At 44.0% G+C, this 72,089-nt stretch overlaps 1 protein-coding gene across 5 annotated transcripts; it reads left to right on the plus strand.

Annotated features, from left to right (window-relative positions):
• The first annotated feature begins 17,610 nt into the window (after positions 1-17,610).
• Positions 17,611-59,126, plus strand: LOC142496672 (uncharacterized protein CXorf65-like). 5 transcript variants are annotated; one of them, XM_075603391.1, is made up of 7 exons: positions 17,611-17,823; positions 18,404-18,441; positions 33,842-33,955; positions 35,905-36,021; positions 53,360-53,434; positions 57,708-57,809; positions 57,908-59,126. In XM_075603391.1, the coding sequence occupies exons 2-7, from the start codon at positions 18,417-18,419 to the stop codon at positions 58,033-58,035; spliced, it is 561 nt and encodes a 186-aa protein (XP_075459506.1). In that variant the 5' UTR covers positions 17,611-17,823; positions 18,404-18,416; the 3' UTR covers positions 58,036-59,126. The 5 variants fall into 5 exon arrangements, with proteins under 5 accessions (XP_075459506.1, XP_075459507.1, XP_075459510.1 ...); XM_075603392.1 differs by having other exon boundaries at positions 33,869-33,955; XM_075603395.1 differs by having other exon boundaries at positions 57,888-58,048.
• Positions 59,127-72,089: the final 12,963 nt, after the last annotated feature.

Consider the following 72,089-nt stretch of genomic DNA (forward strand, 5'->3'; position numbering starts at 1 on the left):
TCCTTTCTGCGCCCACTTGTTTAGTCTTTAGAAGTTTTCTAGTATTGCCTGTATTTACTCTGGGTGTCTCATTGCTTGTCAAACTCGCACTTGCCCCCATTCTACCTCCATACCACCTTGTATCCTCCTCTATTCCATTTAGTTCATTATCTGTTTCATTCCACTTCCCCCTCCATCCTAGTTTAAAATCTCCTCCAACCTTTTTAGCATTCTCCCCCCTAGCACAGAAGATCCCTCTTAATTGAAATGCAATCCGTCCCTAGAATATAGATGGCACCTCTCAGAAAAGGAGTCCCAGTGCTCAAAAAACCCAAACCCCTCCTTCCTGCACCACTTTCTTAGCCATGCATTAACCTCCCTGATTGTCTCCCTATAGTAGCGCATGACATTGGTAGTAGAACATATATTATCTTTAACTGTTCATGCAATGTCCTTAAGTATAATGTACTGTACAGTTAACCCTGTTCATTTAATGTAACTATGTATAGTCATCATAACATCATAGCTCTGTGCCCAGGACATTCTTAAAAACGGGTGGTAAAATATTGGTAGTGTAGGACCTACTGAATGTCTACCGTGATGTAGTTGTAGGCTTAAACTATGTTGGCCAAAATAATGAACTCAATGACTCGTGTTCATGAAGAAAGAATATATAATATAACATTAATGTACTAAATGATTTGTCAAGTTGGGTGTCCCATTGAGGCAATTTTTGTGCCTTCTGCAATTGAATAACAATTTTAACACTTTCTATCTATTAGAGTACAAAAAATGTTGTAGAAGGGAAGTCTTTAAAAAGAACACATTTTTTTGCGGTGAAAACCCTCGGGATTTGTTACGGTTAATAGGATTATCCATATTTTCCCTTATTAGAGTTTGTTTTCTTTTTACTTCAAAGTCAACATTACATGTTCAAAACATAAAGCAAATGTAACTCTGCCCTACATCCTGCAACATGTTATTGTTTTGCAGTAAGTTAGCACACAATCTTTAAACTTTCACTGATTTATCAGGCCAATAAACAGGGAGAGAAAGAAAAGAGTTTCCCTATGGCTGCACTCCCGATGTAACCCCAAACAGGTTAAAAAATAACTTTTAACAGATAAAAAAAAAAAAAAATACGATCCTAAATAAAGGCTCAAGAAACTAAAAAATATCAAGCTATTCTAGCACAGTAGCTCCGAGATTCACATCGCGGCAACAACTCGCACATTCTCATCTCGCCACCTCAACAGTATTGGCATTTTCCTACCTCGCGGTTCTTTACTTGCGATAACGCTTTCTGAATAACGTGATAACACAAATGTCAAACAGTGAGGTAGGCTCATGCAAAACAGTTAGATATGGCGGTGATAACATCAAAGCTACTAGAATAGGCCCCTAAGTCACAAAACATAAAGACAATTAAAATTAATTCATTTTTAATTGTTTATTAGTTTTGTGACTTAGTTAATGTGGCCTTTATTTAGGATGGTATTCCTTTTAGCTTTTGATCTATTAAAAGTTATTTTCTAACCTGTTTGGGGTTACTTTTGGAGTTCAGCCATAGGGAAACGTTTTTCTTTATATCTCTGTTTATGTGCCATAATACCAGTTTGCTGCTTGTACACACCCCTACTGACCTATTCTACTTTGCACTAGTTAAATGAGCAGGATCTTTAACCCCTCGTAAGGTTTCTTGAACATATACCAATAAAAAACTGCTAGATTGATGGAGTAAGGATTTCTCAGAGGTCGCAGATTGCAATGTTATGTTTAAGAGCTACAACACTGTGAAGAAATGCACTCTTTCAACCCATTTGAGAGAATTACATTTCAAGTTTCTTCATAGGGCCTTCATCGCTGCATTGATTTATAGCAAAATTCAGTCAAACTCAAATGGCAATGGTCTAAAATGCAAACAACCAAGTACAAATTTCGGGCACTGCATATGGCACTGCAGGAAAATAAAAAAAAGTTCTGGGAAAAGGTAGTGGAATGCATTGACAGACTTTTAGACACCAGTCTTGGTCCACGGGGGGGGGGGGGGGGGAAGGGAGCAGTATCGTCAGGAACACACCGGAAAATAAAAAATAAACACAGTAATAGTGCAGTATATTGAAACAATAGGGGAATTAGCTGAATCTTGGCTCTGATGCAATTCTCACTTACAACAGGTTGAATAAATATAGGCAATGGTCTGACTCTGTCAGGAAGATGTAGATTCAATTTTCAGCAGAGAAGGGGATACTGGATGGGAGGTAGCTTCATACAGGATTCTTTCAGGGGATGTCAACTCAGATTCACGCAGAGTATAAATACCATAAGAAAGAGAAACGGACCATAGTACATATCACAAAGTACAATTTATCCAATCAAGCAAGGTGAAAAAAACGTACTTACAATAAGTACATAAAAGGTGTACACGTAGCAATATCGTGAGACAGTAGAGGGCTCTTAATGGTGAGAAGCTGGCTGGATATCCTCCCTCAACTCCCACCTCTCCGTCGCGGTGTAGCGTCTGACGTCACTTCCGGCAAAACGGGTGATGACATCCGGTAGAGAGCGGGGAAGATGGGTCTCAGCAGATCGCTTGTGTAGACAGCAGACACCGCACACGTCTTCACTCTAAGAACAACTGCAGAAAACTGACGGACAGAGGGGGGTCCGGTCGCATAGCAAGGTGATGCATTGTGTATCTTGCACGCACTGACCGACGTGGTTACGTCACGCGCTGTCTCTACACTAGTACCCAGAGATGTTGTGGTAGTCATGCGCGTTCCCTTGTGCTTGCGCGTACTACACCCCTCGGGTCCTACAGGCGCAGTGACGCTTACGTTGGGATCAGTTATGCTATCGCGTTGCACTATCCGGTGTGCTTACGTCACAGGTCAGGGGCTACGGCCCGCAACACGTGACAAACCCGGAAGTAATTGCGGTTGGTCCCCGCTATGCCACGATAAGTATAAATTGTATTTGTTATGTGATGTGTGCATTCACCTTGAGAAAGGACTATCACGGGTCCGAAACGCGGTGGTGTGTGTTGTATTAATTCTGGATCCATTAAAATAGCTTTAATATTATGGGAACGCTTTCCTGGTGGTCTTTTCTGCTGATGGAAACAGTGCTCCGTTTTTTTCTTTCTCCACCTACTTTGATGCTCATCTACTAACGGAAGCACACTCAACCCTGGGACTCTGGATTCAACGGACTCACCACTCATCATGGACAAAGAATCCCAAGTGAGTCTGTTCCAGTTTGACCGTTGATTCATACTGTTACAAAATTAGGATGTTATAATCTACTGGACACCGGCAGGTGTAAATGACAGACTTTTAGACACGTCATCTGTCACATAGCACTAATATTATTTGGAGTCAGGTCTGTAGGGCCAAACACACCACAATCTAAGAATAGTCTACACGAACTGATACTTTTAATGGCAAAAACGGCCCTGAGGATAAATTGGGTAATCGTGACCCCGCCCAATATCGAGCAAGTGGAGGACCTTCTGTTCCTAGAATTGTCCACTGAAAGGACAGATGCCTCTATGGATAAGGATGGACGGAGCAGGAAATTTCTTAGAAAATGGAAACCATTCCTTGTGAAATTACTTTAAAAAACAAGAGAGTTTATCATTAAGCCATTCGAGCACACACAGAAATTTGCAGAGGCCAGATTAAGACATGAGTGGTGGAACTATTCTTTTCTTGCCATTTTCCTTTTACTCAGACTCACATGTACTATGTTTAATCCTCTTTTTGTCTTCACCTATCATGGTCTTTCTTTCTCTGTGGATGCTGTTAGTACTGTTGGTTTTGATTATGTATGCCCTGTGTTTTTACACATAAGGGGTGTGATATTTAGTTTTTAGTTACCAATTTATTAGTAGTTAGCATGTTTAGTTACACCTTGCCTGCCTTTATGTTTCTCCTATACAAAAAAAGACAGAAAAGCCTAATGCTACATCCAATGTGACAAAATATATAGTAAATAGTATATAGTTAAATACTTCAATAATAATATTCTCATGTGTAAGTTTTATTTAGTTAAACCCTTTGGCCAAAGCTTTATAAGCCTGCAAGCCACGTCAAGGCCTAACCAAATTTGCAGGTCCTAACACTAAACTGTGAAACTTCTCTTTTACCTCTGTTGGAGGGAGAATGGCCGCAGTAGGTCTGTCCATACAGGATAATGAAAAACCTCCCTACTTGCTGGGATTGTGCATTTTCTAATCTATATTTCTCCTGCTGGACATCTGTACATCCCAGGCTGGTAGATATAACATAGGAGGAATTGCTAATTTCTCTTTTTTCTTTTCTTTTATTTTGTTCTATTTTTTTTTAGAAAATAAGTGCAAGATGTAGAAAAAGCTTGAGCATTAACACTAAATCTTCAATGCAAGAATCAGTAAAAGAATGCACCTCACAAAGGTCACTAGAACTTGCGCTTGAAAAGGTCTGTTGCCGAAATCATAGGTAGAGATAGAAGCCACTGTTGCTGTGCTGGTACCAGGTCCTCGTGGGGCAATCAGTGACGTAATTCCGCTTCCGTTTATGCTATTATGTATGTGTGTTGTTCCCTTTCTTTCTTTGTTGCACTAATAATAGAAGGGGAGAAATATGTTTCCCTCCAGAGATAGAGTGAAACAGGAATACTCAATTGTGTGCACTCACCAGATGCCTATGACAATTACATGGATTTGATGGGTTTTAGCACAAGTGTAGAATATACACCATATACTCCAAATATAACTGTGATTAGATCCCCTGGAGAGCTAAAACAGTCGCAAACTATGTTTCTCCAAGTATGTTTTCCTCAGTCACTGCTACACAAAATACATTGCCTAAAGGAAGCTTTAAGTGTTCAAAATGCAAAGCTTGTAAGTACATGGAATGTAAGTCTGAGTTTTCTTCTAAGAACACAGGCAAAAGATATCACACAAATTCATTTATTAATTGTGATACCACTTATGTGGTGTATTTGTTAAAGTGCGGGTGCGGAAAACAATATACTGTATAGGGCGTACGATTAGATGTTTAAAGGTACGGATAATCGAACACATCCGCCTTATTATTAAAAAAGATATTAATCATCCTGTATCCCTTCATTTTAATAACTGCAACATGGGTGACGTAAAAAATATGACATTTCAGGGTATTGAACATATACCTCGTCCAGTCAGAGGAGGCAATAGATTAAATATCCTTAATAGAAGAGAACTTTTTTGGATTTTTACTTTACAAACCCGTATTCCCAATGGTCTCAATTCTGACTGGGATATAGGGCCCCTCCTTTTTGATACTGTACTTGAATGTCTCTTTAACATGTTTAGGCAAACGCACAGATTGTCTCAATAATATTCAATACTTGACAACTTTATAAAACAATTTTGCAATTTATATATATAATAGAATGCAAATTATATTGCTTTATTTGTGTAAGGAGCTTTAACATAAATAGAGTTATTGAGACTGTCTCATTTTCTATTCTCTCCAAAAGGATTTTATGAACAATGCTATGTATATTATATATTTTTTGTGATATCTATATAACAAGGATGTTCGTAAACCATCACATGTATTGCACAAGTCGCGCTACGATTTAAGGATACCTTACAAGTGAGGTGTTTTGCTTATCTAATTGTTTTTAATACTTAATTTTGCTCTAATTGTTTTTAATCCTTTTGTATTCCTAGTTCATTACTGGGAACATTAGTGTGCTATATGTATGTTTAATAAAGTTTTATTGTTTTGATTTTCCTGACAGAGGGGGGTCCGGTCGCATAGCAACGTGATGCATTGTGTATCTGGAACGCACTGACCGACGTGGTTACATCACGCGCTGTCTCCACACTAGTACCCAGAGATGTTGTGGTAGTCATGCGCGTTCCCTTGTGCTTGCGCGTACTACACCCCTCGGGTCCTACAGGCGCAGTGATGCTTACGTCGGGATCAGTTATGCTATCGCGTTGCACTATCCGGCGTGCTTACGTCACAGGTCAGGGGCTACGGCCCGCGACACGTGACAAACCCAGAAGTGATTGCGGTTGGTCCCCGCTATGCCACGATAAGTATAAATTGTATTTGTTATGTGATGTGTGCATTCACCTTAAGAAAGGACTATCACAGGTCCGAAACGCGTTGGTGTGTGTTGTATTAATTCTGGATCCATTAAAATAGCTTTAATATTATGGGAACGCTTTCCTGGTGGTCTTTTTTGCTGATGGAAACAGTGCTCCGTTTTTCTCTCTCTCCACCTACTTTGATGTTCATCTACTAACGGAAGCACACTCAACCCTGGGACTCTGGATTCAACAGACTCACCACTCATCATGGACAAAGAATTCCAAGTGAGTCTGTTCCAGTTTGACCGTTGATTCATACTGTTACAAAATTAGGATGTTATAATCTACTGGACACCGGCAGGTGTAAATGACTTTGTCCTTACTGCCTTGCATTGTGGGATCATTTTTACCAGGTTACATCCTATTGTACATTCAATATATAAACGGTTGTTTTTTCCCAGCATTATCATTTGCTACCACAGTTTATCTTTTACAGCACCATACAACACGCTTTTCTATATTGTACAGAGTAGGTAAACTGATTTAAAGTTTAAAAAATATGCTTTATTGAAAATATATATAAAATAGTAGGGGTTGTGACGGGGGAGGGGTGCCAAGTGAGTAATAAAGGGGTCATCCCCATTAGGCTCCCCCTTCCACCGTCTGGGAAGTGAGAGGTTAACCAGAAATGTACCCATAATATATATGTTCCCCAGCTTCACAACCAAAAGGTATGTCCCTTGGTTATCCTATTCCCACATTTAGAGGGATTTCATGTATTTGATTCCCCTGCCTCATGGTTAAATGTGTTCTATTGGCTAGATGTATATGTTGGTACAATTATTGGCGTTTGTGCCTTTAGAGTGTATGCACCAGCCACATACACTGGGATCAGGTCGGGAGGGAGAGGGTTAATTGCATTTACATGTTTATTGCCCTTTGTCCCATTTCCCGCCTTTGCAGTCTCCATACTGTAGGTCGCCATTGGAGCCCCATGTAATCCTATGGAGATTCCGGCGATTTGGGCCCGATATCACAGAAGACCTGCAGGTGGCGCCCGAGAGGAGGAGCGGCGGTTCCCCATTGAAAGTGAATGGAGTAATGCATTTCAATGGGGATTCCTCGAGGCTGACCTCCAGAGACGAGCTGCCAGCCAGCCAAACCGCAAACCTCAAAAGCGGAAACAATGTCTTGGAAAGAGCTTTGATCAGGCCTCGGTCAGGTTCACGTCCAATTGCCATGGGAATCTTTGGTTCTAGGGCAATCCGGAATAAAATTATTTTTGCCCCTAGACCCTAGGAACCCCCTCACCCGACCCCAACCGGGTCCGACAACGACCACGCAATGGCGGAGAAAGCCGCGTGGCTTTCAAACACTAAGTCCAAAACAGTGTAAACTGAAAACCCATAACTCCGGTTCCAAGGGGACCAGAGGGCTGGGAATTGGCCAGGATATAGTCACTGCTCCGGCATGACTGCATTGCAATTTCCAGCCCTCTCCCCTCAATCAAACGGAGTAGGGTTAACTGCGAAAAAGTGTGAGTTGCCCATTGACTCCAATGGTACCGGAGGTCCCATTGAATCCTATGGCGGCGCCGGCCCATGCATTTCCTATGGCAGCTCCAGCCCTATTGATTCCAAGGGAGGTAAAAGCCGCAAGGTAAACGGCTAAGTGTAAAACTGTAAAAACCTGAAGTCCATAACTCCGGTTTTGTATGGACCAGAGGGCTGGGATTTGGCCCCCATGTAGTCATCGTTCCGGCATGACTGCATGGCAAATACCGACCCTCTCTGAGCAACAGAACAGAGTCAGGTTAATTGTTTAGTTTGGGTTTCTGCCATTGACTTCAATGGCAGAGAAATGCCATTTCTGTAAATGTGCATTTAAAGTGTATTTCTGTAACTCCGGTTCGGTGGGTCCCAGCGAGCTGAAAATTGGCCACCGTGTACAATCCTCTCCGGCATGAGGATCTGGCAATTTGTAGCCAGCTCGGCCCAGCCGAACAGATTATTTTAATATATATATATACAGTGTTCGACAATCCTATACATTTACTAGCCCGGGGCGAGGGGATTTAACCCCCGGGCGAGTAAATATTGGCCCAAGCAGTACACGTGTTTGTTTTTTTTAAATTTCCCTTCTCGCGCTGAAAAAAAACAAAAAACTCCCCCTACCTGACTGCTGAGGCTTTCTGGGCGCGCGCCCAAGCTCTATATGAGCCCGCCCCTAACGAGCGGCCTCCCTTGTGATTGGTTGAGGCTCCTGCTTGCCACTGATTAACTGAGTGCTCTCCGCTATGCTGTCCACTCTCCGGTGTCTTCCCTTTTTCTCCCGCCTTGTTCACCCGTCCGCCCTTGCGCTCCCAGCCAATCGCCGCCTCGCATTGCATCCCCATGCCGTGCCCTACACTGTGATTGGTGGGTTCCCTCTCCCTGGTCCCGCCCCTGCTCAGATTTTCCACTGTCTCCCATTCGAGCTATCATTGGTGTGCTCCCTGCTCTGCGCGGATTGGTCACTCTCTCTCCGTTCCGGCGCGCGTCCCCGCTGCCTTAGACGGTTCAGAGAGCGAGCGGGAGCACACGAGACACTGGGACATGGAGCTGCCCCCGGGGACCAGGCCGGTACCCGCCTCCCCGCCGCGGATCCATGGACCGCAACCCCATCAGCCCCCCGAGGAGAGGCCCGGACACCAGGGAGCAGAGAGACCTCTTGGAGGTAGGTAACGAGTTATGTCAGAGGCCCAGGGCAGAGAGGAATGTGGGAGCGGAGGAGTGACGAGGTGGTGAGAGACCCAGGAGAGGCAGAGTGTGTATGTGTGTGTATGTGTGTGTGTGTGTGTGTGTTAGACATTGTGTGTGTGTCAGACATTGTGTGTGTGTGTGTGTGTGTGTGTGTGTGTGTGTGTGTGTGTGTGTGTGTGTGTGTGTGTGTGTGTGTGTGTGTGTGTGTGTGTGTGTGTGTGTGTCAGACTGTGTGTGTGCACCAGAGGTGCCCCCCAATCATTCACCCCCTTACCACACAGTAACAGTCAGTCACCCCCCCAGTCAGTCAGCCCCCCCCAGTCAGTCACCCACCAGTCAGTCACCCCCCCTAGTCAGTCACCCCCCAGTCAGTCACCCCCCCCAGTAAGTCAACCCCCCAGTCAGTCACCCCCCCAGTCAGTCACCCCCCCCCCCAATCAGTCACCCCCCCCAGTCAGTCACCCCCCCATCAGTCACCCCCCCATCAGTCACCCCCCCTGTTAGTCACCCCCCCTCAGTCAGTCAGTCAGTCACCCCCCCTCAGTAAGTCAGCCACCCCCCTCAGTCAGTTCAGTCACCCCCCCTCAGTCAGTCAGTCACCCCCCCAGTCAGTCACCCCCCCAGTCAGTTACCCCCCCCAGTCAGTCAGTCACCCCCCCAGTCAGTAATTCACACCCCCGGTCAGTCAGTCACCCCCCCCAGTCAGTCACCCCCCCCAGTCAGTCAGTCACCCCCCCCAGTCAGTCAGTCAGTCACCCCCCCCAGTCATTCAGTCACCCCCGCAGGCAGTCACTCACCCACCCAGTCAGTCAGTCACTCACCCACCCACCCAGTCAGTCACTGGCCCACCCACCCAGTCAGTCACTCGCCCACCCAGTCACCCACCCAGTCAGTCAGTCAGTCACTCACCCACCCAGTCAGTCACCCACCCAGTCTGTCAGTCACCCACCCAGTCACCCACCCAGTCACCCACCCAGTCACCCACCCAGTCACCCACCCACCCACCCAGTCACCCACCCACCCAGTCACCCACCCACCCAGTCAGTCACCCACCCAGTCAGTCACCCACCCAGTCAGTCACCCACCCAGTCAGTCACCCACCCAGTCAGTCACCCACCCAGTCACCCACCCAGTCACCCACCCAGTCACCCACCCACCCACCCAGTCACCCACCCAGTCACCCACCCAGTCAGTCACCCACCCAGTCAGTCACCCACCCAGTCAGTCACCCACCCAGTCAGTCACCCACCCAGTCACCCACCCAGTCACCCACCCAGTCACCCACCCACCCACCCAGTCACCCACCCAGTCACCCACCCAGTCAGTCACCCACCCAGTCAGTCACCCACCCAGTCAGTCACCCACCCAGTCAGTCACCCACCCAGTCAGTCACCCACCCAGTCACCCACCCAGTCAGTCAGTCACCCACCCTGTCAGTCAGTCACCCACCCAGTCAGTCAGTCACCCACCCAGTCAGTCACCCACCCACCCAGTCAGTCACCCACCCAGTCTGTCAGTCACCCACCCAGTCACCCACCCAGTCACCCACCCAGTCACCCACCCAGTCACCCACCCACCCACCCAGTCACCCACCCAGTCACCCACCCACCCAGTCAGTCACCCACCCAGTCAGTCACCCACCCAGTCAGTCACCCACCCAGTCAGTCACCCACCCAGTCAGTCACCCACCCAGTCACCCACCCAGTCAGTCAGTCACCCACCCTGTCAGTCAGTCACCCACCCAGTCAGTCAGTCACCCACCCAGTCAGTCAGTCACCCACCCAGTCAGTCAGTCAGTCACCCACCCAGTCAGTCACCCACCCAGTCAGTCACCCACCCAGTCAGTCACCCACCCAGTCAGTCACCCACCCAGTCACCCACTCAGTCAGTCACCCACCCACCCAGTCACCCACCCACCCAGTCAGTCACCCACCCACCCAGTCAATCACCCACCCAGTCAGTCACCCACCCAGTCAGTCACCCACCCAGTCAGTCAGTCACCCACCCAGTCAGTCACCCACCCAGTCAGTCATCCACCCAGTCAGTCAGTCACCCACCCAGTCAGTCACCCACCCACCCAGTCAGTCACCCACTCAGTCACCCAGTCAGTTAGTCAGTCACCCAGTTAGTCAGTCAGTCACTCACCCACCCAGTCAGTCAGTCACTCACCCACCCAGTCAGTCACTCACCCACCCAGTCAGTCAGTCAGTCACTCACCCACCCAGTCAGTCACCCACCCAGTCAGTCACTCACCCACCCAGTCAGTCACTCACCCACCCAGTCAGTCACTGGCCCACCCACCCAGTCAGTCACTCGCCCACCCAGTCAGTCACCCAGTCAGTCACACAGTCAGTCACACAGTCAGTCACCCACCCACCCAGTCAGTCAGTCAGTCAGTCAGTCACCCAGTCAGTCACCCACCCAGTCAGTCACCCACCCACCCAGTCAGTCACCCACCCAGTCAGTCAGTCACCCACCCAGTCAGTCAGTCAGTCACTCACCCACCCAGTCAGTCACCCACCCAGTCTGTCAGTCACCCACCCAGTCACCCACCCAGTCACCCACCCAGTCACCCACCCACCCACCCAGTCAAGTCACCCACCCAGTCACCCACCCACCCAGTCAGTCACCCACCCAGTCAGTCACCCACCCAGTCAGTCACCCACCCAGTCAGTCACCCACCCAGTCAGTCACCCACCCAGTCACCCACCCAGTCAGTCAGTCACCCACCCTGTCAGTCAGTCACCCACCCAGTCAGTCAGTCACCCACCCAGTCAGTCAGTCACCCACCCAGTCAGTCAGTCAGTCAGTCACCCACCCAGTCAGTCACCCACCCAGTCAGTCACCCACCCAGTCAGTCACCCACCCAGTCACCCACTCAGTCAGTCACCCACCCACCCAGTCAATCACCCACCCAGTCAGTCACCCACCCAGTCAGTCACCCACCCAGTCAGTCACCCACCCAGTCAGTCACCCACCCAGTCAGTCACCCACCCAGTCAGTCAGTCACCCACCCAGTCAGTCACCCACCCACCCAGTCAGTCACCCACCCAGTCACCCAGTCAGTTAGTCAGTCACCCAGTTAGTCAGTCAGTCACTCACCCACCCAGTCAGTCAGTCACTCACCCACCCAGTCAGTCACTCACCCACCCAGTCAGTCAGTCAGTCACTCACCCACCCAGTCAGTCACCCACCCAGTCAGTCACTCACCCACCCAGTCAGTCACTCACCCACCCAGTCAGTCACCCACCCACCCAGTCAGTCAAGTCACCCACCCAGTCAGTCAGTCACCCAGTCAGTCACCCACCCAGTCACTCAGTCAGTCACCCAGTCAGTCAATCAGTCACCCAGTCAGTCAGTCACCCAGTCACCCAGTCAGTCACCCAGTCAGTCACCCAGTCAGTCACCCAGTCAGTCAATCACCCAAGTGTCAGTGAGTCATCCACCACCTCACCCACATACTCTCGCTCTCCCTGTCACCCTCTCTCTCGCTCTCCCTGTCACTCTCCCTGTCACCCTCTCTCTCTCACTCTCCCTGTCACCCTCTCTCTCTCGCTCTCCCTGTCACCCTCTCTCTCTCTCGCTCTCCCTGTCACCCTCTCTCTCTCTCGCTCTCCCTGTCACCCTCTTTCTCTCTCCCTGTCACCCTCTCTCTCTCTCTCGCTCTCCCTGTCACCGTCTCTCTCTCTCGCTCTCTCTCTGTGTCTCTCTGTCACCCTCTCTCGCTGTGTCTCTCTGTCACCCTCTCTCGCTGTGTCTCTCTGTCACCCTCTCTCGCTGTGTCTCTCACCCACACTCTGGATCTGTATCTCTTATTTACCCTATATATCTTATCTGCCCTATACTTACACCGAAATAACCGATACTGCTTTCTTCCAGATCTGAATCAAGCTTCACACAGAAGACATCGGAACCCCCCTAACCCAGAAGACAGGTAGGGAACACCTCCCCTCCAATGTATAACATTGCGGGAATGAGGTTACCTGGGCATTGAGGGACTGCGGATCAGGTAAGATCCCAGGCGGGATTGCTACTTTAGATATTGTGAAGCGGAGACGTCCAGACACTGGTTAAGGGGTTCAGGAAACTAGTCATTCACATCTGGCTTTTATTTCTAGATCCGACATGTACACACACACACACACACACGTAACAAGGACTAATTGTAGTATAATATAATACAATAAATACATTTATGTCAAAAACGAATGTTGTTCTGCCTAGGAATTTATTAAATGTATTTTATTTATATATTTTATTTTAAAGCGGGGTTGGGGGCAGGACTAGGGTTGGGGGCGGGACTAGGGGCGGGGTTGGGGGCGGGACTAGGTGGCGAGTAGATTTTTTGGTTGGGCGAGTAGATTTTTTGGTGATTTGTCAAACACTGTATATATATATATAAAATTGTAGAAATGTACTGTATTTGGTGTCTGGCATAAAAGCCCGGGAAAGATACTGGCTCTGCAGTATGTTAATTTTCAGGGGGCACCTATATGTCTACAACAGGCCCCCTGATCAAAGGCTCCCCCACCCTGATTATATATGCTAGGGCGGAGAAGAGCAGGACTTGAGTAGTTCTGTAGGTGTTAGAAATCACACCTCCAGACAAAGGTTTTCCTGTCCAGGGACCCAAAAGGCAGACTAGGAGACATCAGTCTTTTGGGAGTGGGGCTAGGGAAATGAGCCCCTGATTAGAATAATGCCCACCCCTGTGGGCAGGTATTACCTTGCTTCCCATGTGAGGTGGCAAGGGGTAATTGGGTGGAGGTAATTGGTAACCAATACCTGACACCCAATGTTAAGGGATAGGGCTTAAATCCTATATAACTGATTGTAAGCTCTATGCCCAGTGTCTTCGTTACAACGTCTTTGTTTGTATCCTGTATTGCTGAATGAATTTTCAATCCAGATCCTGATTGCTTTATTGCCCAAACCCTAAGTAAGTGTCCATATTCTGTGTGTTACTTATATATTCTGTGTGTTCACCTTCTTCAAGGAATAAACTATATTTATCATATCTTAGTCATATTCGATTCAACCCAGAGAGATTTTGTGTTATATTATAACCCTGCACAAGCTCCCGTGACAGGGATGAATATATAAAAAATAACTAATAAACACTATTAAAAGTCACTCCGAATTAGGCAGATGTGGCTATATTGAATACAATTTTGGGGTGTTCCACAATCAAACTAGCCTGCCTATTGTGAGAGGCAATAAAGAAAATGGAGATAAATCTCCTAGTCCAATGCTCTAAGAGACCTCAAAGGCATGCATCACAATAGAAATCTTCTTAATCATAAAATGCATTTGACAAGTCCAGGTATAATGTATATAAATTCAAAGGTGGGTCATTGCTGCTCACAAGATAGGGTATAATATAGGTGAATTAGACGTCTTAGGATTTAAGGGTATCCAGAGAGTGGACCCCAAACCATTAAATCTAAAAGTCCTTAACCCTTAGAGCTAGACCTTAAACCTCTTCCATGGGTGTACTCACGACCTCCATGCTGTACATGAAATCCTGGATCCTGCGTGCTCTCAGCCCGAAACAGACACAATGTGAACTTCCTCCTGGCGTGGGAGGGATGATGGCGGTGCACTGCCATCATCCTCCCACGCCAGGAGGAAGTTCATATTGTGAGAGGCAGTCAGGTAATAGATATTTAGAAAATAAGTACAAGATGTATAAAAATCTTGAGCGTTAAAACTAAATCTTAAATGCAAGAAACCTTCAAAACGTTCCTCAGACTTATGAAGCTACATCTTACAGTAACAGTTGAAGGAGCTAGTTTTGGCTTCTGTTAACCTAAGCTGATTTTATGGAATACATAAAATTTGTACGCTGGTTTTATGCTATTATGTATGCATGTTGTTCCCTTTCTATCTTTGTTGCAGTAATAGCAAAACATGTTAAAAACGGAAACTGATTATTGTGTTGAATCACGTTACAGTAGCACACAATTTTTAAACTTTCAGTCATATATCAGGCCAATAAAACTTTCCCACTCCCTATTCTAAACCTAAGCCGTGCTGCCATGTTCTTTTTAGAGAGAAGAGGCTTTCTCCTGGCAACTCTTCCAAAACAAACCATACTTGTTCAGTCTTTTTCTAATTGTACTGTCATGAACTTTAACATTTAACATGCTAACTGAGGCCTGTAGAGTCTGAGATGTAACTCTTGGTTTTTTTGCAATTTCTCTGAGCATTGCACGGTCTGACCTTGGGGTGAACATTGCTGATGTCTTTCCTCCTTGGCATTGTGTTAACACACACCTGATTGCTCTAGACCTGCAAACTGCTAAAACTTCGGCTTTTATATAGGTGGTCACAATTGCTGATGATCAATTAATCAAGGGCATTTGATTAGCAGCACCTGTCTGCTATTTAGCATCTTAATTCCTATGGAAGCAGTAAGGGTGTACTTAGTTTTTCACACATAGCTTCTCCATTTTGGCTTTATTTTTGTTAAATAAATCATGACACAGTGTAATATGTCATGTGTTGTTATTTATCTGAGGTTGTATTTACCTAATTTTAAGACCTGCTAAAGAACAGATGATTGTTATTATGTCCTGATATGTAAAACCATGGAATTCAAAGAGGGTGTACTTTCTTTTTCACATGACTGTGTGTATAATAATATTGTCACATTTTGAAATTTTTTTGAACTTAGACATTTTTTATATGTTTTTTTAGTTGCTCATTATTACTATTTTTTTTTTTTTTTTTCATTATTGTTTTTAGCAGCTGCATACATTTCACTGTGTTATATTCACTCACTCTTTATATATCCACCTTTGTAGTCTATACCACTTTTTCACATTGCATGGTATGGTAATTTATACAGGCATCTGTGCTAGATAGATATACATCTTGGTCATCTGGTCACAGTGATACTGCAATTCGGGTGGTCACTGTTACAGGCACTGTCTAATTTTTTTCATCTATATATATATATATATATATATATATATATATAATCACACATCACACATCACACATCACACATCACACATCACACATCACACGGTAGGTACATTTATTACATTGAACCTATTTTCTTCCCACTATGCAGTGACAAGACAGATTTAATTGAGCTCGGCTCTGCTCTTTCCATTGGAGCATCTTGGAGCCATTTATAGCTGCTGACGCCCTGATGCCAGCATCTGATGCTCTTTAGTCCTACTGCAAAAATCAATAAACACATATTGATACACATACAGACACACTGATGCACATGCTAATGAATACTCACAAAGACACTGATTCATATAGTCAAAATACATACACGCTGGTACACACAATACTATTCACAGTCTTGAACATGCACATTTACCCAAGTATAAAGATACACACAGATTCACATACAGGTATGCTGATTGTGTTGTTTGTGCTTTTTGCTTTTATGGGTGCTACACAGGTATATGTAGTTTAAACTTGAGTCATTTTTTTCATGGCACCTCAATGGTGGCAAGATTGGTATTGCAAGTTTCATCCAGAGCCTGAAATACGGGTTTGGCTGAGGGAGCAAAAACCATGTCAGATTGGGGATGGAGTTAGCACCACCTCAGGTCATTTTGCTTCCAAAGCAAGGACAATCCGGGCGGGATTTTGGATGTTAAACCATGAGGATTGTCACTTTTTTTCCAAAGTGGTTTAAACCATGTGATTTGCAATAGAGAATAGTTTTTTTTTTCTTCTCACATTTCATTAGGTAATTCTGTACAGGCCAAACCGCACGGGTTAGCAATAACAACTTTGGAGCTACTAGAATAAGTCTCTAAGGCTAAGGCCCCGCTCCCTCCGTCAGCGCACCAGCACTGCAGACAGGTGTGCCGCTGACAGACACAGACCGCGATATGCGGTTTGTAGGGAGTGGGAGCCGGAGCGGGAGGTGGGCGGGAGTGGGAGGCTTGACAGGGAGGGGGGGTGTGGCTTGAGCGGAGGGACCCGCTACTCCCCCCCCCTCCCTCCACGGGCTCGGGCTGGAGCTGCTGATGGAAGGTAATGAAAAGCAACACACACAGGCACACACACACACACACACACACACACACACACACACACACACACACACACAGGCAGGCACTCACGCACTCAGGCACACACATACACAAACACAGATAGGCACTCAGACACACACACAGACAGGCACTCACACTGCTTTCCCTCCACACTCCTCCCCGCTCCCCGAAGCCTCTCCTCCTCCCGAAGCCTCCCCTCCATATTGGCTCACAGCCACACCATGTGACGCGTCGACGCTAGGGATGACAATTCTCTTGCATCCCCTAGCGGCTGATGCGTCACAGCGTGTAGTGAGCTGTGCCGTGAGGGGGGACTGGGACCGGCTCGGGAGGATTCCCCTGCTGGTGGGGAACTCTCGTGTGGCCGCCCGCGCTGCCGGGCGCAGCGGGTCCCAGCCCTAAGCCTGGTTTAAGGAAGCACAGAATCAAAAGACCCGCTTCAGTCAACTATTTCATACTTTGGGAGCTTGGTTACTGATTCTGAATTGTAATGGTGGTAGTGTTAACAAAGTAGACACAATACCGTAGTGGGGTTTAAAAAAACATGTGACAGAAAATCTCCACTGTGCGAGCTACAGCAAAGAAAAGAAACTCCTGAATACAGCCGTAATGCTTTCTTGGCATAAATCTATAGCAACACCTTAGTGACAAAGCTAGCTACCGCCAAACTCAGTCAGCTACGGCCTTTCAATTAACAATGAGCATTATTTACTAAGCAATTACTCATGAGACGGTTGGTAAACAACATTACATAGCAAAGATTTGAAAGGGATGGCTATTTCAAGTGTTCTCTCTCACAAAGGCGAACTCCCCAAGGTGACTGGTTAGGAATTGTTATTGTTGCCAGAAGATTTGCTGCATGAATCAGGGAAACACTAGATTTTTTTTCTACTCGAGTAAATGTTAAGCGTTCTTCAAAATTTAGCTGAAGAAACGCTGCTTTTCCAATAACCGGTCACCGTAAATGGTATCCTGGGAGCACCTGGCCAAAGAAAGTAACTGCTGATAAGTAAGTCTTTTTTGTTTCCTTTAAGAGGTAATCCCAGCAATATCCTACTATACATGTGTGTGTGTTTCTATTTATTTATTATTAAATAAAATCAGTTCTGCATTATGACATAATACTGGATTTTTTTTATTATTCAACTTAATGCTATTTTTAAGGATTTTTAATATACTGAGAATCTTTTGATTTCAATAGCAGGCTTTAGTCCACCTCCCCAGCAGTGCAAGATTTTTGTAACACTTTCCTGTTTGTGATAATTGGTTGCCAATATTGCCAGCCATTTCAGTTGCAAACTGTAACAATAGATAATGCTACTTTAGTAGTACAAGAATTCATTGAAGCTGCTGAATTACACCGACTGGAGGATTAATTGAAACTGAAAGGCAGCCATTTAGTGAACCCTGGGAAGCGGGATCTCGTAATTCGTTTTCAATAAAGGTAATCAAAGACTACATATATTAAAGCAGACATATATAGTTATTTTTTTAAGTGGCGCTTAGATTACCTCTTTACGATCTGTGAATTAGTGTGGCCAAATATGCAAGTCATTTAGTTATATACTGTACTTCCTTCTTTTTTTTAGAATTAAATCAAAGATGTTTATAACAGTTCTTTATGGAGGTAAGTGAAAGACTATCAACATTTTCAAGTGTTGCGTGTGTACGTGAATGAGACAATAAAAGTGATTCGGGGACCTACAGTACTCTATGCATCAACACACACAAAGGTTTGATTTGACATACTGTGCTTGAACCATTTTCTGCTGCAAGCTGCGTCATATGTAACACGGTTTTTGTTCACATGTGTTATGTCTGCGGCAGATTGGTAATAAACATGATGTGCCATTTTAATAAGAACTGGCATATTTTGTGATGCAGAAAAAAAGGGAAAAGATGGGATATAACTGCTCCCTAATTCCTCATAATCATGCTCCCCAAATCTCAAACGAATGCATTTGGGAAAAAACTTGGAGCAAAGACACTAATGCGCAGAGGAACGACATGAAAATGACAAATATATGGGGTGGATGGGGATTTCTGACATTGACTAATAACCAGGCTGAATAACGTATGGGATTCAGCGGCACCAGGACAGACATAAAACCTGGAGGGGAATTGCTACTCCCAACGACAAATACAGTTTGTAATCTTCCAAAACTGTATATCATTGTTAGCAACAAAACATTTCCACATGAAATCTCAGAAAGAGAGAGAAAAGCAGAAAGCCTTACCTATCTGAGAAAAAGGTCCTTAGTAGAAATTCCTCTCTCCCAGCCATTTCAATTATCTCCTATTTTTCAAATGCCTTTCCAACTCCCTTCCTTAGGAATGATGTGCACAAGGCAATAGTGTATGCGTAGCACTTTACTGTTCTGTCAACGTAAATATTGCATATATCTTTCTGAAATAACTTCCAGAGACATCTGTGTCGTTCTTTTATATTTAATGCAAAGAATTCGGGGATGGCGGTGCATCTGCCTGGAAAAAATACCGTGGGACCAAACTTGCAGGAACTGGGTACAAAAGAAATTTATTGGCACATAAAAACAGCAACAGCAAAACTCTGACGCGTTTCAGCCGCAACGGGCCTTTGTATATTTGACAACATCAGATATTGGGGCTCATTCTATTAGGTTCGATAGCTAATTCATCGAGCATTTTGAGCACTTCTCTAACGATTTGGCATATGAAGCTATTCGGAAAGCTTCGATAGCAGCCAAACTCACTCGTGAAATGCTTCTCCCTGAGCGGTAGTGCTCCCGCTCAGACAAACCGAGCAGGAGGTCAAAAAACTGCTCAAACTCGCATTTCTTGTGAAATCACCCTATTCTAGTAACTACGAGAATCTCATTGAGGCTGCCACTAGCAAGCGACTCTCAGGTTCTCATCTCGCCATCACAAAGGAACCGGGATGGGATTTGTGGTATGACTTAGAAGAAAAAAATATTTTTACTGCATCGGAGTGAAGCGGAAGTCTCCGGAGCTACCCCGCATTAATACCAGCTCCGGAGACCCCCTACTTCCATCCTAAGTGCTAAAAATACATTTACAGGCAGCTTCATTACCTTAGCGGCTAACATCTAATTTAATAAAGGGGTTAAATATGAGTTCCCGGTTTATTGAGGGTATAGGGTTTGGTTGAAGGTGGTATTTGGCCTGCGGTGGGTGTTTATGCCTACCGCGAGGGTTGCTGTAGTTACTACCGCTAAGATAATGAAGGGGTTAACTACTCCCACAACCTTCCCGGTAGGCCTAACTACCCACCCTGGGCCAAGTACCCCCATTCACCCACCCCTCTACCTCCAATAAACCAGGTACTTTGGCGTAACCCCTTCATTGCCTTAGTGGTTAACCGCTGAAGTAATGAAGCTGTTTTAATGTAAATTTTAATAACAGAGTATTCAAGAAGGGGGTCTACTGAGCTGAACTGCATTTATTTCAGCCTCGGGGACCCCCTGCTTCTCGAGTTACAGGCCCCAGTATGGGGTGCCAGTATCATCCTGCATTGTTTAAGTCTCCCACGTCACCTGCCGGGAGATTTAAATGCACAGGAGATCCGGCAACCCATACCGGGGCCTGTTATTCAGGAAGCAGACGTGTCCCCAGACCTGAAATTAATGTGGTTCAGATCCAGTGACCCCCTGCTACAATATTCTCTTATTAAAATTGAAATAAAAACAGTGTGATCGCTTGTAAGAGCTCTGCAGGAAGATGCAGCTGTCTCTGTGCTGCACTTACAGACTGCCGACATCCTGCTATCCCAAGCAGTATTGATGTTTTCCTACCTCACGGTTTCTGACTTGCTATAATTCTTTCTGAGTAATGTGATAACACAAATAACAGACCGTGAGGGAGGGTCATGCCAAACCGTTCAATTTGGCAGTGATTTTATCGAAGTTACTAGAATGGTTTTGTTTTTTACTTTAGGTTTGTTCATGTTACCCGCTTCCTACTGCCCCCGAATCCTCCCACTCCCTCTGTTAAAACTTGTAATGCTATTAGCTGGTGTTTAACAGGAGGGGGAGTGGTTTTCTACATAGTGATCTTTGGTTGGGCACTTTGCTGGGGTTGCTGGGTATTTTATTGTGTAGTGTTGTGTACCGTTTATGCTCTTTGATAAAGTGCGATCCCTCGCACGAAACATGTCAGAGTGAATGTTTTTTGCTGTTTAATGTGCCAATAAATTTGCTGATCCAGAGGATTCCCAGTCTGTTTCACTGACGTAGGCAGCTGCACCACCTTATCCTCTCTCCATTTGTTCTTCTCCTTTGTACTGCCTACTCTGTTGGGCGAAGAAGAGTTTGGGGAGTGGAAAGACAATACACAGCAAGTGCTGGATGAATGGTCCTTCTCTGAGGCTGTAAAGAGGCAGATGATTGTTGAATGCCTGTGGCCCCCTGCCATCAATATGGTCAAGCTGTATCATGAGTGTCATGCAATGGCTGACACCCAAGCTCTGATCATGGCCTTAACTAAGGCTTATGGCACTAAGGATGATGCCATTGAACTGTTAGCCCAATCCCATGCTCTTAAACAGGAGGAGGGGAAGACCTGTCTGCATTCATCCGACGGCTAGAGCTGGCCCTGTGGACGCTGACCTCAAAGCAAGTCATTGTGTTATCAGCGATAGATGCCCACCGAACTAAACAGTTGCTACGGGGTATATTGCCTACACACGCAATAGCCCTTAGGATTAGCTGCTCTATTTCTACGGAGAACACTCCTAGTTTTGGATAGTTCATGGATCGAGTGCAAGATAAGGAAGTCATATTACGGTTCCACACTCCCAAAAAGAACCGGGATCTCAAGCGCCGGGAGAGGACACAGCTATCCCATCCAAGGAAGCCGCTGCAAGGAGAGATCCCAGTGAAGCTACGGCGCAGGAGACCCTCGGCAAGTGCCTCGGACTCCTTGGGTGTCCTGGGGACTGGCCCCTCTTTTCAATTCGGGACCTGAATGCACTTTTCACTGCTATGAGTGTGGGGAAGAGGGTCACATGTGAAGGGATTACCCTCAGAAGGTAACTACTAAACCTGTGCGACATCTTCTAGCCCCAAAAAGGAGCCCTGAACCGAGCTCTCAAGTAGAATAGGTTCCACATCACTGGTCCGGGTGCTGATTGCAGAGATTTATGCTTCTCCTTACTGGACATCGGTTCTTTGGTAACAATCATTTACCAATCCTTCTACAATCTCCACCTGCAACATTTGCCTTTGGAATCGGCTGAGACCATGACCCTATGGGGCATCAGCAGCCAGGATTACCCTATAGATGGAGTGATAAAGATGCGAATGGACATACCCCAACTGAATGCTAACATGACACACTATGATCCTATGGAGGTGGAAGCGCTGGTGTGTCCCGAACCCAGGGAACACCAAAATTCACCCATCATATTGGGAACCAATTCCGACGTAGTGTGATCACTAGTCCGGGCATTTCTTAATGAAGTGGGAGAAATGTCCTTGTCCTCTATGAAGATTCATCCTGTCTTCATGGAGGAGTGCCACCAGATTTCTGCCCAAGAACGATGCGGACAGTTCTTCAATCTGGAGAAGGGAGTGACCAAGATTCCGCCAGGGGGAGTACGGCATATGATATCAGAGGTCAGCTACCCTAGTGATGACGGGAATGACTGGTACTTCTCACTGGAGCCAAAGAGGAGGAGGAAAGAGGCTGGAAGGTGGTGCCGAAGGTAAAGGAATGGAAGTCTACATTTCCTCTCCTGTTTTCCGTGTTGATCCAGAACATCTCTCTGCACCCTGTCCAGCTGGACATCAATCAAGAACTGGGTAAAATATACCCAGTGATGGACGTGAAACCCTTGGCCCATGTGAACGCTGCGTCAGTGCAGGAGACTGATCCTGTGTTACAGTTCGATTTCAGAGACTCATCTATACCGGCAGAATGGAATAACACCTCCACGCTAGACTGCTTGAGTGGAATGAAGTGTTCTCCACCAGTGAAATGGATATGGGTTGCACTAAAAGTGCCCAACACACTATTCAGTTGAGACACTCACCCTTCCGGGAACGATATAGGCGAATAGCTCACAGGGATATCGAAGATGTCTGGGATATCCTAAAAGGGCGGCGGCATTATAGCGGAATCCTGCAGCCCCTATGCATAACACATCATGGTGTGGTGAAAGAAAAATGGTTCTGTGCAGTTGTGTGTGGACTACCGAACCCTAAATCGCCGGACTGTCCCAGATCAATATACTCTACCTATAATTGAAGAGATCCTGTGTGCCTTGTCCGGTAGTCAGTGGTTCAGCATGCTGGACCTGTGGACTGGGTACTACCAGGTTCCCATGAACCCTGAGGACCAAGAGAAAACAGGGTTCATCTGCCCATGAGGATGAAGTTCACACGGATGTCTAATGGCATCTGTGGAACTCCCGCCACTTTTCAATGACTGATGGAGAAAATCATCGGTGACATGAATCCAAAAGAATTTTTAGTCTACTTGGATGACATTATCGTCTTTGGTCGGACACTGGACGAGCGTCTCCTGAAGGTCCTGGACTGATAACAGCAGGAGGGCTTGGAGTTGTCCCTTGATAAGTGCAAATTCTACTGGTCCTCAGTGTGATGGTAACGGGGTGCCAAGCGAATAATAAAGGGGTTAACCCCATTAGGCACCCCCTGTAACCGTCTGGGAAGTGAGGGGTTAATCAAAAATGTACCTACACTGGCGACACGTTTATTTCGAGTAGGGCTAGTACCGCAAGCCGGGACATGTCCCGGCTTGCTAGCCCCACTCCCTCGGCGTGCCGCGCGTCACCGATGCGCGGTCACGCGTCATCGGGAGCCTGCGCCCCCTGCACGCACGTCCAGGGCTCCCCGAGGGAGCCCTGGTGTCCCGCGATGTGGGGGACGGCGGTAGGGGGTTCCGGGGGACCCGGCGGACCCGGCGAGCGGAGGAAGAAAGCCCCGATCGGAGGGCGCTCCTCCACGGCTTTGGCGCGCGCCGGGCACCATCCAGCGCACGCCAGGTTACTGCTGCGGCCGAGACCGGGCAAATGCTCGAATAAACTCGGCCGCAGCAGTATAATACATATGTTCCCCTGCTTCACAATTAAAATGTATGTCCCTTTGGTTATCATGTTCCCACAGTTGGAGGGATTACATGTATTTTTATTCCCCTGCCTCAGGGCGAAATGTGTTCTCTTTGCTGGATGTATACATGGTTCCAATTATCGGTAGTTGTACCCTTACAGTGCATGCACCAACCACATACACTGGGATCAGGCCGGGAGGGAAAGGGTTCATTGTATTTCCAGGTTTATGACCCTTTATTCCCCTTCCTGCCTTTTCAGTCTCCATTTGCAGCCTGTGCCATAGGTCGCCATTGAAGCTCCATACAACCCTATGGAGATTTCACAGATTTGGACCCGATACCTAAGAAGACTTGCAGGTGGCGCCCGAGAGGAGGAGCAGAGCTTCCCCATTGAAAGTGAATGGAGTAATGAATTTCAATGGGGATTCCTCGAGTCCGACTCCAGGAACGAGCTGGCAGCCAGCCAGACTGCAAAACCACAAAAGTGATACAATTTCAATGAGGAGCTTTGATCACTCAATTGGCGTGGGAACTAGGCTGCGGTCAAGTTCACCACCAATTAACGTGTGAAACTTTTGTTCTAGGGCGGCCAGCAATAAAATTCTTTTTGCCCCTAGCCCATAGGAACCCCCTCACTCGACCCCAACTGGGCCTGACAGTCAATGGCGACGAGAAAGGGTCGCCCCAGCCACGAGGGTCCCACCATTGACCGCAATGTCGGAGAAAAGCTGCATGCCTTTTAAACACTAAGTGTAAAACAGTGTAAACTGAAAACCAATAACTCCGGTTCCGTAGGGACCAGAGGGCTGGGATTTGGCCACCGTGTAGTCACTGTTCCGGCATGACTGCATGGCAATTTCCAGACCTCTTCCCTCAACCGAACGGAGTAGGGTTAACTGTGAAAAGTGTGGTTTGCCCATTGACTCCAATAGTAGCGGAGGTCCCATTGAACCCTATGGCAGCGCCGGCCCATGCATTTCCTATGGCGGCGCCGGCCCTCTTGATTCCAATGGAGGAGTGAGCCGCTGAGAATTCTCATAGCCTTTAGCGGGGGAGTCTCCATTGATTCTAATGGCGGAGTTGCTCCATTAAAAACCTATTGCGGCGGAGCCCATTGAATCCAATGGAAAGAGTGAAAGGCAGTGATTTCTTTTAGCTTGTAGCGGAGAATCCTGCATTAAAGTTAATAGGAGATTTTAACTTGGTTTTGTTATCTCCGGTTCTGGGGGTCGTGGAAGTCTGCGGCATGAGGACCTAGCAAATTTCAGTCCGCTCAGACCCACAGAACGGATTATTTTAATATATGTATAATATTAAAATGTTACTCTGCATCACTGATATTTCTAAGCACGCGAAAGCCACTGGCCCAGAAGGAATGTTAAAAGCCACATGCCGTCAAGATGTCTTAGGGAAACCCATGTTTGAAAGGCTCACTGCCCTTGATTAAGTTTTCTAGGACGGGGAAAAGCAGGACATGGGTACTTGTGTAAAGTGTTATGTTTCACACCTCTGGTCGGAGTTTCCCGGGCTAGAATCCCAAATGGCAGACTAGGAGACGCTTACTTTTCAGTGTGGGGTGCAGGAAATGGGACTCTGACCAGAGGATTGTGCGCCAGGTACCAAAGTGCTTCCAACATTAGCTGGCACTAGGTAATTGGGTACAGATTATTGTGAACCAATGTCTGAGACCCAATGTTAGGGATAGAGCAAAATCCTTTATAACTGATTGTCAGGTCTATGCCCAGTGTCTTCGTTACTACATCTGAATGATACCTGATGCCTGATGAATTGCTAATCCTGTCCTGATTACTTCATTGACCACTTCCCACGTAAGTGTATATATCCTGTGTGTTATGTGTACATTCCTGTGTGTTCACCTAACCTCTAAGGCAGTGGTTCCCAAACTTTTTTCGGTTCAAGGCTCCCTAAGGCGATCAGGATTTTTTCCACGGCGCCCAAAGTGAAAACAAAGTTGTATATACATACCTAACAGTTGCAGTGCGCAGTTGGTGTCTCTCTCAGACACACACTCTCACTCTCTCAGACACACACACACACACTCACTCTCTCAGACACCCCCTCTCTCACACTCTCAGACACACCCTCTCTCACACTCTCAGACACCCCCTCTCTCACAGTCTCAGACACCCCCTCTCTCACACTCTCAGACACCCCCTCTCTCACACTCTCAGACGCCCACTCTCTAACTCTCTCAGACACACACTCTCACTCTCTCAGACACACACTCTCTCACTCTCTCAGACACACACACTCACTCTCTCAGACACACACTCTCACTCTCTCAGACACACACTCTCACTCAGACACACACTCTCTCACTCTCTCAGACACACACACTCTCTCAGACACACACTCTCTCACTCTCTCAGACACACTCTCACACACACACTCTCTGACACACACTCTCACTCTCTCAGACACACACTCTCTCAGACACCCCCACTCTCTCAGACACCCCTACTCTCTCAGACACCCCCACTCTCTCAGACACACACTCTCACAGACACACAGACACACAGCAAGGGGGTGAATCGGAGCCAGGGTGGAAATCGGAACGAAGGGGGGGGAATCGAAATGGGCAGAGGGGGGGGAATCAGAGCAGGAGGACAAGGGAGAAGCAAGAAAGGCATGGAGCAGTACTCACCACGTGCTCCATGTAGGGAGGGACGGGTCTTGCTTTGCAAGCTCGTATAGAGCTTGCTGCGGGCCAAAAAAAAATCCTGGCAGTGAGCAAACATGCGCCAGCCAATCAGGAGAGGGAGGAGGTTTTTTTTTCTTTTGCAGAGACGCACCGGCTGCCTGGCGCATCGCAAGCGCGCTTAATCCTGTCACCCCGTGTTGACCGGGTGACGGGATTTATCGAGGGGCATGGCTGGACCCCCTAACTCACATAGCCCGGGACGCCCGTACCATCTGTCCCCCGCTTTTGGGGGCAGATCCGCCGCCCCCCCCCCCCCATTTCACACCTCACGAGCCCCCATCTCTTTCCTCCCCCCCTTCCCATGTATTTCTCTCCTTTCCGTCTCACCCTCCCGCCTTGCATGTATTTCTCTCCCCTGCTTCTCACTAGCCCCCTCTCTCTTCTCCCTCAGTCAATTACCCCACGCTCACTCATTCCATCCTCCCCTGACACAATTCCGTCCTCCCTTCACACAATTCCGTCCTCCCCTGACACAATTCCGTCCTCCCCTCACACAATTCCGTCCTCCTCTGACACAATTCTGTCCTCCCCTGACACAATTCTGTCCTCCCCTGACACAATTCCATCCTCCCCTCACACAATTCCGTCCTCCCCTCACACAATTCCGTCCTCTCCTCACACAATTCCGTCCTCCCCTCACACAATTCCGTCCTCCCCTCACACAATTCCATCCTCCCCTTACACAATTCCGTCTTCCCCTCACAAAAGATATATACCAAAAAGCTTCCCACCCCCGAATACATACAAAAAAATCCCCACCCCCCAAATATATACAACCTCCCCCTCCAAATGCATACAAAAAAACACACATACCCAATATATATATACACACACACACACACACACACACACACACACACACACACACACACACACACACACACACACACACACACACACACACACGCACTTAAAAATTACCCCAACACCCCCAAAACATTTAAAAATTACCCCAACACCCCCAATACGGCCCAGTGCTGCATGGGATGGCGGCTGCGTGGGGTGGCTGAACGTCCCGGTCCCTGAACAGGGGGGGGGTCAGTGCTGCGGGGGCCTGTGCCACATTGGGGGAGGACCGGTATGCTGCGTGCGGGGGGGAGGGCTGGTGTGCTGCATGGGGGGGAGGGCCGGTGTGCTGCATTCCGGTGTGCTGCGTGTGGGGGGGAGGACCGGTTGCTGCATGGGGGGAGGGCTGGTTTGCTGCGTGGGGGGGCGGTGTGCAGCGGGGGAGGGGGGTGATGGTGCACCGATGCTGCCGGGGGGTGGCAGTTTTGGCTTGGGGGGGAGGGGTGGGGTATGTTTTGGGGGGCCGGGGGGCGGAAGTGCTGCTGGGAGACATCTGTCTCCTGGTGCTGCTCCTCCAGCACGCACCAGGCCTCCCTCTCACGCTGGAAGATAACCCAACCTACTTCTGGCGCTGACAACAGAGAGACCCGGCGCCGGGTTCAGCGTTTTTTTTTTTTTTTAAATTTACTGGCCCTTGTTCCATGCTGCTGGCGGCCCTGATCGCAGCGCCCCTCTAGCTAAGCCACGGCGCACCACGGTACTGCGGCGCACAGTTTGGGAACCACTGCTCTAAGGAATAAACTTTATTTATCATATCATAGTCGCATTCCATTCAACCCATTGCTTTTTGGTGTATATTATAACCCTGCACAAGCTATCGTGACACTCAGTCACTTACATAGGCCGTATTGTGTCCACAGAAGGGGTGGCAACTGACCCTACCAAGGTGGAAGCGGTGGTAAACTGGCCTTGCCCTGAGAACGTGGTGGAGCTCCGCTCCTTTTTAGGGCTCTGTGGCTATTACAGCAGATTTGTTGAAGGATATGCTTGTATCTTCAAAGCTCTGAATAGCTTGCTGAAGATCTATCCTGAGGATCACACAGAAAGCTATGAACACCAAAACACCATTTGGAGCAAAGAGGACTGCAAGGACTCCTTCTTGAAACTGAAGAAAAGTGTTACCAATGCCCACGTTCTGGCCTATGGCGACCAAGATCAACCATATGTGTTGCACGTAGATGCCAGTTTTGATGGACTGGGAGGGTGCTACACAAGAAATACCCTACTGGGCTCCGACCTGTTGCCTACGTGAGTCGCAGTTTAACGTTAAGTGAGAAGAACTACCCAGTACATTAACTGAAGTTCCTGGCACTGAAGTGGGCCGTCATTGATAAGCTGCACGACTACCTCTATGGGGTATCGTTTGAAGTAAGGACGGACAATCATTCCTTTACATATATCCTGACATCCACCAAATTAGATACCACCGGCCACAGATACACTGTCCAACTACAATTTCACGTTAAAATACAAGCCTGGTTCCAAGAATATTGGGGTCTACGCTCTGTGCAGAAGGCCTGGACTAAATCCAGCCCCTGAAGCTGAAGAATGGGAAGAAATCACTTATCCCGGGATTTATGTCATGTGTTCTACAGCGGCCATATTGGAAGGGAAAGTGGCCTTCTCCGAACTTCGAGTGTTGGATTCTCTGGGATGTCGATTCCGACGCTTCTGGCTGTGTATGGTTATCCTGAGGCCTTGTCAATGGCGGGAGGATCTGTAATGCGATGAAAGGATATCAGAGTCTTAAATGGCCAATCCAGTGTGCGGCCTTCTGCGCCGGGCAGAACAAAAACTGAATCCCACATTGATTTAGCGTGCCCCTGGGAATACAATTGCTCTCAATGATAGAGGGTTATCTGGCACACTAGTAATCATGAAAATAGATATCACCTGCCGGTGCCTATGGACTGAAGGGGACCGTCCTGTAAAGTCCCCAAGGAATCACATGAAAGAAGCAGAAGTCCAGGCACACGGTCTTCCAAAAGATAATTTAATACAGCAAAAAATCCAACGTTTCGATTGCAATAGCAGTCTTTATCAAGGTGAGAGCTGACAATAGTTGTCAAAAAAAAACCTATTATTGTCAGCTCACACCTTGATTAACACTGCTATTGCAGTCGAAACGTTGGATTTTTTGCTGTATTAAATTACCTTTTTGAAGACCGTGTGCTGGACTTCTGCTTCTTTCACTACAATTGCTCTCCTCATGAAGGACTGTGACAAATTTCAAATAGACAATGGTCTGCTATACAGTGTGGCCCCCTACCATAACCATCCAGATGGGGAGACAGCTTGTGCTCCCAAGAAAACTACAATATATGATGCTAAGGTCGTTGCATGATGACCATGGACATTTGTGAGTGGACAAAATGTTCAGACTCCTAAGAGACCGGTTCTACTGGCCGAAAATTAGAGAATCTGTGGAGCAACATTTCCGAAAAATGCTTGAGGTGCATTCAGAGAAAAACAGGGCCTTCACGGCAAGCCTCAATGGGTCATCTGAAAAGTTTTGGTCCCATAGACCTATTGTGTATGGATTTTCTGTGTATAGAGCCAGACTCCAAAGGCATTGGAAACGTGTTATTGGTAACCGATCATTATACCAGATACAGTATGCGTAGGCCTTCCCCACTAAAGACGAAAAAGCCATAACTGTGGCTAAAGTGTTCTGGGAAAGGTACTTTATTCATTACGGATTGCCTAACAGGATGCATTCTGACCAGGGCTGCAACTTTGAGAGCAGACTCATCAAAGAACTATTGATATTGCTACAGATCGAGAAATCTCGGATGACCCCTTACCACCCTGAAGGTGATACCTTACCCGAACGGTTCAATCGGACTCTGCTTGATATGCTGGGTACATTACGAGACACCGAAAAGGCCAGTTAGAGCAAGCATGTAGAACACCTATTGCATGCCTACAATTGCACCCGGCATGAGTCCACTGGTTTCTCCCCATATTTTATGATGTTTGGTAGAGAAGAAGGCTACTGGTGGACATACGACTGGGAATCTCAACTGATGGCGTGCCCAATGTGGCACACTGCAAATACATTAAGAGCCTAAAAGCCAATCTCCACAGAGCGAATCAGTTAGCTGAAAGGACCACTGCTAAATTGAATTAAAATAACAAAAGATGATATGACTGTAAGGTGCATGTCATGATAGCTTGCAGGGTTATAATATACGCCAAATAACTGGGTTGAATTGAATACGACTGCGATATAATAAAGAGATTGTATTCCTTAAAAATAAGTGGACACACAATAGTGGACAAATAACAAATGGAATATATACACTTACTTAGGGAAGAGACAATGAAATAACCAGGATTCCGGTTAGCAGTTCATCAGGCATCAGGTATCAATCAGGTAAAATCAATCCTGACTAATGGTGTGTATTATGGCACTTCATGTAAAAGGCCATGTCCTGCTTTCTCTCCACCCTGTCTACACAAACTGGGGGTATTAGCCTTTGATCAGTGGCCTTTGTGTAGACATACTGTCACCCCCTGACCAATAACATACTGTATGGGCCAGTAGTTTTCGCGGGCTTTACACTAGGCATAAAATACAGCTAACTGGGAGTCCTGTATACCGAATAAAGGATTCAGAAGGTAGGATAAAGGTTTTGCATAGGAACCATTTACTGCCTATTCCTCAAATTGCTGAGACTGATCATTCAGATCCCTCCACAGATATGCAAGCCGAGGATATGGAACATGCCAAAGAGGATCAAACTTCCAATGAAGAAGGGTCTGATCCTGGTTCTAGCAATCCCATACCTACACCATCTGGTGTGACCAACAGGCCTCTAAATCCTAGGAGTCCACTGTTCCCCCCAAAAAGTGACAATGAGACTCGCTCTATGAGAGGGCCAGGGCCTCAAGCCGCTGGAAACCTCTCAAACCAAGAAGGTGAAGAGTTCTCAGGATTAATAAATAGGCCGGTTCAAGAATTAAGGAAAAGCCAAAGAATCACTTGGCCCCCAATTAGAATGACTTATGACTCAATAGGGAAACCCAACTACGAGTTTCAGCAGTCGTCCGGGGACAGGTTTGCTTTCATAATGTCTGAACTGACAGAAGTATATAATGCCATTTAAGACTGTTGTGTTATAAAGTTGAGTATGTTGTTTATGCAATGTGTTATTTTTTCCATTATATAAATTTGTTTCGCTGTAGTTTCCCATGCAAGGACAATGAGGTCTTTCGCTGGGGAGAGGATGTAGGACGGTAGTCCTCCGCACCTCTATGGGGAGTTGATGCAGCTCCTCTGACTCTTAAATGGTGGTGCGGCATCGATGTTGGCACTCCCAAAGGACTAGAGAGAGAGAATATCCCCTGGAGAAACAAAATATCCTATTGAGACTGGAGACCACATGTCAGTACTGCTGGAGACCGCGGAGTGGATAGGTTGTGCCCAGGGAGCCAGTTAGGCTGCCCAGGCGTAGTACAGTGACACCCCACAGGCCTCAGTTAGTCCCCCATCCCCAGTACCAGAGTATAGCAGGGCTGGCCCATAGGCAGGGACTTGCCTCAGTAGATTGCACTGTGGAAGAACCACGGAGCGGAGCCAACTGCAAGAAAGGAATCCTTCAGGACGGCAAGATCTACACGTGGCAGCTGGAAATAAGGAGGGAAGAGAATTGTTTTTGGAGGCCCCTGCATTGCGTGACACAGATTCGGACTAGGGAGACATAGCTACATACCCTTATCCAAGGAAGATGTCAACTTGCACCACCAGTACAAGAGGAAGGGTAGCGTGCCCTCACATACATATTGGGTATAACTCTGGGTGGACATCTGGCTGTAATACTGTAGGTGCCTCAGGGATATAGTGCCAGAAGGATACAAAGGGTGTACATTATTGTTGGTATATGTTATATGTATTCTGTTGCCCCTGTTAGTATTACTGTACTGTGTTATGCATGTGTATTTGCTGGAACAGAGTTTTGCTTATCACTGTCATGTCTTGTGGTTATTTGAAGTATCTGTTCCCGTGAGGAGCCATCCCGCCTAAGCTAGGATCCCCTATGGGTGGTGGTGCTGCAACCTGCACCCCTAAGCTCCCTATGAGCATAGGCTCAGGCCTTCTGTGAGCCTGCAGGTTAGCACCATAACGTACGTAGCATGCAAATCTCCCTTAGGAGGGGGGGGGGAGGTGTTACATTACTTTTGCATATTATTAGCCTTGTGAATACCCGTTAATAAGGAGGAAAATAAGGTCTGTTACCTAATTAGGTAAGATAACATTATTTAACCTTATTTAGCGACCTTCTGAAAATCTACCCCTAAGTTCCATATTTACTGTGCTGTGAAGCGGTTTTCCCTAAAGAGTTTACTCCCATTCATCTGAATGTAGCTGAACGTTTCTCCAGAACTGGGAATCCGCTTCACAGCATGGTGAGGAGCTGTGGTAATCAGTAACCACAGTTGAATGACACAGATTTGAATTTATTGTACTCAAAATTGCAATGTACGCATCTAAACTGCAGAATTAACAGACAACCTTGAACTGCAGACAACACCTAATATTTCTGCAGAAGAACATGCTGTAGGCATTTATGACTGTTTACAATGAGGATTAATCAAGCGAGCATTTCTTTACACTATAGAGCACTTTCTTTCGCTTTTTTTTGTTTTATTGTATAAGCATTTTATCATAGTTACATAGACAAAAATCCACCGGGGCACAGAGAAGAAAGAAATCCCTTAGTTGGTGCACCACAGATATACAGTAAGAGTAATGAAGAGCTGTGTATTGGAGCAGCAGGGTACTGCTTAGCAGGGCCTATGTGATGGTCTAGCCCTCACTGTTTGGGTTCGTTAAGTTGGTTAGTTAAAATATACAACTTTTAATGCGTTTGTTAAAATAGGCATACAGGTGATATAAATAATAATACACATAATTCAGTGGTTAGATTCACTGTAAAAGGGTTAATGTACCTGTTTAACCACAGTATGACTGTTACAGTGTAACTAGTGTTAGATCTTCTTTGTAAATTGATATATGCACAAAAATTAAATAAAGAGTCTAGCTAAATGTCTATGTGTCATAGACTAGTTTTATCTTTTGAAGTCCTGGTGAACCCTAGTTACTTTTAGATACTATCTGCAGAGGTTGTGTGTGATCCCTATGGAATAAAACCCACACAATTGGCGGAGATATCTGCCAAAAGGAGACTGGTGCTTAATGTAGCAGAGGGTTCTCAGAAATCTCTGATCTATTGTATGAGCCTAGAGTAAAAGGCATGGATACTATCATGTTAGAAGTTCCGAGCACAAGTGGTAGTGTGCACAGGTGGTATAGTTGGACTCACTTGCGATCCTGATTGCAGTATGTATTGACACATATGTTTACTGCATACCCCATGCATGCTTGCAGTAGTGAATACACTACTTTCTGTTTCAGACAATGAAGAGATCCTTTTCAACAGCCATTGCAAAGTGCAGCTGCTTTTAGAGAGCATCAAAAACTCCTGTCACTGTGAAAATGAAGGTACATGACAAAAGCCAATAGTTACCTTAAGAGGGTGCATGTGCAGGAATAAATTAGATGTACCACTTACAGTATGATTAGTTATATTTTTATTAAATAGTAATACATGACTATTCATTTCTATTTTAATAAGTTAGTAGCTGTAAGAATAATACATTTAATAACTATAACAGTAATAACTTTGTTAATTTCATCATCAAATCTCAAACCACAAGGGATTTTTTTTTTAAAATGAGGACATATTAGTCCAGGAATCCATTGATAAAAGGTTCAGATTTTGTTCTGATAAAATTGTGCATTACATAGGAGTTGTAGAGCAGGAGAGCGCAAACTTTTTAAGCTGCGCCCCCCTGCCAGGACCCCCTCCTGTCTCGCGCCCCCTCTCCTACCTTCCATATGCGTCAAATGACGCTCTGGGGTCAATTGACGTCACGTCACGTGACCCGCACCCGCGCCATATTCCACATGACCCACATACACTGGCGACACACTTTATTCGAGCTTGGCTAGTCCCACGAATTCGGGTATACCCGGGTGTATTGAGGTTTGTGACTGTTTTCTGCCCGAGTGCATTGGGTTATTTTCCAGGCAGGGATTGAAGCATTTTATTCCCGCTGGCTGCAATACTGCACAGTATATATATATATACTGCATTACAATTCATGAATTTATGCCATCTGGTAGACACGCGAAGCATTGCAGCCTATTAAATCCTAATCATTATCATTTAACAGATCAGCCGCCTGTCAGCCAGGCATGAACCCAGGCTGGGAAGGCAAACGCAACGGGGCTTGTCAGAGGTGAGGAGCGGCGCATTCCAGGTATCTGCCAGGTACATACTGGGTATTTGCTCGAATAAAGTGTGTCGGTGCAGTACCCTCTATTCTAGTCCCTTCCATGTTCCCCTTAACCCCAATAAACACAGACACCTTAAAGTTGGGTTTAAATGTCCACAATCTTTTATTTAACCAGAAACCTTCTTGGTCCTGGCCAGCAAGTAGTCCCAAACATTTGTACCTGATCACGCTCCCCGCCTGTCCTGACCCAGTGACCACTCTCAGTTCATGACCCTAGTAAATAAAAATACCACTTGTGGTGCATTTGCATGTCTCAGGCAGATCTACAATCCTGTCTTTTCCCATTATCACTAACAAACAGTGCTTCTACTGCAGCCATGGATTCTGGGTAATGACATGCAAATGACCACAGTGGGTAACTCTTTACTTCTCATGAGCCTCATTCCTATGAGCCGAAATACACAGCTTCTCAGCACAGCCTCGGTCTAAGAAATGCACAGCCAGTAAAACCTAATCACAGACAGCTGTTTTGACCCGTTGGGTCTAATCAGTGTGAGGTTGGTTGCAGGCTATGCAACGGGAAGATTGTACGGTGGTTTAATCAGAAATAATAAAAGTTATGGTGGGTAAAAAAAGTGACAATACCCCCCCCCCCCCCCACTATACAGTGTACAGATGTGTCTCTCTCTGTGTGTCTCTGTCTCTCGCTATCTCTCTTGCTCCCCTCAATTAGGCCTCTCCCTCCAGGGCCCCTCTGGCAAGGGTCATGTCACCCCTCCTGCATTGGTCAGGGTTATCTGGTCTGTAAGTGTAAAATTACACAAAATACACAATGCTCATTGAATGTATCCCAATAGTTAAAACAAAGTTAATATAAGTTAGAATACGATCCTGCCAGGATTTGAAGATGTCCACTTTAGGTCAAAGTACCTTTAAATATTGTGCTGCTTCTCCCGATATTGTATTATCACAGCATATAATGTGTAAAATAAAATAACTTTGTCTAACTTCAAGAGACAATACTAGATGCAGGGCTTCCAACTGGGGAGAGTTGGTGCCCCATGTTACATGCTGGACCCAGCTTCTGGAAGAGGGTCGAACTTCCAGCATGATGCTAGAAGTTTGGCGGCCCTGACTACATGTATATTTCAGGTGAGGTTGAGCTGGCAGATGAGAGTGGACAGGTGAAAAACTTACTGGAGAATCAGCAGCGATATGCATCAGAACTTCTCAATGAGAGGGAGACCTGTGTCCTCCTTGGTGTTACCAGTAAGTATGTGCACTATAGGTTTAAGTTCAAACAGTAGTAGCATAGTTTCAGTGCAAGGAATGATCTGGAGACTTCTGAAGCTTTAAAACCAGAGACAGAACATGCTTACAACGTGCTGTAAGACCTTGAGCCACTGCATGGCAGACCACATCAAGGGTCCTAACACTAATATAGATTCTTAATAACCTGTGCATTACCAGGAAGAATGATTTATAATAAATCTGTCAAAATTAGTTGCATAGTTCTAAGTCTGATTGAAGCTTTTATTAACCTGTACATTACCAGGAAAAGCACTCTGTATTAGATTTGTCGTGAAAGAAATCACGAAGGAGCACCTTCCACACCCATGGGAACTTGCATCCAGTCTGATTGCGACAAATCTAATACAGAGTGCTTTTTTTGGTATTATACAGGTTAATAAGAGCTTCAATCAGACTTAGAACTATGCAACTAATTTTGACAGATTTATTATAAATCATTCTTCCTTGTAATGTACAGGTTATTAAGAATCTATTTTAGTGTTAGGACCCTTGAGATGTGGTCTGCCGTGCAGTGGCTCAGGGGCTTACAACACTTTGGCCAAAATGTTAAACTAAAAGACCATTTTATTCAAAAGATATCTATATCTATATATTTAGACACAGTACCGTGTATTAGTGTCATTGGATGTAGCACTGAGCTCTGTCTGTGTTTCATGTTCTGTCTCTGGTTATAAATATATATTGCCATGCTCAGTAGCACTCCTTTTTGACACTTATACGCATATATATATATATATATATATATATATATATATATATATATATATATGTTGTGGTTATTTTGGGGGTTTAATATGAGCTTATAGGGGTCCTGTATGACTTCTGAAGCTAACTGATCGCACAGCCACACGAATCCAGCACCCTGAAAAGGCAATGCATTTTTAGTAGCTAATAATAGAGACGCTGATGTAAACTCTCTAAGGAATTAGGCAGGGAGTTTTACGCAATGAAGAAGTTATCTAGTAATAGAAAGCAATCCATAAAAAGCAACCGGTTCTTTTTTAAGTGAAACATCTTTCATGGCTGTGCCATCCAAAAATATCTGATAAGGAAAAAACCTGAAAATGGTCCAGGAAAAAATAACGGAACTGACTGATATGTGCAGCAGCATTAAACACAAACGTACACATGTACAGTACACACGCACACACACGTGATGTGAGATGCAGAGGGGTGGGGGTGATGTGAGATGTAGGGGGGAGAGGGTGATGTGAGGTGCAGGAGGGAGAGGGTGATGTGAGATGCAGGAGGGAGAGGGTGATGTGAGAAGCAGCGGGGAGAGGGTGATGTGAGGTGCAGGGGGAGAGGGTGGTGTGAGGTGCAGGGGGGAGAGGCTAATGTGAGGTGCAAGGGGGAGAGGGTGATGTGAGGTGCAGGGGGGAGGGGGTGATGTGAGGTGCATGGGGGAGAGGGTGATGGGAGGTGCAGGGGGAGAGGGGGATGGGAGGTGCAGGGGGAGAGGGTGATGTGAGGTGCAGGGGGGAGAGGGTGATGTGAGGTGCAGGGGGGAGAGGGTGATGTGAGGTGCAGGGGGGAGAGGGTGATGGGAGGTGCAGGGGGAGAGGGTGATGTGAGGTGCAGGGGGGAGAGGGTGATGTGAGGTGCAGGGGGTAGTGGGTGATGTGAGGTGCAGGGGGGTAGAGGGTGATGTGAGGTGCAGGGGGTAGAGGTTGATGGGGGGTGCAGGAGGGGTAGAGGGTGATGTGAGGTGCAGGGGGGAGAGGGTGATGTGAGGTGCAGGGGGAGAGGGTGATGTGAGAAGCAAGGGGGGAGAGGGTGATGTGAGGTGCAGGGGGGAGAGGGTGATGGGAGGTGCAGGGGGTAGAGGATGATGGGAGGTGTGATGTGGAGGTGGAGTATTATTTGTGTGGGTGAGGAGAAATGGGGGTGTGAGAGATAGAGGGGGAGTCTCTCAAAGATCGCTGAACCTGGGGTGGGGGGGCAATGTAAACTGTTGTCCTGGGCCCCAGAAAAGCAGTCTACGGCCCTGTCTGGTATGACCACACACACACACACACACACACACACATAAATACATACATATGTAACGGTGATTCCCCTGTTTCCAGGTGTGTAGTAGTGCCAAGTACCTGTTGGCTCACAGAAGCTCTGAGGTTCTGTCGTTGTTCTTGGGGAAAACAGGACAGGCTTTAGGGGTGATAGCTTGTTCTTTCTCACTCTTGGTTCAGCGCCTATATCTCTCGCAGGTTCCAGGAGTACTGGAGGCAATCCCTGCGGGAGAACTCTCTGATACTCCCCTCGATAGATTGTAGACTCAGGCAGGAGTATCTTTTATAAACAGGAACAGATTTTATTTTCCAACAGCATACACGGCATACTCTGCATACTCTGGGTTCCAGCCTTGTGATGGTCCCTAGACTCAACCCCCAAGCATGGGCCCCAAAGGTTGGTCCTTGCTCTTCCCCTACTCCCTGATGGAGCAGGAGGTATGGTCCTCACTCCCATTGTAATACATGGGTTTCGGCTGTCCTGTATATTTTTATTTTAAGCGTAGTGGGCACATAGCATTACATTGTATATATTGTTATACTTTAATAAAATGCAACACATTGCAAATGCACTGTGACTCTTTTCTTGTGTAATACAGTATCACAGTTTATAGTGTTCACATTTGTACCATGGCTCAGGGGATTTTGCTGTTTGCATAGACTAAACAAAGCCATCCCCTTTTCCCACTTTGCTTCTATCAAGCGTTAATGACGCCCCTGGGCTGCCAAAGACTTCTTTTTATTCATTCTGTCTTTGCCTCATATATAGACTATATTGCCCTCCCTTAGTGTCCATTTTGTATCTTGTGACACGCATACCCTTAGCATTCCATGCCCACGCAAGTGCGAATAGACAAACCACACAGGCCCTGAAGCCGGTACTGCATTTGAGGAAGTGACTTGGTGTAAAATTCAATAATTAAGAAAACATTTTAAGAAATGTTAATCATAGTGGGCACATAGATAATTACTGTATAATAAGAAAATGCATATACATTATTTACAGACTTTTATACTAGGGACATTTCCTGAATCAAGGGATGGCTGTAATTCACAAATGTAAAAAGTCAAGTTTTTAGGGGAATAACTGGTGGGTTACATTTCAATAACATTACATACAGTATGATATTATGGGCCCCCTATGAGTTACGGCCCTGAAGAAGATAGCTACAATGGTGCGGAGTCATGCGTTTCAATATTAATCTTACCTACTATAGCGCTCTGGCTGGGGACATCAAGCAGAGCAGAGCGCTCTGCCTTAGGAACCTTTACACTGTCCTTCTGACCTTGCATAGTGGTTTATTTGTGGTATTTCAAGGTTCAGACCACACACTATATGGTAGACGTTTTAGACAGGTACTTGTCCGGCTATATTATATCAGCAGTGATATGATGTTACGATCAACGCTGATGTAGGAGAATTCAATCAATTAAGACAATTACTTTGATCCACACGCACTGAAGTAGGAGTGTGCCACTAATCAAGTTGTTTATGTAGGATTCATAAGCATACAAGCACAGTAAATCGAACCTCTGCATTAGACATCTGCACTGATATGAAATACATGATCACTGTGGATGCTTGAGTGTGCCGGTGCCACAAATTAAGCTGTTCACCTGGGCTCCAAAAATGATAAAGACACAGTTAACCGAACCTCTGCAATAGACATCAGCACTGATATGAACTACATGATCAGTGTGGATGCATGAGTGTTAGATAAATAAAGCGACAGCTTCTGCTCAGCTAAATGGTTATAATTCATTGTTGGTAAGAGGGGTGCATGCTGGGATAGGAGATAATGGTAGAAAAAAGAAAAGTAATCCCTATAATGCTTGCACTCAGCCTCTTAGACAGAACCTTATTTTTTCTAAAAGAGGTGAGAATTCACCTCCACTAATATGTATTTTTATTATTGGATTTGCACAATTTTATATCTTAAAACCTATATTAAAATGAGCGTGTCAAATTAGTCCTGTGTATAAATGAGACTAATTTGACAGTATTGCCTATCGTAATTTACAGGGTGTATCATAGTTCTCATACGCATTAGTGAAATAAAGGTGTACTAAATTTAAAGAAATTGTGTAATGCCAGTCGTGAATCCCCAAACTTAAATGCGTAAAGTGCACTATAAGGGTACAGCCATATATATCATTGTGTATGTTTAGTGATAAATTGTGATGTATATTGTTAATAAAGTGATTGCAACCTTGCGTCCTTGTGATTACGATGCGTATGATTAATCTTTTCTTTGTTTCGCTTCCTAATAAAATATATATAGAGCGAAGAGATATATATTCCCTTGTTTTTAGATCTTAGTATCTATATCAATCAAAGGTACTTAGTTAGTACAGGGTATATTCATTTGAACAGCTTCTGATGGTCTGCTACATGCACACATGGTAATCGCATGTGCCCATAAGGCACTTAAACAGAATATTTTAATCCCTTTAGCAAGTGCTTTGTGTTCTCCTCAGACTGCGCTGCTCTGTGTTTTAATGCACACAAAGTGTCTTTGTATACTGCAGGTTCTTAGCATCTGTGGTATCCTATTTTCCTTGAGTGTCCAAAACGATGTTAAGTCCAAAGAAATACTGCAGTGTCCAATGACGGTGATCCGGTGGTTAGACAGCAGACTCCACAGCAGCAATCGTGGTATTATGCAGGGAAGATAAAGAGAGAAATCATAGCGTGACACTGCATATGAAAAACATATAACTCACACATACAAGACTTACACCACTAACAACACTGACAGAAAGGCTGACAATAAAACAGAGATATTTATTAGAACAATAACTAAAAAGGATAATGAACTCAGGAGCAGGTCTAGGATCCGGTGTGTAAAACCGAAATCCTACTTACAGCAATTCCAAAATGTTCAAGCAGTTTGATCAAGAGGTGCAGTCCGGTTTCAGCTTTGCTCAGGCGCGTGTTGCTTCTGTAATGGCCGCCGGCGCTTTCTCTGCTCACTCTCGGGCTTGGCGTCCCTGCAGGCCAACCCTCGAGAGATTTTTCGTCTGCGCTGACGTCACTCGCTGGGTGGAGCTGTTCGCCGCCGCTTGCTCCTCGCTGCACGGCTCTGCTGTCCACTAGAACTGGGAATGGATGCTGGGGTCTGCTCCTTTCAGTGTTCACTCTCCAAATGATCTCTAAAACACCAAACGCGTTTCGTGCGCATGCGCACTTCTTCAGGGGAAGGTTAGCACAGTCCGAGCTATCCTTATGTAGCAGCAGGTGGGACACAATTGGTGGAGATAAATAGTCTCTTACATTGATCATATGACAATTGTGATTGGTTATTCGTCCTGTCACTCATGGCTGTGCTAAACAAATGGCAGCCTAACATACACATAGACAACAAGTAAAACAAAACTCTCTACAAACATATAACATATGCACTTTATCCTGACAATCAGGGTGTAAATTGAATCATAATTCATTCACAACTTCTAGATGTTTACCTATCCACTATTCATGTTACACAGTTTTGCACCAATACTGCATATAATATGTATAAATTAACCAAAGATGCAGTTAATTCCTGTATCTATATGTTAATGTCTTATATTAAACAAGTATTAAAAATGCTAATGGTTGACTGATAAAAATTCATTAAAAAATGTTTTATAAAAAAGGTTTTCTAGGTTATTAAATACTTTACAAATATACACTCAATGTGACAAAACCCTTGATACAGTTATTGTTATTTTATAAATATAAAACTTATTAAAATGTTTTTTAAAAATTTTAAAGAATTTTTTATATATAAAAAAGGAACAACTATTATTTAAGAAAGACACCCAGGTCGAAGTCTATGTTAAGTCCATTCGGAGAGAGGGTTTTCAGCTCATAGATCCAGTAAGCTTCACGCCTACTGATCTGTTGTAGCTGATCCCCCCCTCTCCAATGTACTTGTGTACTCTCTATAGCCTGACATTTCAGCCCAACAGGACTTTTGTTATAATGCACGCTGAAATGGTGCGAAACACTGTGTGTGGCTAAACCTCGTCTAATGTTGTAAATGTGCTCGTATATTCTTCTTTGATAGCACCTGCCTGTCCTACCCACATATTGTAGACCACAAGGGCACTGCAATAAATAAATCACAAAAGTGGAGTGGCAATTTATAAATGTTTTTATAGTATAGATTTTATCTGTTACATTAGATTTAAATGTTTTCATATTGTTACTGAAAGTACAAGCTGTACATTTAATGCATGTATAAAAGCCCTTATTTTTACTTACTTTTGTTAATTTGGAATTGTCAAGAGGGCAACTAGGAGCTAGACGTGTTTTTATATTTGCTGCTTTTGTGAAATTTTTTTTCGGTTTCTCTGGAAGGCATTTGGACAGTACGTCGTCACAAAGGAGCATAGGCCAATGTTTATTAAAAATATGCCTAATCCTTGGCGCCATCTCATTATACTGGGTGACAAATGCCACCCCGTTGGTATGTTCCAATTGTTTTTTGCTGTTATATTCTAGCAGAGTGTTACGTTCAATTTTATCTACCTGTAGAGATGCTTCCTCAAGTAATTCCTCCGGATAGCCTCTATCTCTAAACTTATTCTTCAGCTCATCTGCCTGGAGCGCATACTCCCCAGAATCTGAACAGTTGCGCTTCAGATGGGTGAGCTGACCCCTAGGGATATTCCGGATCCAACTTGGGTTGTGCTGGCTGTCTGCCCTAAGGTAATTATTAGCCTGCACTGGCTTAAAGAATGTTTTAGTCTCTATTTTGTTATCTGAGATATATATGCCAAGGTCCAAAAATTCTATATGCTCCTTATTATAGTTAAAAGTGAACTTTAGATTCCTATCGTTTGAATTTAGATACTCAAAGAACAACTCCAATTGCTCCTGGCTCCCTGACCATACAAAAATGATATCATCTATGAAACGGCGCCAGAGCACAAGGTGAGCCCCAAATGGACAATTGTTCCAAATAAAATCTTTTTCCCAACTGTCCATAAATAGATTCGCATAGCTTGGGGCAAACCTTGTGCCCATCGCCGTTCCACAGGTCTTTAAAAAAAACTGTGAATTAAATTGAAAATAATTGTGCGTTAAAATAAAATTTATACTATCAACTAAAAATGTTTTAAGTGCTGGTGATGTAGTGACGTCCAATTCTAACCTGCGTGATACTGCCTGACAGCCTTTGACATGATTGATGGTAGTGTACAATGAGGTGACATCCGCTGTCACCCAAATGTACTCAGGCTTCCATTCTAGATCTCTAAGTATCTGGAGGACATGTGTGTGTCACGCAGGTAGGACTGGACCTGATGTACCAAAGGTTGAAGGTGATGGTCTATAAATAAAGATAAATTTGAAGTCAGTGATCCAATACCTGAAATGATAGGTCTGCCAGGGGGTTGTGTAGTGCTCTTGTGTATTTTTGGGATGAAATAAAAAATAGGGGTACGTGAAAATTGTACATCCAAAAAATCTAATTCTTGTTGTGTTATAGCTCCATCATTGAGACCTTTATTTAGCAAAGTAGTCAGCTGGATTTCAAATTGTTTAAGGGGATTACTTGAAAGGGGGAGGTATGTGTCTGTATCACCAAGCAGTCTCATAGACTCCTGGAGATAATACTCAATGTCCATTACTACTATACCTCCCCCTTTGTCAGCAGGTTTTATAACTATCCTCTTATTATCCTCCAATTGTTTTAAGGCTAGTTTTTCGTTGGTGTTGAAATTGTCTCTATGAATTTTATATGTCCTACTTGACACTTCCAATTCCCTGGTTACTATCTCCACAAAGGAGTTGACCAGATGTCCTTGGGCAAATTTTGGATAAAAAGTGGACTTTACTTTAAAATTGCTATGTGGTATCGTTGAATCCACATTTAAAGACTTCTGATTTGATCGACTGGTAACTGCATCCTTTAAAAAATATTTTTTTAGTGCTAGTTTTCGTGCAAACTTGTGAACATCAATGTGGATATTGAAGCTGTTGGGGCCGCATATTGGTGCAAATGTAAGACCCTTACCTAACACCCGTTTTTCTACGGGAGTTAGGATGTGTCGACTAAGGTTAAAAATATTTTTATATGTCTTACTATTGCTTAACCTAGATTTTTTGGATGTACAATTTTCACGTACCCCTATTTTTTATTTCATCCCAAAAATACACAAGAGCACTACACAACCCCCTGGCAGACCTATCATTTCAGGTATTGGATCACTGACTTCAAATTTATCTTTATTTATAGACCATCACCTTCAACCTTTGGTACATCAGGTCCAGTCCTACCTGCGTGACACAACACATGTCCTCCAGATACTTAGAGATCTAGAATGGAAGCCTGAGTACATTTGGGTGACAGCGGATGTCACCTCACTGTACACTACCATCAATCATGTCAAAGGTTGTCAGGCAGTATCACGCAGGTTAGAATTGGACGTCACTACATCACCAGCACTTAAAACATTTTTAGTTGATAGTATAAATTTTATTTTAACGCACAATTATTTTCAATTTAATTCACAGTTTTTTTTAAAGACCTGTGGAACGGCGATGGGCACAAGGTTTGCCCCAAGCTATGCGAATCTATTTATGGACAGTTGGGAAAAAGATTTTATTTGGAACAACTGTCCATTTGGGGCTCACCTTGTGCTCTGGCGCCGTTTCATAGATGATATCATTTTTGTATGGTCAGGGAGCCAGGAGCAATTGGAGTTGTTCTTTGAGTATCTAAATTCAAATGATAGGAATCTAAAGTTCACTTTTAACTATAATAAGGAGCATATAGAATTTTTGGACCTTGGCATATATATCTCAGATAACAAAATAGAGACTAAAACATTCTTTAAGCCAGTGCAGGCTAATAATTACCTTAGGGCAGACAGCCAGCACAACCCAAGTTGGATCCGGAATATCCCTAGGGGTCAGCTCACCCGTCTGAAGCGCAACTGTTCAGATTCTGGGGAGTATGCGCTCCAGGCAGATGAGCTGAAGAATAAGTTTAGAGATAGAGGCTATCCGGAGGAATTACTTGAGGAAGCATCTCTACAGGTAGATAAAATTGAACGTAACACTCTGCTAGAATATAACAGCAAAAAACAATTGGAACATACCAACGGGGTGGCATTTGTCACCCAGTATAATGAGATGGCGCCAAGGATTAGGCATATTTTTAATAAACATTGGCCTATGCTCCTTTGTGATGACGTACTGTCCAAATGCCTTCCAGAGAAACCGAAAAATTTTTTCACAAAAGCAGCAAATATAAAAACACGTCTAGCTCCTAGTTGCCCTCTTGACAATTCCAAATTAACAAAAGTAAGTAAAAATAAGGGCTTTTATACATGCATTAAATGTACAGCTTGTACTTTCAGTAACAATATGAAAACATTTAAATCTAATGTAACAGATAAAATCTATACTATAAAAACATTTATAAATTGCCACTCCACTTTTGTGATTTATTTATTGCAGTGCCCTTGTGGTCTACAATATGTGGGTAGGACAGGCAGGTGCTATCAAAGAAGAATATACGAGCACATTTACAACATTAGACGAGGTTTAGCCACACACAGTGTTTCGCACCATTTCAGCGTGCATCATAACAAAAGTCCTGTTGGGCTGAAATGTCAGGCTATAGAGAGTACACAAGTACATTGGAGAGGGGGGGATCAGCTACAACAGATCAGTAGGCGTGAAGCTTACTGGATCTATGAGCTGAAAACCCTCTCTCCGAATGGACTTAACATAGACTTCGACCTGGGTGTCTTTCTTAAATAATAGTTGTTCCTTTTTTATATATAAAAAATTCTTTAAAATTTTTAAAAAACATTTTAATAAGTTTTATATTTATAAAATAACAATAACTGTATCAAGGGTTTTGTCACATTGAGTGTATATTTGTAAAGTATTTAATAACCTAGAAAACCTTTTTTATAAAACATTTTTTAATGAATTTTTATCAGTCAACCATTAGCATTTTTAATACTTGTTTAATATAAGACATTAACATATAGATACAGGAATTAACTGCATCTTTGGTTAATTTATACATATTATATGCAGTATTGGTGCAAAACTGTGTAACATGAATAGTGGATAGGTAAACATCTAGAAGTTGTGAATGAATTATGATTCAATTTACACCCTGATTGTCAGGATAAAGTGCATATGTTATATGTTTGTAGAGAGTTTTGTGTTACTTGTTGTCTATGTGTATGTTAGGCTGCCATTTGTTTAGCACAGCCATGAGTGACAGGACGAATAACCAATCACAATTGTCATATGATCAATGTAAGAGACTATTTATCTCCACCAATTGTGTCCCACCTGCTGCTACATAAGGATAGCTCGGACTGTGCTAACCTTCCCCTGAAGAAGTGCGCATGCGCACGAAACGCGTTTGGTGTTTTAGAGATCATTTGGAGAGTGAACACTGAAAGGAGCAGACCCCAGCATCCATTCCCAGTTCTAGTGGACAGCAGAGCCGTGCAGCGAGGAGCAAGCGGCGGCGAACAGCTCCACCCAGCGAGTGACGTCAGCGCAGACGAAAAATCTCGCGAGGGTTGGCCTGCAGGGACGCCAAGCCCGAGAGTGAGCAGAGAAAGCGCCGGCGGCCATTACAGAAGCAACACGCGCCTGAGCAAAGCTGAAACCGGACTGCACCTCTTGATCAAACTGCTTGAACATTTTGGAATTGCTGTAAGTAGGATTTCGGTTTTACACACCGGATCCTAGACCTGCTCCTGAGTTCATTATCCTTTTTAGTTATTGTTCTAATAAATATCTCTGTTTTATTGTCAGCCTTTCTGTCAGTGTTGTTAGTGGTGTAAGTCTTGTATGTGTGAGTTATATGTTTTTCATATGCAGTGTCACGCTATGATTTCTCTCTTTATCTTCCCTGCATAATACCACGATTGCTGCTGTGGAGTCTGCTGTCTAACCACCGGATCACCGTCATTGGACACTGCAGTATTTCTTTGGACTTAACATCGTTTTGGACATTTGAGACGCCGGTCTGTATTGTCATCTCTGTGTTTTCACTAACTGTGTTTGGGTTAGGTTTTTTCCTGGCAGCCGTCCTATATTTAGTCACATATCACATTGTGTTTATATTGTGTATTATTCACTTCACTTTTATTGTTAGCGCTATTTACACCATTCTTTTTTCCTAATCCTATTTTCCTTAGTCGCAAATGTGACTTGGTTCCCACTTCTTGCTAATTTAGTATACATATATTTTGTGCTGCATATATTGGGCGTGAGCACATACAGTAGAGGAGCTGTTGGTTGTGTGGGTAATTGGAACTCACAGGGTGCTATATAAAGCACTGTGTCCTTGCTGTTCCTAATACCCTCCGCTTGTCTCCTTAGTTCTGAGAGGAGTGCGTGCAGAAACCTAACCGCTAGTGGATTCCTTCACGGTCCACATCTTAGTTACACTTGCTGTTAGATATATAGATACATAGAATTGTTCTTAGGCAAATTGGACTTGCAACCTTTGTTGCAGTCTCGCTAGTAAGGAGATGACTATGATGTCATCATCACCCGACGCACGTTTCGTTCGCTACCGGAACTTCATCGAGGGTGGTTTGAGTGTTCTGTCGATCTTAATTGAATTTATTGATCTAGAATTAGGTTGCTATATAGCACTATTGTAGAGCGTGTTTACAACTAACTTGAGCCTCATATACTATAGCCACTTTTTGATAAAATTCCTGAACCTCTACATGGTCACCTGCATCGATATGATATATAGGATCGGTGTGGGTGCACGACTGTTCTAAATACTGTATTGATGTGTGGTTATGATACCTTGCACTTCCCTTGTATAATATATACCGACTACCTGTGTATCCACGGTGCATACCCACGTTGACAACAACAGTGGATTAACATGTACAAAGGAGTGTGCTTAACGCTGACAAGCAGCGCATATACTCCTTCGGGATTTAATATATAATGCATTACGATTATATGCACTGTCAAGGTGCCCCTGATAGCACACCCATGTGTACGTTACGGATCCTGGTATGGTCACCTACACAATAAGGATCCCGGTAGCAATATGGATACACTGATGTTCAGATTAGTATACGGTCTGGAAGTTAACACACCTCCCTTATACTAGCACATATACTGAATCCAGGGCACCCACGTTAATAACATTATACTGTGGGAGAAGCCTAGCAGTCCGTCAGAAGGCGTGTTTATCTACTTGTCCCTTTTGAATCCCTTACCAGGGCTGGTCTATATTCATAGTACCTACATTGATGACTTGTCCCAGTCACCAATTTAACACTAGTGTATGATCATCAGAGCTTATACAGCACCGGAAATAGCATCACAGCCACTGGTAGCGTTGAATGATTTTAAAACCCAAAATTTTATATTTATTTGATGACATTAAAAGATTTTTAATTAATTTATAAATCATTTCAGTGATTGAGTGCTCTGAAACGAGGTTTCTTGTTCTCTGTATAATGTTTATTTGTACCTAGTGAGCACCTCGCTCAACATTAAAGCTGTAGCGGGGTTTCTGTTTGTGTTGCTATTATGGTCCTCATGCAGTAAAGTCCAATAGAAAAAAATCGCCAGGGTTTTTAAATCGCCGTTTTTTGACAGCGTTGATATCACGGTATGCAGAAATTCCTGAATACCGTTGATATCAACATTTCAACAAATGGCGAGTAGCCGGCGCCGAGATTATCTGCTCTCTGAAAAGGGCTCCCACGGGGAGTTATTTAAGCTGCAGAGAGAGAGAGAGCTGCCTCTCTGCACAAATCTCGCCGGAAATAAAAATATTTGAATTTAAATTGTATTACTAGTGTAGATGAGCAGGGGGCCTCAGGAGCAGAACTGCGTTGTTTTCAGGTCCAGGGACCCCCTGCTTACCGAGATACAGGCCCTGTTATGGGGTGCCGGTATCTCCTATGCATGTAAATTTCCCGGTCACGTGACGCGGGGCATTTACATGCATAGCAGATACCGGCACCCCATAACGGGGCCTGTATCTCGGGAAGCAAGGGGTCCCCGGACCTGAAATCAACCCCCTACTACAATACCCTAGTAATACAATTAAAATATGTAATAACCACCAACACACAACCCCTCCCCCCCGTGCCCCCACATAAAACCATTATTTTTTTTTAACACACAGGATTAATACCACAGGCTGGTGGGAGTCGTCAGGCTTTATAGGGCAACCCGGGGGGTTCCCACGGGTGTCTGGGGTCCCTCAGGTGGTCCCCACTAGGCTCCGTGCTTCATTTCCCTTTAACATGATGTCACCAAACCCACATGGCCACAGTCACATGGTACTTCAACCAATCAGATTGAGGATATAGTTCTCACAATCTGATTGGTTGTAGTAGACAATGTGACAGCAGCCATGTTTGATTTTGTGACGTCATGTTAAAGGGAAATGAAGCACAGCCATTCTGATTGGCTGGCTTCAGTCCCTTCCATGATGTCACATTAAAAAAAGGCACATGGTTTTCACAGCCAATCAGATGGTGTGGGAACAATTTGTCGCCCAAATGTGACGTCACAGGCCATATTTAAGTCTGTAACGTCTCATTTGAGCTCAAGAAGCCGCCGGGTCAACATCATACATTTAACATGGGGTTATTTGATTAACAGATGAAGATAAAGACAGAAAATAAAGAAAAACAAGAAATAATTACAGGTGAAGAAAGAAGAAGATGTAAGATTACAGAAAGGTGAATTTTGTTACTTCTCCTGGATCTTCACGGTGGATGGCGTTGTATTGTGTTTCGTGACGTGACGTCACGATATGAGAGCTTCCTGACTCCCCAGGATTCGGAGGGCCAACTCTTCTAAAGGTAAATATTGAATGTATGAACTTTTATTTTTACAGGTTTTTTGATTGGATTTTTTTTTATTTTATGTTTTTCATTGCCCATTGACTGCTAATGTATTAATCTGTGCCTGTCTATGGTACAGATGAATATAGTGGGAGCCAATGCATTTTTTGGTAAATGCATTTCTTCTATTGACTGTTTTATTTTCTATTTCTTTTTATTGTTTTAGATTAAATTGATTTGAATTGTGATGGCTTGTTATTTTCTTTTTAGAGACTGATTAGCGATATTATTTAATGATGTATTTTGGTGACTACTGGTTTTAATTAATGTGTTGCCTAGTGGTTCTATGAATGAATTGTTGTGTTGCTTACTGCTTTTAAGTATTACATTTATTTTTTGGCAAGTGGTATGATTTATGTAATTGATTGCATAGTGGTTTTAATTATTTTATTGATTGCCTAGTGGTTTTATTTAGTTAACTGCTTGGCTGGCTAGTGCTTTTAATTTTTGTTTATGGGTGTTTAGGTGCTTGTTGTATCTGTTTTATTATTGTGTATTATTGACATTCATGCTTTTGTATTAGGGTGACATTGATTGCTATAGTTGCTTATTATGCCCATATTATATGGGTATGATGTACTACTATGCCACTCAATAGGTAGAGGGTGGGTATAGTGGTCTGGGGTGGGTTGTTAACTCCTTAATTACTATAGTGGTTATTAACCGCTAAGGTGATTAAGGGGTTAGGGGCCATTAGATTGTAGTTTTTATGTATTGTTGCTGGCATTGGAGAACATGGCCCTGCAGTATGCTGACGAGGACGCCCTTCATGTTGGCAGGGGTAAATAGAACGTTTTTTATTTACTTTTTTATGCTGGCTGGCTAATGTTGTGTTTAATAATGGGCAAATAATCTATTATCCATATCTGGATAAGTTATTTTGCACATTACTGTGCTGTATGTGTTTGGTGGGGGGGTGTGTATTTATTGAAATGTAGGCCATGTTTTTTTAAATACAGGAATGGTACCGCAGGCCAGAGGTGACTCAAGCGGACCACCCGAGAACCCACAGATGCCCACGGGGATCACCCGAGGACCCCTGGACACCTGCAGGGACCAACTGAGGGCCCACACACACCCGTGGGAACCACCCGAGTGCCCCCAGACACAAGACACCCATGGGAACCACCTGAGGGCCCCCAGACACCCATGGGGACAATCCGGGGACCCCCAGACACCTGCAAGGACCATCTGGAGCCCACGGAGCCTAGCAGGGACCACCCGAAGGCCCCAAGATACCAATGGGAACCCCCCGGGGTGCCTGCGGACACCCGTGGGGACCCCTGCCAGCCTGTGGTATTAATCCTGTGTGTAAAAAAAAATGGTTTTATGTGGAGGCACAGGGGGGTGGGTTGTGTATTGTTGTTTATTAAACATTGTCAAGGTTTATTATGGCCTAGGAGGGTGGGTATTAGGGCTGTTGTGTGTATTTTTTTTGTATTGTGGGTAGTGGTGGTGAGTGAAGGGGGTATTAACCCCAAGGATGGGTGTTTAGGCCTATCGGGTGGGTAGCAGGAGGGTTTAACCCCTTCATTACCTTAGCGGTATTAACTCTATTAAGGTAATGAAGGGGTTAAGTCCACCAGCAAGCCCCCCGCAAGGCCTAAATACCCACGAAGGGCCAAATACCACCTTCATCCACCCCCGCTACCCACAATAAGCATAGCACTGGTGGTTAACCCCTTTATTGCCTTAGCAGTTAGCCGCCTCCGATTCATGCCTGGGGTCTCCGGTGGTTATATTAATGGGTACTGTAAAAGCTCCGGAGTCTTTCGGTTTCAATCCGACGCAGGAAAAATTCAATTTTTCTAAGTGTCGTCTCACCGCTTCTCGGCAGCTTCTCACAACCTTCTTGCCAACTTTTTGTGGCGGGATGATTTGGAGAGGAAATCTCCATTCTAGAGAGCTGATCAGCTGATCAGGGCTAGTAGAATTGAGCGAGTTTGAGAAGCTGGTGATAAGCGGCGATAAGTGGCCTCTGGCGGTTGGTTTTTTTTCTGCAAAAAAAAGGTAATTTTTGCTCTTAAGGGGCTTATCACTGCTTATAGCATGAGGCCCTATATCGGACCACATGAAAATGAACAGGAATAAGAGACGGGGTTCATTGTATTTAGATTTTGAAGACAAAATACTGTAGCACACTAGCGCCTACAATCATTTCTGACAGGTATTGCAACCAACGCTAAAACTCCATTGTCACTGCCATAACACATTGGCATGCCACGTGAGCAGCCATTAAAAGCGTGGGGGGAACGCACTTCCCGTAATGACCAATCTGACAATACATGTGACTGCATCTGTATATATGTGGATACGAGTTAAACGAGCCAATTAGAGATACAGGAATCTACAGTAGTATAAATATCAATAACATACAATAATCATCTCCCAGTATGTGTACATGGGAAGCATTGAGCCTATATACAGTAAACTGAAACACAAAGCATTAAAAAAAAAGAAGCTGGTTACAGATATTAATATTAGTAGAAATTGGGTTACCATAGATTATTAGTAGTCATCTTGGTTAGTTAGTCCAATTAGTTAGTAGTGCCACTAGTCCAAAGTTTTTTGCTAGTTGGGGGCGAGGTGCCGAGAAGCAAATAGCAAACCTTTTGTCACTTACAAAAAAATGCAATTTGTCAAAGATGAGCGAAAGAAAAGCTTCTGATGGTGTAATAATATTCTATTAGATAACAAAAAGTGAAAGTTTAACATTACTTACAATGTACTCCATTAGTAATAATCAACTAAAAGATTTTGTTGCCAGATCGCATCTCCGCTGTTGTACTGTAGACCACTTCCTCCTACCATGGAGAGTTCCAGCTGGCATCCACATTGCCAGGGGATCCCCTCCATTCAGTCTCTGGAGTCATGCAGTGCTGACATCACAGCTACGTCGGTGCACTTCAACCAAGCTTGCCATGCTCACTTATTAAAGAAGGTCCCCCTGGGTACCGAAACGTCGGGCTTGTGTGCATTTTGGATGCAATAAAATAATCTTTTGCCCTAACTTAGTGTTGTGCCGGTGATAGAGATCACTTGTCATCTAATTTTAACTATCCCTTATCTCCTCTACCGTGCACCACGACTACCTCCTTGAAAGGCTCTTTATCTCCTGCGTGTGCGGCCATTTTGTGGAACTGTATATATATATACAGTATATATAACAATGAAAAGAAAAAGAAATGCGTTCCAACTCAGCACTCAAGTATACTCAGAACAAATATCAAAGAACATTATGATTTATTTAACAGCACAAATAATCAAACATAAAATACAAAAAATATTAAAACAAACCCTGACATCCTCCTGTGATAGAATATGTATGTCTTGTTGTAATATATATATATATACACAGCATGTGTGTGAGTTACTGTAGCCTGCAATTCATACCTCTGTTACCCTTTTTTTCTATTTTGTAGGATCACAAGGCTCAGCAGAAGTTGTATTTACACCTTTATTAAATGACGATGGCATTGTGAATGCTAAGTTTCTAGGTGAGTTTGGACAGGGCGCATACAGCTTTCCCGGGGCCCAGGACTAGAGTTTCCACCTTGGCCCCCCACCCACGTGCTGGCAGCCTGGCGTGAATCCCCTCCCCCTTTGTTTTTCTTACACTCCCCTCTTCTCAACCCCCTCCATCATGGTTTCCTTCCCCACCCCCCTGTCTCTCATTTTCGACTTCTTTCTCTCTTACACCCTCTCTACCCTCCCTCTTACAGCCCTCTCTCAAACTCCCCGCCTCCCCCCCATGTATTTCTCTCCCACTTCCCATTCAATAACCCCCTCCCGAAATATACACACACACACACACACACACACACACACACACACACACACACACAATAAAACCCCCTCCCCAAATACACACACATAATAAAAAACCATCCCCAAATACACACACAATAACCCCCCTCCCAAATGCACACACAATAAAAACCCCTACACACACACACACACACACACACACACACACACACACACACACACACACACACACACACACACACACACACACACACACACACACACACACACACACACAAAAAAAAATCATGCCCAAATACACACACAAACACAGAATAAAAACCCCTCTCTAAACTCACAATAAGCCCTCATCTCCAAATATACACATACACACAATAAGCCCCCCTCCCCGAATACACATGCACAATAAAAAACCCTACCCCTATACACACAATAAAAACCCCTCCCCAAATACATACTCACACACAATAAACCCCCCACCCAAATACACACACACCTTGGTGGTGCAAGGAGCCTGGGAGGGTGGTATAAAGGGATCATGGGCATGTGGGCTTACCTGGGGCCCTTGAATGGGACTGCTTGAACCACATGGCCAGTTTACAGAAAAGCCCGCAGAGCCTAAGGCTAAGTCCCCACTAGCGCTGAGCGGGTGGCGCTTGCAGCGGGGACTTATATATAAAGATATATGTACATCCCTGCTCATGCGGTGCGTGCGGCTCTCGTGCGCGTGCACACGCTCACACGCGATCGGTGCTTAGGTAAACAAAAAACCTATACTTACCCACGCACTTAACTACCCGCAATGCCCCCTCCACCATGCCCGCGTACAAGCAGGACACCCGACGCTCATGCTTGGAGCGCTCTCCAAGCATGAGTGCGCACAGCGCTAGCGGGGACTTAGCCTAAGGATGGAAGGGACAGATGGGCAGTGCCATAGGAAAGGGGGGGGGGCCTTCAGTACTGCAGGAGGAGAGGGATAGATGGGGACGGCAGCCCCAGGAAAGGTGAGGGCCCAGCTTGCCTGTAGGAGAGGAGAGAGATGAGGAATAGATGGGAGGGGCCAGGAAAGGTGAGGGCCCAGCTTGCCTGTAGGAGAGGAGAGAGATGAGGAATAGATGGGAGGGGCCCAGGAAAGGTGAGGGCCCAGCTTGCCTGTAGGAGAGGAGAGAGATGAGGAATAGATGGGGGTGGCAGCCCCAGGAAAGGCGAGGGCCCAGCTTGCCTGTAGAAGAGGAGAGAGATGAGGAATAGATGGGAGGGACTCAGGAAAGGTGAGGGCCCAGCTTGCCTGTAGGAGAGGAGAGAGATCAGGAATAGATGGGGGCGGCAGCCCCAGGAAAGGCGAGGGCCCAGCTTGCCTGTAGGAGAGGAGAGAGATGAGGAATAGATGGGGGCGGCAGCCCCAGGAAAGGCGAGGGCCCAGCTTGCCTGTAGGAGAGGAGAGAGATGAGGAATAGATGGGGGCGGCAGCCCCAGGAAAGGCGAGGGCCCAGCTTGCCTGTAGGAGAGGAGAGAGATGAGGAATAGATGGGAGGGGCCCAGGAAAGGTGAGGGCCCAGCTTGCCTGTAGGAGAGGAGAGAGATGAGGAATAGATGGGGGCGGCAGCCCCAGGAAAGGTGAGGGCCCAGCTTGCCTGTAGGAGAGGAGAGAGATGAGGAATAGATGGGAGGGACCCAGGAAAGGTGAGGGCCCAGCTTGCCTGTAGGAGAGGAGAGAGATGAGGAATAGATGGGGGCGGCAGCCCCAGGAAAGGCGAGGGCCCAGCTTGCCTGTAGGAGAGGAGAGAGATGAGGAATAGATGGGGGCGGCAGCCCCAGGAAAGGTGAGGGCCCAGCTTGCCTGTAGGAGAGGAGAGAGATGAGGAATAGATGGGGGCGGCAGCCCCAGGAAAGGTGAGGGCCAGCTTGCCTGTAGGAGAGGAGAGAGATGAGGAATAGATGGGAGGGGCCCAGGAAAGGGGAGGAGCTTGCTATCCTGCACATAGAAAACTGTAGAATTGCTGGCAGGGACGCCAAGCCCCTTAACTTGCCAGGCCCAGGCCAATAGTCCGTCCCCCCCGTGGGCGGCGGCCCTGAATGTGGATATTTGTTGTTTCTTTTCATATTACATTTTAAGGCTCATTTCATCAACTAAAGAGTCTCCCAGCTGCACAAAAAAAAAGGAATACCAATGCAAAATAGTTGCATCATATCAAAGGGAAAACTACAATTGCTTTCAATATTATTCCTTTTCTTTCATAAATACAGTGCCGTTTTTTGCGCTAGTTTTGCAGCCGGGAGACATTAGTACTTAGTGCTACTAGACACTTTATCGTCTAGTAGGTAACATAAGTCTTATTCATAGGCTTACTTTTGTACTTTGACTTTTTTTGCCGCCCTTTCGCTCTACATACATATAACACATATATAGAGCAGCAGCCCCAAAGGAAGCTCAGAGTACTCACAGTTGTCATTCAGTAAAATGTACTATTTTGGTGATAACATACAGTACAGTATACTGAATGTGATGATAAAATCCTGCTTCCAATACCGAGCTCATAGCTGACTTTAAGTGCAAGGATCCAAAGGTGCTAAAAGCTCGATCACTAAACCAAAGAGAACAAAACTGCGTGCAATCCATCACTTTATTTAGAGGTGAAAGGTTTCTTGCAGATAATACAAGATGACATACAGTACTATCCATAAAACATGATCTTTGAGACTGCTCCTGTCATGGTAAAAAGCCAGAGGTAAGATTCAATTTTGTGCCAGTCAATTACATAGTAAGTCCACAGAACTTCATATTAGCACACAGGCAATGCACAAGTCTTTACTTGATCACTTCGTGTTCAAATGCCAAGTAGGTATCATTGTAAGAGGGCATCCCCTATGTGAAATTAACCCATGCAAATGTCCTTTTAACCCATAATTCACCTTGCAGCACTGCTTGGTAAATATAACCCCCTGTGGCCCATTCACGTGAATTGGCTGTCAGATATAAACAAGCCATTTATGGTCCATTCACTTGATCAGACCATAAAGAGTCTTCTGGCACCAGAAGGTGTCTCATGGTATAGCATGGCCTAGTAAATATGCAGTATGGGCCAAAGACTCAAAATCTATTCTTGTGTTGGCAGCCTAGCAATAGGAATCCCATTAGTTGATGGGCCCATGCTGTCATGGAGACCAGTGTTTTAAGTTTTATTTTCTTATCCTGAATAGAGTCCTTCAGTGGTAGACATGCTGCTACAGTACTTCTAAAAAGTAGTCAAAGCAAGATGTCTTTCTGAGCCATTTTAGAGCCATTCACTTTGTATGACCACTTGAAGAAAAACTGTTTCCTATATTAAAAAAAAAAAAAAACAGCACAAAAAGGTCTATTACTCTAATTCAATGTTTTCCTATTACAGAACTCAAGAACCCCTAACAGGTCAGGTTTTAAGGACATCCCTGATTCAGCACAGGTGGTTCAATCAAAATGACTGAGCCACTGATTGAGCCACCTGTGCTAAAGAAGGGGTACCTGTAAACCTAACCTGCCTGGAGTTTTTGAGAACTGGGGTTCTAAGCACTATTAGAAAGTTCTATACTGACCTGTTCAATAAACCTAAAGTTCTGTAATGAATTACATGACCCTCTGGAAATGAAGAAATTAATCAAAAGTGATATATTTCTAGGTTATGAGGCACATTCATGTTAATTTTTATTTTCCAATACAGTGTAGCCCAAGTGTTGCAAATTCCAGTCTTCTAGCTACCAACAGGTCAGGTTTTCAAGATTTCCCTGCTTCAGAATAAGTGGCTCAGTCTTTGACTGAGCCACCTGAGCCAGCTGTGCAGAAGCAGGGATATCCTAAAAACCTGACCTGAGCTCTTTTTGGACTGGAGTTAGCTACTCCTGATGTAGACTTTGAGCTATCAATGCAAATCTCTCGTTTTTATCAGACTGCTTACGTTTAATAAAGAACTTGTGCTTGGTTTTACCTGCAGCCTCCATTTAGTAACTGTCTCCATGTCTCTATAGCCAAGCTAGGGAACTGGGGAGAATCCAAGGTCTCTAGCCGCAAACTTAAATCGAAGAGGTCCAACAGAAAAAGTACTGTTGTCATCACCACACCTCCTGAAGGTAATCTCTTGAAACGCAGAATTAGAAACTACATTAAATATATATACTGCTCAATTGTGACCCTCTAGCATTAATAAGGATTTTTCTGTCTTTATCAGCAGGGAAACTGAGCACATCTCCCCGAAGAAGAGCAGTGAAGCATGAGAACAATTCAATCATTTCTCCACTTTTTTTCTATACCTATCCGGTCAATTCTTGTTGTGCAATAGCAACAGTTTCTACGTAGGAATATACTGTATGTATAAGTATCTAAAATACTTCTTGTATTTATATTTATAGAGATATTTCACAGACACACCAAAGGCGATGCAGAAGAGAGCACTCCAAGGTAAGTGTTCCAACAATCTTTGTATTGAAAGAACGTGGATTCTTACACTTACCTTGGTGTGCTGAGTCTTTATCATTACCTTGGTGTGTGGGTGAAGTATCTCTACATTTATTTTTATGACCCATGTACTCACACTCATGTGTGTGCCCCTGTGAGGCGTGCCTACTTTACATATCTATTGTATTTGTATTTATATAGTGCCAGCCAAAGTACACAGTGCTGTACTGCAATATTGTACAAGACATAACACAGGGAAAAACCTGTGCTATAATAATACTAATATAATAATGTTCTAATAATACAGTACATCAAAGTAGACATTGGGGGAAAGGAGCCCCTGCATTAAAGGGTTTACAATCTAACCAGTGCATTGGGAGACATACAGAGACTAGAGGATTATATGAATGTGCAAGTTATATGCTGATAGGACTAGATTAGGAGGATTCCTAATGGAGAATTATGTTGGCTTCCTGCTATTTTTCCTTCAGGCATTTACAGTGTTAGTGTAAAATACATACAGAGATAAAACTATTACAATACTAGCATTAGAGCAAACGTTTTGTAAGCTTTTCATGGAGTTGTTCTATGCAAATTGTTTTCATGTACAAACAGCCCCAATCCCAACACATACTGTATGTTTGTGTCAAAAAGGAGTGATACTGAGATTGTGACCTTGTGTAATAAAACAAAAGACAAGAAGCCTCAGTGCTGCATCCAACATCACAAATCCTATACTGTAGTTAAATACTTATCTGTTTTTCTTCGTAAGTGAGGGTCATTTATTAAAAGTCTTTGGCCAAAGCATTTAAAGTTTGCAAACCCCGCCAAGGTATTCCCTGTTTGGCAACTACTAACTACTGTAAAGAACACTACTTTAGCTATAGAAATCTCTCATAACCTCAGCTTTGTCTTTTGTTAGATTGTTTTCATGATGTCAAGTCTAAAATCAGCAAGTCTGAAATTATAATACAGTATTTTTTTTGTACAAACTTAAACTGTCTGTTTTTTTAGAGCAAGACCATGTTGTTCTGTCCACTTGTACCTCCCCGGTTCAGGAGTTATTGACACACAAAATCTTGGCACAAACAATGAATTTAGGCAACACTGAAATTAGACCACTATTGCTATTTTCCCCTTCAAAATAGCGTTTGAGAAGTTAGGCCCTGAGCCAATTAATATTTCCATAAGGTGCCAGGAAAACAGGATTATGTTGCTGAACCAATGGGCTCCTGGTAATAAGATGCCTCCTGTTCAAGTCTGTACAAAACAGAACGAACAGGAAGCAATGTAAAATTCCCTTCAAGAGCTAGATTTTTCACAATGGAAAAACAATTTAATTATGCAAGCTGTGAACTTGATAACACAGACGACAAGTGACTTAATTTGCTGTTTGCGGTGAAGGTTCCTCATAAAGCAGGCACTTCTCCAAGATCTCCAACCCAAAAAGGAGCCCAAGTGTTTTCAGGATATTAAAAAAAAAAAAATGTGCAATATGTTTCAAACAATGTGATAAAACTTACAGTAAAGGTTCTGTAGGGTCCACGCACTCACAAAAGCAGGCTTAAAGTGCAGAGTATTCTTTAGGTTTTTCTTGATGGAAGATCTCTGATTTATGATTCTCAAGGTGTATACAAAACAAAAATAGAAAAATATATAGTGCAATATGTAATAGCTATATAAAGATGTATTCCAAAGGGGAAAAACACACTCGCATGGTACAGATGGTATTCAAGTGTTTATGGATTCATTCCGAAGGTGAAATGATGAGACGGGATTCCATGGAGATTATCCTCCATAATGAACAAACCAATTGTACCTCTCCACACAGCTTATAAAAGAGAGAATAACATAGTATAATACCATATTTATCACATTGTAAAGAATCTATACCAATGAAAATATACTCACGTACTCCACTTGTATCAAGCGCATGTAGACAACATAGGGTCAAAAACATTTAGCAGCAGCCGCACTCTGATAACACAGATGCCGGTCTTCTGAGCCCCAACAGGTTCTCTAGGCTGCACTTCTGGATAGTGTCGTCATGAATGGGGGTGGAGAAGATGTTGATCCGACATCTTCTGTAACAGAGACTCTGCTTGCTGACCACCCTACGCATTTCACTGCATCAGAAGCTTCCTCAGGGACTTGGATCCCATTCCATTTACCAGATCATTATATATATATATATATATATATATATATATATATATATATATATATATATATTATTCAGTGTTTTTAGACTGGGCAGATATGGATGATTTATTAGCCAATATGAGCGTTTCTGAGCTAGAGACTGTATGATGGTGACAAACAATAGGAGGTCCTGTTGCAGTAGGGTCAAAGGGGAAGAACTCAAGCAAGGAGAGAAAGATTTTGTCTTCCATGAGGCAGGTTTTAAATCTGGAGCTGTGCAGGACTGAATGACCAGAGAAGGACCGGACCACAAAACAGAGAGCAATCTGTGTGAGCAAGGAAAGGATCAGCTGAGTGACAGAAACGGAGATATCACATGTCCGTGAGTTAATAATCTAGAAAAGGTTGTTAGGAGGAATCATTCTGCCAAGTCAGGATTTCAACATCTTTTTGCTAAAGCCCAACAAAAGAGCTCCAACGGGACATCGCGGGACATCACCAAGATTCACGTACATAGGAGACATTACTCCGCGTTGCAGAGTATACAAAATACAGGAACTTCATAAATGTCCTTACTGTAGGTCCCATTGTTGAGGTATATATGTATTTCTAAGTTGAATATATATATATAGAAATATAAAGTCTTACTGAAATGTTATAAGTTATTGTGATAATCTTTTAAGTACATGTTCTATTTTCTTCTGCGGAAATGAAGTCGAGACCCTTATCATTCAAGCAATATACATACGGTATTCTGAACAAGGGTTACAAGTGTAATGGTGTGTCGTCTTCTATTGTGTTGCTACCTTTTGGCTTCATCCTGGAAAAACTCTGTTTATTTAATAATAATAATAGCATGTTCTTGTATAGCGCTGCTAGTTTTTATGTAGCGCTTTACAGAGACATTTTGCAGAAACAGGCCCTGCCCCATGGAACCTACAATCTATGTTTTTGGTGCCTGAGGCACAGGGAGATAAAGTGACTTGCCCAAGGTCACAAGGAGCCAGCACTGGGAATTGAACCAGGCTCCCCTGCTTCAAATTCCCAGTGTCAGTCAGTGTCTTTACTCACTGAGCCACTCCCTCTCCAATATTTGGTCTTGCGATTGCGATCTTGGTGTAAATCATCTGATTTCCTATTACAATTTATACTAAATAAGGCACCACAATAAGACACCTTTTGCAGGCCTAGCCTCAAAAAATCCTGTCCACACAGACTGATACATAAGTGAGGAGGTTAATCTTAAAGCAGGCTATCTGGATTAATCTCCTCAGATGACTCGTTAGGGGTAATAAAAAAAACCATAGAGACTCACTACAGGGATCTCTAACACGAAGGAAGAATCTGTGCTGCCAGAAAGATCCCAGAGGAAGAGATACTCCGTTCCAGGCAACACTGGTCCCTGGAACCAGCCAAAGGGAAACCCCATAGGCCCCACCACAGACCCTGGACTAATCTGGAGAGCACCCTGCATACAGGTACCTCTCTTATCAACTTGTGTAACAAGCTTGGTAAAAGGCCTAACCTTCCAGCCTTTAGATAGGGACTGCTGAAGTTAGTCAGTCCCCTGCATGGGGTTAGGCTTGGTTATTGTTTTCTGCTCTAATTTGTTTTCTGTTAAAAGCTACTGGCTAATAAAGCCTACAATTATTTTCACCTAAAAACATCTCCATTGTGTTACCCTCTGCGTGCGCACATCTCCTACATTTACACAAACACATCAATATTGTCATCAGTCCAGCTGGAGACACGGCCACCTCATTTAGTTTACTCTAATGGAGTTTGTTGCAAAAAGTGTAGATGGTACAAATGACCGAGCTCTTAAACCCCTGTATTCAATATGATAATAAGCGGCTAAAGACAGCGATAACCATGGGCAATTTGAATTCAGCAACAGCATACAGATGAGTACCTACAGTATGCACATGGTATTGCTGAAAAAAAAGTGATTCCAGAGCTATTTGTGGGATAAGCCACCTTGGCAACTTGATTTCCCCCAAATGGAAGGTTAGGCACCACTAACAGAGCATTGCCCTACCTCTTACATCGTTAATTAGGGCCAATAAACGTGATGTCCTTTTGTGGTGTAAAACATCATAGAATTTCCTTATTCATTAACATTGTTATGGAGCATAGATTACAAGGTAAAATTAGCTTTCTGCGCCTTAGGTGATTTTACTAGCCAGTTAGTAGGGTTTTCAACTCTTAATCTGATTGTCCTTGGTATGCACTAGATTGTATTCATTCATTACATGAAAAAATGTTAAACAAGCCATAAGCAGCGCGGTGTGAAAGTGCTTCTAAAAGAAAACTGAAATTGCGTCTTAAAATTGTTTCATTGTTTGTATGAATAAAAGATGACCTTTGGCCAGTTGGTTTCATCAGTATTTGGGAACCTAATGTTGTTCTGTTTCCTGTGGGAAAGCACAAACAGAATCATGTTCAATACCCATTAAATATGTATTGCTCAGACCACTATAAATGAATGCTTAATAGGAAACTTGGATCAATGGGCTGTAAAACTACTGAAATGATACTCCTTGCAAACAAACCACACCATCCAATCAAGACGTACTGTATGAACAATATTAGCATCTTACAGTTCCCCTACAAATAATTGTGAACATTGTAATCGAAAACTTTGGAAAGAGTTCAACTTATTTATTTCATCTTTACATTTTCCATCGATCAGGCAATAACTTGTACACTATAGCAACGTGTTTTAGATTTACATTTTTGTGAAATGTATTTTATGACATTTTAGTAAATACTGTATATAGTACAGTTGTACTATCCACCCATTCAATGTCAGAGAGGCCTGTAATGCAAGACAGAGCAGTGCATTGCTGGCCCAGCTGGCAGCAGAGAGGCATGTTAAATACATAACAAACTCTATCAAAAGAACAAGAAGGGAAGAACAAGAAGGGAAGAACAAGAAGGGCAGTTGAAATGTACAGTAAGTGTAGTATTAAATACATTTTGTGAATTTTTCTCAATTTCCAAACAAACAGTATATAGGAGCCTATGCGCTAAGCGCCGATAAAACAAATTGCGAGGGTTTTTCGATTGCCATTTTTGACAGCGTTACTATCACAGTATGCAGAAAGCCCTGAATACCAGTGTTTGCAACATTTGCAAAAATTTCGAGGAGTCGGCGCCGAGATGATCGATCATCTGAAAAGGGCTAAGGCAATGAAGGGGTTAACGTACAATAGCAGCTTTATTGAGGGCAGAGGGGGTGAATGAAGTGGGTACTTGGCCCTTCACTCACCCCCTATGCCCCCAATAAACATTACAATATGTACTAAACACCAATACACAACTCATCCACCCCCTGTGCCCCCCACATAAAACCAGATTTTATATTTTTATACACAGGATTGATACTAGAAGCCAGCGGAGGTCCCCATGGGTGTATTAGGGCCCTCAGGTGTTCCCCATAGGTGTCTGTGGGTCCTCGCGTGGTCACCGCGGGTGTCGGGGGCCCTCGGGTGGTCCCGCAGGTCCCCGCTGGCCTGAGGTACCAATCCTGTATCAAAAAATTAAATTGGTAATACATTGCAATAAATACACCGCTCCCCCCAACACATACAGCACAGTAATGGGCAAAATAACTATTATCCAGATATGAGGGACAACAGGAATTCAAAATCCAAACTGTCTTGGACTCCTGGCTCACCTGAGGAAAATTCCAGTACATGGTTCATTGGAGGGACTTCGGTCCTGAGGAACATTCGTGGATCCCAAAGGATCAACTACTGTACATGCCCCTACACTTGTTTGGCCTTTTCACTAGAGATTTCTCTCCAAGCCGTCCATGGGACGCCCAGAGGTCGCCTCTGAACGGGGGGGGGGGGGGTACAGTGAGGATTGAGCTTCGGACCCGCCCCCATGATGCGTCCTGTGACGAGATGGGTGACGCACATCGTGCTGCCAGCTTGTGGACACCTCACGCACCGTGCCCAGGCTCTGCCCCCGTGGCACGCCCCCGTGATGTCACGGTTGATGCACATAACACGCAAGCTACACGCAGGCGCCGCACGGCTCTGAGAAGTCTGGCTCTCAATAATTATTCCACACCCGCTCTTCTCCCCACCCCTGCCTATCAGTGGACTGAATATGTCTGAGGGGGCGGTTCTCATTCATCACCCTGCAGCCTTGTTCTAACCGACTATTGGCTACCTGTTCCTTAAATGCTCAGCCAACCCTGCTGCAAATTGGCTGAGCATAAACTTCTGGGGGGAGGAAATGAAACAGATAACAGACTAAATACAATAGTAGAGGAAACAAGGGTTTTTGGAGGTAGAATATGGGCAAATGTGAGTTTGACAAGCAGTTAGACATCAATAGTACATAGAGATAATACTAGAAAACTTCTAAAGACTAAACCAAGTGGGAGCAGAAAGGATGGAGCAGATAAGATAATACAGGCTGGAAAAAAAAAAAGAAGAAGTGCATGCTTGCTAATGCAAGAATCGTGACAGATAAAATGGGGGAGCTTGAATTAATAGCTGCAAGGGAGCAGTATGATATCATAGGCATTACTGAAACATGGTGGAATGAAACTCATAAACTGATGAATCAGACTGCTCACCTATTTAAAGGGTCCTAGAAAGGCAGGTGCAAAGGGTAAGAGTTAACAACAAAACAAAAACCCAAAGAGATAGGGTCATAAGGCACCCTTAGATTATGCACTCATTGCCTAGTAAGTACGAGATGGCGAAAATTAGCCTCTGGCTTAATTAACTGCTAGATAGGTATATAGCAATCAGAAGTGATGGGCTAAAACCAAAAATAATAACGTTTTAATACATCATGATAATAGTACACTCAAATATTTAAAATCGTGATATAGAATCCTCGTAGTGGAGTCCTAAGAACCCTACGTAAGTATGTATAGTATTGTTATTCCTTAATGGGTATAGGGTCCTTTAAAGCTGCAGACATGCACAGGATAATAACACCATGAGAAAGACCTGTATAGTAGCAACAACAAAAATCACTCTATTAGGGCTGTTGTAATCAAACGTATGGTGGTGAATAGTTAATGCCAGGGATAGCATGAATGAAGGGGTTAAATATATAAGCATCATACATTCACAGCTCTGTGTAACATAATTGCAACACAAAGTGAATAGGTCAATCAAATTAAGGTGCTCTAAACCCTGATACAAAGGTATCCTCTCTAAATGCTATATTGTCTCCCTGATGTCTCAGCTGAACTGAAACACTCTGATGTGTATGGCGGTGAATAAAGCTATCAGTATAGCCTGCTATAGCAGCACAGTCATTGTTTAACTGCTACCACCAAAAACTCCAATCATGATTACAATGGTTCCAGACAGCAAATAGCTAGGACACTCAGCCGTTTAGACAGACAAAGACATAACTATTCAGGACATATGCCCATTATGCCCATATACAAGCCGTGTTTCGTGTGAGTCGTGTAGTAGCAGTCTGCAGCTCCCTCCGTGACGTCACAGAAGCGACGTCCTACTTCACCAACACATGTTTCACGTGTATGACACGCTTCATCACGGGAAGGAGTCTATTAAGCCCTCCTCCTCATGTCTAATATATACCACAGGAGCCTGGAGGCTCGTCATTAGGTAGTAAATCAGCGCAGTTAAGGATTAAGAGTTAACAACAAAAGGTAAAAGGAAGCTATAATACTTTTGCAAATGGAGAAGGCATAAAAATTGGGTCATGTTTGCATAATTGGGGATTTTAATTATCCAGACATAGACTGAGGCAATGAGATTAGCATTACAGCAAAAGGAAACACGTTTTTGGGGGGTGCTTAAAGACAATTATATGACCCAAATTATTGAGGAACCAACCAGGAGAGGGGCAATACTGGATTTGGTAATATCAAACAATATAGAAGTAATAACCAATATTCAAGTCCTGGAACATTTGGGTAACAGTGAACATAACATGGTCTCATTTGAAATAAATGATCAAAAAACAGATTACATGGGTTCAACAAAGACCTTAAAGTTTAGAAAGGCAGATTTTAATAAACTGAGGGCTAATCTACAAGTAATACATTGGGATGATGTTTTTGCAGAGAAAAATGTAGAACATAAATGGGCAGTCTTTAAAACATTGTTAGAAAAGCACACTTATCAGTGTATACCCTTGGGTAATAAGTATAAAAGAAATAAGTCAAAACCAATGTGGCTAAATAAACAGGTAGGGGAGGAAATGGACAAGAAGAGAAAGGCGTTTAGATTCTTTAAGTCAGAAGGGACAGAGACATCGTATCAGAATGATAAGGAATGTAACAAAAATTGCAAAAGGGCAATCAAATTAGCAAAAATGGATAATGAAAAAAGGATTGCAATAGAAAGTAAGGTCAACCCTAAAATATTCTTTAAGTACCTTAATAACAAAAAAATAAGATAAGAAAATATAGGACCCTTTCAGTGTGAGATGGGTAGGCAGATTATTGGAGATAAGGAAAAAGCTGATGTATTAAACAAATTATTTGCCTCTGTGTTTACCAGGCAAGAATCAATGTCAATTGTAGTGCCGCAGGAGGAAGCCACAACCTCCATATCAATGAACAATTGGTTAACTGAGGAAGAAGTTCATAAGCGACTTGAAAAAATTTAAGTAAATAAGACACTTGGCCCCGATGGTATACATCCAAGAGTTCATTTCAGTAACAGCTAGTAATAGTGGAAGTGAATTGTGCGACATTGTGGGAGGAATCGTTTGTCCGGACACTCTAGGTCACTCGAAGCTGCAGGCGGAACAGACACAGTGGAACTCCGTGAGACATCCCTCCAAAGACGTCGGAGGAACCGGAGAGAGAGGCTGGTGAAGGCCTCAATGTTCACACCGCATTTTTTATGTGGGAAATTTGTGAGTGTATTTCCAATTGTTTGTGATCTATATTATTTAGAGTAAAGATTTTTATAACGGTATTGTCCTATGATTTTTTTGTAATTTCCATTTTCATATCACTCATGAGGAGTTTATGAGTATAAGCAGTTACCCTTATACAGTTCCACAAGCAGGATATAAGATAAGTAACACTGACTTTATTCACTAGAGCACCATCTGTTTTATTAGGCGGAGTTTCCCTACCCAGTGGTACTAGCCTTATACTGTGCTAACACTTGTGTTAAAGAGGGTTATAAGAGATATATTTGTGTAATGTGGCACCATTTTCCAACATTGGAGGGACTGAAATTATAGTCACTACTTGTTAACACTACCAAGCGGTGAAACAGGATATAACACTGGGATTTGTACCATTTCATTCTAATAAGACTTGGTATAAGAGATGTCCACCAAGACTTAGCTGTGTGCACTACAAGGTGAATAATAGCAGACATAAGTGTATAACAACATTTTATTGAAACACGACTGTATTGTCATTTTCTCTTTATATTCATTGGAGAAAAATAGCATCATCAATCCAAGCTCCAGCGCCAACGAGGACTATCCTTTTCACATCACTAATAAGCATCTTCAGCCGAACCACTTCAAACATTAGTTGACAAACTACAGTAATGTGAATATCCCATTTAATAAATACAACAGATGACAAACTACTTAGTATGTGCAGTAGCTCTTATGAGGCAGTTTGTCATTTATTGCCTTTTAGTAATATTCCTATTATACACTAATTAATTCACCACGGTATAATAAGCTAGTTTTTCCTAAATTAAGTAATTTGACTGCCATAATTTAGCTACATAATTATTGCATAAATAATGTCTATTACATTTCTTACAAGTGCTCATTTAGCAGAGTTTATGAAGCAGACATGGATGGATATAGAACAAACGACAAGAAAGTCCACATGCTACATCCAATATACAGTACATTACTATGTATTTGATCTACTGTATTTTCTTTCTTCATAATTAAAGGTCATGTAGTTCCATACTTTGGTCAAAACATTTTAAGCCTGCTACCAAGTCACGGTAAACCCATATCAGCACGTCCTACAATACCCATGTTATACGGTCTTATCTTTCTCTCGCACTGCATAGAGTGAAGAGAAAATAAAATAACACTGCAGCCAACAGCATGGGGTGCATCAAATTTAAGAATAGAGGATCTAGTGCTGACAAACTCGGCTTACAAGATGACGTCATGTGGCCCACACCAGCTTATCTGACAGGAGGCAGAGCTGTGCCAACTGTCCCACGCCTGGTGGTTGAGGTGGCCCAGACAGCGCTGGAACTTGTGTCCAGCTGCTGGGTCTCTGATGGTTGCCTGGTCTTCTTTCCCCCCCTGGTCCGAGCCTCCTGCTGGTGCACGTCAGAAGTAGGGCCCGGACGGAAGTTGGGCGCAATTTCTGCGACACCAGAGGCTCCCACAAAAATAAAGTGTGGGGCTACTGTGAAGATATTGTGGGGGAGAGGGACTATTGTGGGGCTATTGTGGGGGAGGGGAGGTATTATGGGGAAGGGGTTGGTGTGTGTGTATGTTGGGGGAAGAGAGTAAGTAGTGAGGAGGGAGAAAGAGGATAGGAGAGGAAAAGTTGGGGGAGAGAGAAAGAGTGAGAGAGAGAGAGAGTGGTGGTGGGGATAGTGAGCAAGAGAGAAGGGGGAAGAGTGATAGAGAGAGGGGAAAGAGTAATAGAGAGAGGAGGGTGTGATAGGGGAGGGAGAGATACAGTCTCCTTTCCCCCTCTCTAAGGACCACTTTCCAGGATTCTGTTTCCTCTTCTCTGGAGACTTCTCTGGATGGGGATAGGGAGATAAAAAAAAGAGAGAGACCACAGGGGGAGAGAGAGAGGATGCAGTGAAAGACACAGGGAGAGAGGGGATCTGTAACATTGTTATATCCTTGTTCCACACACATTTTCTATGAAATTGTAAGTATTGAAGATGTAACACTTGTGGTACTGCTTGTATAAAGATATAATACATATTTACAAGGGTTACCCTTGGATTTATATATTACGTATGCCTCTATAGCTACTTGCATCTATATAGAATATTACCTTTGTATACCCGGACCACCACGGGGAAAGTTCACCTCATTTTTGAGTGTTTGCCATTAGGCAGTGTGTGACGCAGCGGCCTGTAGGGGGGTCAGATAGACGCATTTACAGAGGGTGAAACTTAACTGTAGTGGTGAATTAGCCACAAAACAAAAAAACATCAGGTGCACTGTCCCTTTAAGAAAACCAAATAATAAAATAAACACCTACTCCCATTAGGGAAACTAAATAGACTTCACTCCAGCCCTTTCTAGCGGGCAGCCAGCTAATCTGGTTATCCACCCAAAAAAACATATAAAAGAACAATAAGAAAGACACACATGTATATACAGTACAGTATGTATGTATATATATATGTGTGTGTGTGTGTGTGTGTGTGTGTGTGTGTGTGTGTGTGTGTGTGTGTGTGTGTGTGTGTGTGTGTGTGTGTGTGTGTGTGTGTGTGTGTGTATACACATGTATGCATATGTGTGAAAAACTGTACATAATACCACACTCCTCCCTATAGAAGTTTGCTGCAGGTAAAAAAATAGGCCTTAACATGTAGAAAAATAAAAAAACGATTCCTGCGCTCCTACCAATTAAGCTAAAATAAAATAATAATCTCATGAAAAAGGGTATTTTGTTAAACCCTTTGGCCAAAGCATTTGTAAATCTGCATGCCACGTCAAGGCATACTCCAGCCCTTTCTAGCAGGCAGCCAGCTAATCTGGTTATCCACCCAAAAAAACATATACAATGTATTCAAAGAACAATAAGAAAGACACACATGTGTGTGTATATATATATATATACAGCAAATGGAAATATTACTGTATGCTCATTTGCATGTCCTAGACAGGTCTGCAACCCCGCCTTTCACCATTAGCACACAGCACTTCCACTGCAGCAAGGCATTCTGGGAAATGACATGCAAATGAGCACACAATGTGTCACCTTTTGTCTGAAAATCCATTGTTACATGGAGCCCATATAAGCTAATGCTTGCTGTTCACACAGCTTTAAAATATTTATATTATTATATATTTATACTGTATATATACATACTGTGGTGCCATCACTGTCCTCTAGGGGCTGAATAGGGCAGCTATAAGACTTTTGTAAGTGAAGAGTTAATTCCTCAAAGAGAAACCATCAGCTGCTAACTAATTAAGCTAACCAGCCTGCTCTGAATAGTCAGGAAGTGCTTTAAAAGACTGAAAGCTGCCATGCACTAGGAGACTGTTTTTCCCCAGAGAAGGGGGGTGTACAGATGTGCTCCCCAGCTAATGGAAGCTGGTTAAAGAAGCTGGTAAAGAGGCAAGTTTCTCTGGGCTCGTGGGGCCGAGATCCCCTAAGATGGAAAGGATGACAAGACTGTGCTGAAGCAGGGATGTCTTCTCCATAAGGACTAAGATAAGCAAAACCTTCATTATCATATGCAGAGACTGTGTTGCATTGTTACATGTGCCAGGGCATGTTTTGGCTTGGGAACTAGCTTAGCTAGCCAAGCAGTTAGAGAGGGCAAAGCTACGGTATAGTTAGCTTTCCCTAATGGAAATAGGATTTGATTTAATTATTTGTTTTTCTTAAAGGGACGGTGGGCCCATTGTTTGATTTAATCCCTGTAAATAAACCCCTGCTTAGAAAATACAGTGTTTCCGGCATTAACTTGGGACAAAAGAGACTTCAACGTAGTGTTGTCATCACAATATGGTGTAGTTTTAATGCGGACAGTCCAAAAGGCACTGAGCAGCAGAAACTGTGGGTTTGAAAAGAAATGTGGGGATTTTAAATGGCCACCCAACTGAAATGAAAAGCAAGCAAAGACTGTCCCACTGTGTATGACCAATTGTGCTTACAGCGTGCACAGAGGATGTGTGAAATATGGATGCAATAGCACCCAGAGGTCAGTAGATGAAGATATGTTAAGGTGCTGAACTCAAGCAGAAAAAAAAAAAAATATTTTTTTTTCTGAAGAAAGTGTAAAGTCTGCCTGTCGGGTATGACAAGAATTGCTGTGCAGTGTAAAGATAACGCCATAAGCAAGTGCTGAGTGTAAAGTCTGCCCCGTCTGGTATGAAGAATTGAGGAAATAGCGCCTTCAATAGGTCAAGGTGAAGAATACACTTGAAGGTAGAAAATGGAGGGTACAATGTGTTATATGTGTAATGCACCTGGCCACACAAAACAATGTCTTTTCAGGAAAGGGTATCCCGGCGTGGGCCCGCAAAACGAACCGCACCAGAGATGTTTATGGTGTGAAAAGCTGAACCACACCAAAGACTGTCCCTTCAGGCTGGATGATGATGATGATGATGACTCCTGCTACAGGGTCCCGGGAAAAGGACAGTGTCCATTTTCAGCAGACGCTCCAGAAAATTTTTACCCCGTGTATTCGTGAAGGCTTGGGTCAGAAAAAACAGAGATGAGCTACAGCCCAGAGCGTTTGGCGCAATAGTCACGGGAATGACGATACGCCTAGAGATGATAGAGGCTGCCGCTACCACCATGTGCAGAGAGACGAGCGAATCGGAGAGAACAAGTTCTGACTGGAGACTATGCTATGAGATGTCCCAGAGAGATGTGGAAAACTTCATCACAGACTTAGAAGTTTCTCACCAAGAGGCTCGCATGCTCAAAACGCCATGAGGTCTGTGAATTGAAGGATGCTGAGGAAGAGATCCTGATTCGTTTAGAGACGGTAAAAAGAGCAAATACAAGTCTGAGACAGAAAAATTCAGACTTGACTGACCGGATTAGTGAAGGTGATAAGAAGCTTCACCAAGCAGAAAAGGTAAAGAAGCAATTGATCCAGGAAAAGTTAGAAGTGCAGGAAGCACTGCAGAATGCAGAGAGGGTGCAA

This window comes from Ascaphus truei, chromosome 6, assembly GCF_040206685.1.
Source record: "Ascaphus truei isolate aAscTru1 chromosome 6, aAscTru1.hap1, whole genome shotgun sequence".
Lineage (NCBI taxonomy): Eukaryota > Metazoa > Chordata > Amphibia > Anura > Ascaphidae > Ascaphus > Ascaphus truei.

Excerpts from the sequence above, each read along its gene's own strand:
- LOC142496672 (XM_075603391.1), top strand. The coding sequence starts at position 18,417 with ATGTTTATAACAGTTCTTTATGGAG. Across the intron at positions 18,442-33,841 it reads TATAACAGTTCTTTATGGAG|TAGTGAATACACTACTTTCT; the intron begins GTAAGTGAAAGA and ends GCATGCTTGCAG. Across the intron at positions 36,022-53,359 it reads TGTCCTCCTTGGTGTTACCA|GATCACAAGGCTCAGCAGAA; the intron begins GTAAGTATGTGC and ends TCTATTTTGTAG.